We start from the raw sequence: 72,089 nt of genomic DNA, 5'->3' as shown, positions 1-72,089 counted from the left end.
TCCTAACAGGACCATAATAAACCATCCGAATCTCAACTGATTGAAAGATAGAGTACAAGTGCCCTTCATTTGGCACACAGCTCACTAGACTCAAACACAATCTCCTCAAAAATAGGGAATAAGAATGGAGGAGTTAGACGGTCACAAACTTTCCTTTTTTTAACACCGTCTAAATGAATCAAAACAAACAAATAAAACTTTTTTTTCTTCTTTTCTTTCTATTTTCACGTGATCCAGCTCTTTTTTTTTTCATTTTTTTTTCGCTGCACGTTTTCCACTCATTTTTTTTCTTTTTCAATTCTTTTTTTTTCTACTTCCTCTATTTACACCAACTCCATACAAAAATATACGTGCCAAACTGCAGACGAAAAATCATACCACAAAAGACATACTAAACTAGCTTGACTAGGCAGACTCAGTTTGGGATGTAGCTAATGGGTCAAAAAGGCAAGTTTTGGCTTAAGTGGAGCTAAATGAGTGAAAAATATAAGGAAAAGGGGAAAATTTGCAAGAATCTCCCTGCATGTGACACCAACCACAAACCCGAATGTGTGCATTTGACAAGAAATTGAATGTCATAAAAGTGCAAAAATGATGAACATGCTATGCAAGGAGTACTACTCTCAATTCCTAATGAACTGGTCATGAATGTCACCAGTTATGGGCTCTAAAACTCAGAATTTATGGAGTAGTTTGCCAATTTAACAGGTCAAGTCTAAACAATCAGCTATATTTGAACAGAAACTCGTAGATTAAGCGTATGACAAAGCTAATAACTATCAACAGAAGTGCAAGGCTCAAGTAAAAATGACAAGTTATAATGCAGTTTCATCACGGAAATCTACCGTTCCGACTCAACCTATATGCAAAATTAAACGTGAAATTTTTTTTATTTTTGAATTTTATAATTAAATTTTTTTTTTTTGATTTTTTTTTTATGAAATAAACAACAATGCAAGCTGAAATAAATAAACGTGAATGCAAACTAAATGCAAATGCAGACTCAAAAGGATGTAATACCCTCTCCAAACCAAAACGGCCAACGCCCTCGTTGTCCTCCAGCATACACCAGCAGATATATACAGGGGAACGGGAATATACAACCTATAAAGAATAAAAATAATAAAAATAAAAAGGAGACAAAAATAAAAGAGTAAGATGTACATAGAAAATACGAACTTCCCCAAACCAGCCAGAAAACTGGGGAAGTGAGTAGACCAGTAGCTACTCGTCAGCCTCGTCGTCACGGACGTCCTCCACCGTGAACTCCGGATCCTCCTCCTCCTCTCTCCTCCTCTGCTCAGCTCGAGCTCTCTCCACTGCCACCTCAGGGTCCTCGTCGTCCTCCTCCTCCTCAGCAGGCTCCGGGTACCCCTCAGCTGGGTACCGGTAAAAGGAAGGGTGTGGCCAACCCTCTAGGATCGGACGGTGTCGACGCAAGTGGTGCTCGTATAGAGGGAACAAAGTCAAGGCTATGTCCCGCTTCATACGAGCCTGTCTCTCTGCAATCTAAACTAACAAACCGTCACGACGCCCTTGGTTTATGACCGAGGATGCCTCAAAGGGTGGTGGAGGTACAAAGTTAGCCGGTAGGACCGGCTGTGCCTGTGTCTGGTCGGTGGGTGCAGGAGTATGAGTAGGGGTCGGGATGGGAGTAGCCGTGGAAGGCTGGACACTCCCAGAAGGTGTAGACCCCTCTCCAGTCTAAAGTCTACGCCGCTTCTTAGCGGCGGGTAAAGTAGTAGGTGGTCGGAGTGGAAGGTGGTAGTCAGGTAGAGGTGGCAGTCGGTCGCCCCTAGCGACAGTAGGCAAAGGGGCTAGACGGGGGAGAGTGTCACAAGGTAGGTCCACAGACAAGGAACCGTCTATCTTCCATGTCTGGTAGTCTGTGGTAAGCCAATGCTGAGAGTGCATGGCATCCAGACTCAAGTACCTCTCTCCCCGGAGGTACGGTAAGTCACGAGGCCAGACGGGGAAAAGGGAACGGGCAAGGATGGTGGCCATGCCACCGTAGGCAATAGATCCCGTGACCTTCAGCCCCTGGGCCTGGAAGTACTGGGCGGTCAGATAGGCGATGTTGAGGGTAAAAGGACCCTCGCAGTCAATGTTCAGGTAACCGCCTAAGATGGAGAGCTCGTTGTTGTTGATGTTGTTTGGCTCCTTTCGGCCAAAAATGGTGCTCCCCATCAGTGTAAGAAAGTAACGGGCAGGGGAAGGTGGACCTGTGCGAGCTTTCGCTCGGGAAAGGTGGTCTGGGCCAAGGTCCGCCAAAGCTGACGAATGACTCTCCTAGGGGCAGTAGCGTCGCCCGTAGAGGAGAGTCCAAGTCTTCTACCAAACTCCTCCAAAGTAATCGAAAAAGTCCGGTTGAACAACCGGAAAGACACAGAAGAACTAGTGGGGGCAGCGTCGTGTGCCTCGGAGGAGAAGGTGAAGAAGCTGAGGAACTCAAGGCTCAGCTCCAAAAAGGTACAACCACGCATAGTAATGAGTCCGGCCATCCCCGTGCCCCGTAAAAGCTCACAAACTGACTCGTAGATGCCGAGTCTATCAAGTGCTGGTTTATCTAAAAACCGGGTAGGTAAAAACTCATAGCCTAAGAGGTTATAAAACCCCTTGCGATGTACACCGTTAACGAAAATTACCTGCGGGTAGTCTGGGTGAGAGTCGAGGGAGGTATCCCCTCGAACAGTGCCCGTGCCAGAAGTAGAAGGAGCAGGAGAAGTAGAGGTAGCAGGAGCTGGTGTAGAACGGGAACGTCCACGACCTCGGCCCCGGCCTCTAGAACCCAAAGTAGAAGCCCGTGCAGTGACGGTGTGAGGAACTAGAGCTGCTCTCTCGGCAGCTGCAGCGGCAGATGAGAACATCGCGGTGGAAGTAGAAGCTGTGGCTGGAGTGACCACCACTGAAGAAGAAAGACTAGCAGCAGTGCTAGCAGTGGTGGTGGCTGTGGCTGAAGTGGCAGCCGAAACGGAGCTAGCAGCAGTGCTAGCTGGCGTAAAAACAGTACCGGCAGCTGAAACTAAGAACACGGAAGTGATGGCCGGTGCGGAGACGGTAGTAACAGCAGGGACTACCATCTCAGACAGAGACAAAGATGGACTGGCAGAAGAGCTCGACGAAGGCATTGAGCTAGAATCCATCCTGAATAAAAAAAAGGATACGGGAATTGATAAGAAAACAGCGGCTAGACAGCATTAAAACCAGCATGGTAACAGCATGACAATCCCCAAACAGTCGAAAAAATTCGACTACAGCCCGAAAATTCCCAATTTTCTTCAAAAATTCGAATGACAGCGGGTAAATGGCGAGAGGGGCGGGGTAGCAAGCATCAACAACAGCAATTAAGCAACAAATGAAGTTGACTAAGCATTTGGCAGCAGCAACAACCAAGTCTTACAGTCGAAAATCAGGTAACAGTCGAAAATTTTGACTGTAAAGACGCCTAACCACAAATTTCGCGCAAAATTCAAAATAAACATGTAAGAAGCAATGAGGCATGGGGATTGATCATCAAGTAATACAAAGAAGGGCAAGCAGTGACAGTCATAGTCGAAAAACTCGACTAAGAAAGGAATTTCGAGACCCTAACCTAATTCACCTCATAAAAATGCGAAATAAATGAAATTAAAATGCAATGAGGTGTAGGAATTACTTACTTGATGCTAGAGGTCCTACAAAGAAGAATTAATCGACAATAAATAAGGAAATTAGGCGATTTTTTGAACGAAAACCGCGGAACCCTAATTCCTTCAATAAACCGAGTAAAGCAACACGAATGAAGGGGAAAGTAGAGGGCTTTTGTCAATTAGTTAACAATGAACACAATGTAGGTGACGGATTTGGTAAAAGGGCAAGAGAAATGTGGGATTTGGGGGTGTTTTTAGTCGCAAATAGGAAGGGAACTCGACATAATGGGGGAAAATGAAATAAGAATCAAAAAGAAGGAAGTTAAAGAAAAACTCCATGCGTCTCTTGCGAGTTCACTCGATCGAGTGGTTTAGAACTGCTCGATCGAGGACTCTGTGGATCCATCTACTCGATCGAGTAGAAATTTACTCGATCGAGAACTCCCCATTTTTGCTTTACTCGATCGACTGATATGGCATTACTCGATCGAACAGAATCCACTCGATCGAGTACAAAAAGTACTCGATCGAGCTCTTTTTCTCGTGTAAACTCCTGAATTCGTCATTCTTCCTTTAAGTTTGCGTAAAATTCCCCAAACCTGCATAGAAGCATTCGCAAAAAATATCCCAAAATACCAAATACGCAAGGTAACAGTCTATAGTCTCTATCTACGCTAAAAATTGTCTAAATTCAAATTGTCCTAATTAAAAGCAATAAAAGAAATTCAACGGAAATTCAAAAATTGTTTATACAAGATGGTACACAGGGCATTTTCCCGCTCACTTCCCAAAGCAATTCAGTAGCCCCTCGGAGGGCTCCTGACTGGAAGACGTCACCTTAGCAACATTGATCGTCCTCTTCAGCTTCCATGAGCTTGAACTTGAATCATTCGGAGGGGAATCGTTCACATCCACATATGCTCGAACTTTTCTCACCGGCTTTAACACTGTCACTCCCACCTTGACTGACATTAATTGCACAATGCCCTTTGACAGCTCCTTCATTGATTTCATTTGTACCTGCACCAAGGAAAATAGACGAACTTTGCTCCTTTTTGCTCTCAATTTGAGGTGGAGGGGTAACAATAGCAGCACAATGCTCCAAATTTTCATTTGGAGTGTCAATAATAGGGTCAATAGAAGAGAGGGCATTGCAAGGCTGAGCTTGCATGGGAGCCCTCCGGAACTTAGACTGATGGAATATCAGCTCCTCGTCCCCAACCTAAAAAGTCAATGTCTTGCCCCCGACGTCTATTACTGCACGGGCAGTAGATAAAAATGGTCTCCCTAAAATAATAGGGGTATGTGCATCTTCGGGGATGTCAAGTACAACGAAGTCAACGGGAATAAAGAACCTCCCGATCTTAACAGGTACGTCTTCTATTACACCTAGTGGTCGTGATATACTACGGCCGGCCATCTGAACAGTCATGTTGGTGCAATTAAACTTTGTCAAACCAAGTCTCTTAGCCAAAGACAACGGTAAGACACTCACGCTAGCGCCAAGATCGCATAGCGCATTATCAATCAAATGGTTACCAATATGACACGGAATTGAGAAACTACCCGGGTCTGACTGTTTAGGAGATAACTTATTTTGAACTAGGGCCGTCCCTACCTCAGTCAAGGCTACCGTCTCATTATCACTAATGTGCCTCTTACGCGATAAAATTTCTTTCAGAAATTTAAGGTAAGAGGGTACCTGTGTCAGCAGTTTGGCGCATGGCACAGTGACCTGCAAGCTTCTCAGGATCTCTGCAAATTTGCCTAATTGTTGATTAGCTTTAGTACTCTGCATATGCCTCGGGGAGGGAACCGTGATGGGTATCTCGAGTCCCTTGTTTCTCTCTTCCAATGTGTCAGCCGGATCAAGATTTGTATTCTTTGGACGCTTCTTTCCTCTCGAACGAGGTCTTTCAGGCGATTTCTCACTCGATCGAGCACTAGCAGGCTCTCGATCAAGCTGTCCATTATCCATACTATTCGATCGACCAAAATTCCCATTCGTTCGAGTAGTTTCTTCAGCAGAGTTACTCGATCGAGTAGAAATTTCACTCGATCAAGCAGTTCTATTTTCATGATCACTCGATCGAGTAGAAATTCTACTCGATCGAGCACTTTCTTCATCAAATCTACTCGATCGACCTCCAGAAACTAGTCGATCGAGTACCTTCTTAGCCGTCAGCTCATTTCCTTTGACAGAACACTGTTCATCAGCTATTATTTCCTTCCTCGGGTCTGATGTCAACACTTCCGGTCCCTCATATGAACGACCGCTTCTCAAATTAATTAAATTTACCGTCTCATGTGGATTTTTGTCAGTTTGTGACGGTAAATGACCCGGTTTCCTTGCAGATTGGTTTGCGGCTAACTGGGCAACTTGAGTTTCAAGTGCTTTGATAGAAGCATCTTTTTGTTGGTCGCATAACTTCTACTGCTTTGTCAAAGACTGCAACATAGTCTTCAACTCACCTATCTCACTTACCCCACCATAAGACGACGCACCTTGATTAGGTATATGAAAGGAAGGAGGCTTCTGAAAGCCTTGTTGGGTCTTATGTGGAGGGACATATGACTGCTGCTGGTGCGGAGGAGGGGTAGGATTGAGCACATTTTGAGTTGTCCACCTCAAATTAGGATGGACTGCCCCTTGGTTATTATAATAGGAACCCCCTCCTTGCCTATATTGTTGAAAGGCAAGGACCTGTTCCTTCTCTGTAAGACAGCTAACAGCAGTATGGCCGTCGTTGCTACCACACCTCTCACATGTGACGATCTCCCCTTTAGTAAGCATATGGACCGTCTGAGGCTCCCCAGCAGAATGTAACTCCAACTTGACAAATCTAGCATTCATGGCTTCCAGCTGAGCCACAACGTGCTTATCGACTGCATGAACTGTTCTAATACCATCCCTCGGTTTTCCATATTCAGCACTGTGGTTCGCCATCTCTTCAATAAGGGCCCATCCCTTATCATTGTCGGTATTCTCTTGGAATCTCCCATTAGATGCCGCATCAAGTATGGCTCTGTGATCATCATACAGCCCATTGTAGAACTGGTTAGATAGAAACCACGGGTCAAAACCATGGTGAGGAAGATACCTCACCAACTTCTTAAAACGGGACCATGCTTCATAGAAAGTCTCAGCAGGTGCCTGCTTGAAACTCGTAATCTTCGCCCTCAGCTGATTAGTGCGCTGTGGAGGGAAATATCTCTTATATAAAGTAAGAGCAAGGGTCTCCCAGTTTGTAACCCCCGCGGCCGTACGATCTAAATCAGTCAGCCACTCCCTGGCTGCATCGGTCAAGGAGAAAGGAAACAGAACCTCCTTGATCTTGTCTTGCGTTACCCCCTTTGTGGCGGGGATAGTAAAACAATAGTATGTAAAGACCTCCATATGCTTCCTCGGGTCTTCACCTGCCACACCTCTATAGAGATTTCTCTCCACCAGATTGATATAGGAAGGACGGATGTCAAATGTATTCCCATCCTCAGTCTGGAGATTGAAACCTTTAGGAATATACGATGCTTTAGGCTCCGAGTGACTAGCAATGTTCGGCATCTTTACTGGTTGATCGGCAGAAATAGGAATGTCTTCTTCTAAAGACTGGTCTTCTGTGAAGAGAAAATGATGTAGCTCTGGCTCGAAAGTGCTCAAGTCTTCCTTTCGTGATTCTCTTTGCAGACGGAGTCTATGCCTGAGCAGTCTTTCTGGCTCAGAATCAGCTGCAACTAACTCACACATGTCTAACCTGGGCATAAACAACACTGAAAAAGAATAATAAGAACTGCCTCAAGGAATAAAAATTCCCTGAGACGGATAAAATAAACGAAACAAAGACAGATAGGGCAATTGCCTCCCCGGCAACGGCGCCAAAATTTGATACATCTGTTGTGTACCTATCAAAAATAAACTAACTAAACTAACTATATAGCTAGGGATGTCAGGTCGATCTCCTCAGGGAGGCAAGATATCTGTAGAAGTCCGTCTATTTGGTCACAAATGGGGGGTTGTTTAAATTGGTTTTCTAAACTAATAGCTTAAGGGAAAGAGAAGCAGAGACAAGAGCAATAAAGGCAAGAAAATAGAATTAAACTTATCAAATAGAGAAGGGTCATGTCAGGATTTCGGTTAACTACGGTAGTCCAGTGACTCAACTGTAAACAACTCAGACAAATTAATGCGAGACGGATATGGAAAGGTCCTTCCGGTCCACTTTCTATCCTAAAATACCACTAACTTAACTTCCGTCCTCGTCAGGGTAGTCTACTGTTCATAGCAGGCCTATTTAGTCCAATCTTCCGATCCAGGATTAATTTTAGCCAGATTAAAGGGGTGACTCAGAAGCGTGCACTCAACTAAGTCGGTAAAAAACAATTAAATTGCTATGGTGATAGAATCTCACAATTAATTCATCTAAACTATTCGCTACATCGTCACATTTCTACCGTAGATCCCCTAATCCCAACATGAATTAGATTTAGCTACTCATATTGCTATTTATACTATCAAAACTAATACCAGATAAATAACTAGCATTCAACATATTAAAACTATAATTAAATTGCATAAAAGTAAATTAGGGCAGAAATTAAATGAAGTAAAACAAAGGATTAAAGTAAACAAAAGATCGATTATTATTAAGGGAGGAGAAAGAGATTAAAATCGTGCGAATCCGGCGTAAAGAACGACAAAATCCAAGCGAAATAATTTCGAAGCAAAGTTACAGTGAAGAATAAAAATGATAGATGAAAACTGAATAAAAGTGTCGATGATAACTGATAGATCAAAAGATAGCTAATGACCTAGTAACGTAATGCTTAAATAGAAAATAAACTAAGTCCAAAAGCTAAAACAAGCTTACGGGCTAATTAAAGCCCACGCCAGCAGAAACCACTCGATCGAGTAGAATAAATCCACTTGATCGAGCAAAACCACAGAAAATCTACTCGATCGAGTAGATTAGTTACTCGATCGAGTAACCTCTCTTTTCAGCACCTCTTGATTGAGTAAATAACTGCTCGATCGATTAACTGAGGCCATAAAAACCACTCGATCGAATAGTAAAACCACTCGATCGAGCCTTCTTCCTTCAAATCAGCCAAATCTCGTACCCGACTGCCTGGTAAACCGTGCCTTCACGCATTCCAATGCAGTATCTCACTCTGGAAAATCCCGTCTCCTCTAAATGCATGCAAAAAGGACGAAAAAGGGTACGATTCCACTACTTTCGCGTTCATTTCTACAAAACGGACAAAACGAACCAAAGTAGCCAATTCGGGGCATAATACTATATAAACAGTACAAAAATGCATGGAAATACGTGCTGAAATAGGCTAAAAAGACTGTACAATATGCACGTATCAGATGATAACCAAAGAGAGGAAATGAATTGTTATATTTAGAGGTGATGGTAAGAGAGTAGTTACGTGAAAGATGGTGCTGTCGTAGTGTTGTCACTAGTGGTTAAGGATGATGTTAAATAGGGAAGTTAGCTGTTCTAAAGACATTGATTTGGTGGAGGCCTGATTGGTATGAATTTTTGTGAGGGAATGTAAGATGTGGATATAGGAGGTGTTTGCTAGTAGTTGGGTACTTATGACGATATGGTTACATTTGTCGGGGCTGATAATTGTGCGGATGAGAGGATATGTTATGAAGGGCATCTGAGTTAAGCTCCGGTGAGAGATATCCATTATCAGGTGGTAACTTACGTGATCAGGATTGGATAGCTAGATTCGATTATGGGTCTATGATGTGTGTCAATGTTTGTGTGAGGTTCTGACCTCACGAGTAGTGGTATGGTGTGATAGTTATAAGTCGTTATCTGAGTGTTCTGCGTCATATGTTGTGTACGGTAACATAATAGGATGATATTCAAAAAGTGGTAATTTGGGTGATCTGGTATGGCTAGTTATACTTGTATGTGTATGTATGAAATCTGTAAGTGATAGTGTGAGGTTCTGGCCTCCTGAGTAATAGTATGGATGATATTCATAAGGTTATTATCTGTTTATTCTGTGTAATATGTTGTGTTGTGATCTAGTAAAGCGGTTTTAAGGAATTTTTCTGCTCAAGGAAGTTATACTGAGACAGTGTTTATAGGATTGTATAAGTTGCGATGACTATCGATGTGGTTGTTGTGCCTCGGGTGGCGATCTGGGCACGGTACTTCGTGCTGTGATACGAGTATTTTCGCGCCGCGGTGTGACCGTTGGTGGCAGTGTTGCAATGCCGTCATTGGTTGTGGTGGAGTAGGCGGGATACTGATGAGACGAACTTTCGAAAGTATATATCAGTTATATATATTGTTGTTTTGTATACTATTGTTTCCTGTCAGTGTCGGTCTGGGCATTTAGATTGTTGTTTTGTTTATTAATGTTTCTTACCAGTTTCGGCTTGGGAGTGAGGGAAGAGTATGATATGGAAGAAAGTTGCATATGATTCCGTTGTTGTCATGGTACAATGATATTTTGTTAATGGGACACAATTGTGAGAGGTTGTTAGAGTACTTTAGATCTTCTTTTAGATGAGGCATTAGTCGACATAGTTGTGGCAAGAGTTTTATGGAATGTGTGTGTGCTGAGCTGGAAGCGGCAAGTGGTTCTTGATCTTTATTGGGAAAGTGAGTATAGGGTGTTGGGAATTAGTATTATGTTAAGTTATGGATGAGTTTCACGGCAATAAAAAGGATAACTTGAGGATCTAGTCTAAGTGTGTGTAACAATTGTGGATCGTGAGTTATGATTGTGGAGATAAGTGCATGTATAAAGAAGTATGTCATTTTGCGGTAATGTTGAAGAGATGAAGTAGTGGTTATGCTGAGTATTTTATGGTATAGGTTAGATGGAGTGCATAATAATTAAAGGAGCAAGAACTGTTGAGGAGAGAGAGCCTTGGATATGGGATGGTTGTCGGTGTTGAAGTTATAGTCGGTGATAGGTGATATAAGATGAGGATAAGGGGAAGAAAACACCTAAGGATCTAGTATTAGTGGGTTACGAGGATGTAACATTTATCTTAAGAGGAGTAGGATGCGACAAAGAGAGTTTGATGGTTGTGCATGTTATAAGTACATTTGGAAGTTTGAGTCTTGGTGTAGAATAAAGGATGGATTTGTGTTGTGGTTGATTTTATTAAAGGTAATGGCAGTGCTTTTACTAGTATGGAGATTATGAGTGTGAGAATACTTCGATAGTGTTGATAGTTTGGGTGATGATGTTTAGGAGTACGAGTAAACTTCGAGGACGAAGTATATTTTAAGGGTGGTAGAATGTAACATTCCGTTTTGGTGGTTGATCTTGTTTTGTGGATTGTCTTGGTATTGAGTTTGATAGTGAGTATTATGGAAGTAAGACAGAGTTGGCAACACTTATGTTGTTGGTATTCGATAGTATTATGGAGTTAGGTGAGTTATTCTATGGTTGATGTTATGTCGTGAGTTGCATTGTTGAGATAGGCGTTGTTGATTGAGTTAGCGTCGAAGATGTAGGATGAGAGTTGAGTGATGTTGGTTGGCTGAGTGGCATGTGTGTATGCTATATAGGTATGGGTTTGAACTTCGAGGACGAAGTTCGTTTTAAGGAGAGAAGACTGTAATACAACGGTTTTCTGGGTCTTGTTACTCGGCCGAAGAGGGCTAACTCGGCCGATTAGAGCGTCGTGTGTTTTCTGGGCAGACTACTGTCCAAGAACACTCGGCCGAGTAGTGAAATACGCGCCAAGTAAGGGGTACTTGGCCGAGTACTCCACGTACTCGACCGAGTATCCGGTCTGACGGGGTTAGTTTTCGCGGTTTGAGTAAGGTGATTAGAGATTATATTTAAACTTCGTTTAACAGTTAATAATCATTCTATCAAAACCTAAACTACGTTCTTCACTCCTTTAATCACCCTAATCACTCTCAAGGCTAAGTGAACGATCGCAAGTCTACAGTTCTGTCTTTTCCCCGATTTCGTTGGTAAGTCTCTAGTGATTTTTAATCAGTTAATAGGTTGTGTTTTAGGGTTTTGCCCTAATTATTGATTTGGGTTATTTTGGGGGAATGGTTTATAGTGATGGTATGTGATTATTGTGTGCAGGTGACGGTGACGGTGTCATGGAGAATTGCTATTGATTGCTTGTGTGTGCTTGGATTGCGAAAAGGTAAGATTTCCCTACTTAGTTGATTGCATAATTAATTTAAGATGTGTTGATTGAGATTATATTGGCATGATTATCATTATGGTTGATTTGTATTCTTGATTGTTGGAGTTGTGGTGGAATGACTATGTTGTTGAGGTGCGTCCTTGGCTGAGTGGAGTCACTTGTGGGAGTGGCTACACGCCCTTGATTCGCTCCTTGTGGAACTTTCCACAAGAGGGGGTGTGCACATTAATGAATATGGGTTGTTGCTCGTTGCAATGAGCGGCGCATAGGTGGCAAGGCTGCGGTCCCCCACTGGTGGTGTGGCTTATCTGTCGCGGCAGTAATCTGGTAGGACTGTACACTTGAGTGTGTAGTCAGATATGAGGCATGATTGGAATTGGAGGATGGTTGTATAGTTGTTGTCGTGGTTTTTTATTGTACATTGCTTATCTTGATTATTCAGTGAACTGACCCCGTTGTTGTTTTCAAAAATTGTGGTGATCCATTCGGGGATGGTGAGAAGTTGATTAGCAGATACTTCTGTTGATAGCTCGCAGGATCTAGATGGGATGGAGTCATCCCTTGTTGAGTCCTTAGTCTTCCCCTGACAGTTTATACATCAGTACCTTTGATAGTTTTGGTTGTAAACAGTTTTGGTTAACTTCAGTTATATCTTGTTTAAATAGTTCTATCCTTTATAAACGTTTTTGGATAGTCTATTTGATATACTTTACCTCGGGCAACTGAGATGGTAGCATCTCCATATGCTAGGGTCGTCTAGGTAAGGCACCTTGGTATATAGGAGTGTTACAGGGTTACCTCATAAGAAGGTTCCCGAGATGCGCATGAGTGAGGACAAAATGTCCTGGAAAGGACCAGTGTTGATATGTGGGCCATGTACACAACCTGGCGATCTACCATGAGTGACCGCTTCCGACCCAAGTTTGGGCCGAGGTGTTACAAGTGGTATCAGAGCAACCTTGTGACCGTGTGGTGAGCTTCTGGTCCTGAGTACCCGGGTCACCCACCTAGAAGGGGACGATTCTGGGCTTGGCTAACTGGCTGCGGTTAGATGCTGCCAGGCTCAACGAGGGTGTCACGTTCTTCTAGTGGGGGTGTGTAATACTGTTCGGTTACGTCGTTAAAAACCAAATCAAACTTTATTTATAAACTCAACAAACCAGAAAAGCGAGTAAGTAGAGGTCGGATCCCAAGGGACGGTTCATCAAATAGTTATCTAATGCAAGTAGCTATGTCTTTGTATCACAATTGGGTTTAGATACCAACTAAGCTACAATAATAAAAATGTAAACAAAAGAAGGACAAGGTAAGCAAATAAAAATAGAGATGTAAACAAGTGATTAAAAACATCGGTATCATGGGTTCATAGGGGAAACATGGTATAATCACAATAATGAGTCCTACAAACGATTATAGTTGTGTTAGGTTAGCATCTAGCTTACGACACCTACAACGACTTGGATATCCCTATTAAACTATATGCATGGTCTAATAATTCTTGAGTTTATTTATGTCTTACAAGTCTTGTTGAAAATATTAGAGAACCATGCTTGGTTGTCAATCAAGTATTTCATCAAGCATAACATGTGCATAAGTTGAAAACACAACATACAATCATTCATATGAACTCATTAACCATAGATCTAACCCATGATTATCCCATAATCCCCCCACTAACCCTAGTTAATAGACTAATTACACATCATCATGGTTATCATGTCATCAATTGTGTCAAACATCTTAACAAACATAAATATGATGATTAAGAAGAGTAATTAACAAAACTTTAATTGACAGGTTAAGTAAAGAGTAATTAAATTGTACCAACTTAAGATGAACAAAATAAATGGAAGAATAGTAGAAGAAAACCTTCATTAATGATGATGAGTGGTCAATTCTCCAATACAAAACCTAAGTAATCTTCAATTACCAAGCTAGATCTAAGATTGTTTGAGCAATAATTAATGAAGGATTAAGATGTAATTAAACTAATTAAATTAGTCAAAAATAATCTAAACTATGATAGTCCTCCTCTTTTAGTTCTAATTACATGAGGTATTTATATTAATTACAAGCTTTAGGGTTAACTAAGGGCTTAAATGACGATTAGGCCCGTGAAGAAAGTCCTTTGTCTGTTAGAGCTAGGTCAGGTCGCACGACCTCCCACTTTCGAGGTCAATCATGTCAGCTGGCTCATGCGAGTCGGGTACGTGCTCGCCCGAGTGTAGATACCTAGTGTCTGTTGAATCCCCAACAAACACCCGATGTTTATCGGACTACAACATGGTTAGGAATCGCTACGTTTAATCGACAGTTTGTATAATTATACGTCGGAAAACTCAAAACGATTTCGAAAACAAAACATTTTCAAATCATTTCAAAAGTACCTGGAGTGTTTTCTGCACGATGACGGGGTCTCAATGACACTAACTAGAGTCAAAACCGACACCAGACCAAAAATCGACTCCAAATTCAAATTCCGACTCCAACAATAAGTCAAACCTAGTCAAACACAAATGACAAACAGCACAAAGAATCCATGTTAAGTATACACGGTATCCTTGAAGGTCAAGTACAATAATCATGCCATCCAAAACCTAGGATAGAACAAATCATGATTTCAAATGCGTGATAGTGACAAGACAGCTCGAAGACCCGCGAAATGGCTCGCGCCTCTTCGAGTAGCCTATATGGCCACGTCGCTCAAAATGCACAAAACAACACAATCCTCTATAAATACCTCTCAAATGCCACCATTTGAAGATACGGGAGTGTCCGCCCCCTCATTTCTCCCTTAAAATTCTAGACTCAACTTCTCAAGTCACAAACCGACACGTATTTTCGACCTACCGATCGAAAATACGAGCCATACACATTGTTTGGTACCGTCATCGTGCATTAAATCACTTGACCGACCATTTCGACCAACTACACAATCACTAAACAAAATAACACTCCTTACATTGCTAAAACGGTTTTCAACAGAGTTTTCCGACGTAACAGGTTTTTACACTTCCGTCGATTTCTCGCCAAAATCCTAGCATTTAAGTATGAGGATGTAATTAATACACTTCTTTCATATCCTTTTATCTGTTTTTATGACCTTAACATGCTAATACATGCATAACATGGTCCAAAATACGGATCGAATAAGCCAAAACCGAGTTTTGACCTAAAACAGAAGCCCCTAGTCACAACTAGGTGGCTCGCGCCTATATGGGCTGTCCAGGTCAGAAGTCAAACGTGTTTGAGTTCATTCTTTCCATTGTCATTTCATTTTACAATCGGTTTTACCGTTTCAAATCATTTTTATGATAAATCTTTTTAACCAAAAATATGTTCACCCTTGGTTCTTTATACCATGACGGTTTAATCCGTGTTTCGGTGATAATATTTGGTTAATTACATTTTAAGAGGTATTTTAAAACCTTTTATTCATTTGTTTACATTTTCAAAACAATCATATTAGTCATACATGCATAATCATTCTTGGTTCCTTATACTATGTCGGTTTAAATCCGAGTACGATGATGCACATTGACTATTTACAAAGCAATGAACTTAATTAGTTCATAAAAACATTTTTCAAAACTATTCATGTCAAGCTTGCAAAATCGAACCCGATATCGAATATCGTCAACACAATGATGATTATTCAAGTCCCGTTCTTTATATTAGCACAAAAGCGGTCTAAACGACCTTTTTCAACAAAGACGGGTACAAATACCCTTTTACAAACCATTTCATAAACATTTGCAATAACCAGGAGACACCCTTTTAGGTCGTCTGCTGCCTCATGCCTGAACAAGCCCACTGATTTCCAGTTTTCAAACCTGGACAGACCCCTTTGCATCGCTCTAAGGCTCGCGCCTCAATAGGCTGCCTAATGCAGATCCTGTTTCCTTTCCAGCACTTCTCTAGGACGATCCCGACTTCGGTTAACCCAAATACAAGACGGATCAGATTGACAAGTCCACATTTTACTTTTTATTGTAAAACGCCTTTCTAAGACAAATGGATCACGTTATGCACCATAAACCTAAGTCGGTAAATGGATGTTTAATTTTCGTCTTCCATGCAAATCAACACTAAATCCAACTTGACATTAATTACTTGATATTTGGATAAACAACCGACATAGTAAACTTCACATGTTAGGTTTAAACTTGTGGATGCGTGATGCGTGTATTTTATATAAGGATTTTACCCTATATTTACACGCATTTCTATGTTGTTTATGTGGCATCTAGCTACAAATGCCCCCGAATAGTCTACTTTGGTTTGTCTTGTATTAATTACAGGAATGAATCGGAAAGGAGCGAAATCGAGCCTGAAGCTGTCCCAACCGCATGCATTTTGGAGAAGGAAGGATCAGAGCTTGGAATCTGTCACTTATATATGTGTGAAGTGGCTTCGGAAGGTGTTTAAGAGTTCACCCGTGCTAATATAGCTCGATCGACCAGGTTGGCTGCTGAAACTGGCCGATCGAATGCTTTATGTTGCTGAAATTCTTCGATCGAGTTCTCCCTGTCCTCGATCGATAAAGCTGGTTGTTGAAGTCCTCGATCGAGTACTCATGTTACTCGATCAAGAGGTTTGCTTAGTTTTGTCCTCAATCGAGTGGTTTTATTCTGCTCGATCGAGAGGATTAGTCTTATACGCGGATTTTAGTTTATTTTCGAATATTCTAATTGTAATTAGGAATAAGTAGGCAAATGACGGCAGTCATATTGAGCCTTCATCCCTCTTCTCTTCTCCTCTTCTCTTCTCCCTCATCCTTTCTCTTAGAACTTTGTTTTCTAGACCTAAATTACTCCATTTCTATTCTCTTGTATTCGGTATTTTCTAACCTTTATCTTAATTAATCTTTATTGCAATTTTATTCTTGTTCTTATCTTTTCTATTGATTTCTCTTTTTCTTATCTAATTGATTGCTATGCTTAATTTACTTGTTTTGATTATAATTAATTCTTCAATATCTCTCATGCATAGTTAATCCCTCTATGTTAGGACATAGGGGAGCCATGGTAATTAGGGAGTGATGAATCGGTGATTACGGTTCGGTAAAAATTAGATATGTGTTGTTAATCGCTGTAATTAACTATAATTATCTGCTTGAGTCGACGCATTTAGATAATTAACTTTGGTACACCTTGACCTGGATCGAAAGATTGGAAGGGGTAAGACCTGCAGTGAACAATAGAGCATTTTAATGAGGGTGAAAGCTAAGTTACTAATGCTTTAGGGCGAATAGCGGACCGAAAGGACCTTTTCACTACCCTGCAGACCGAATTTATATTAACCTATGACCCTAGACTAGACTCCTAGATGACCATGGTGAACCGACTGTCCTAGCTGCTTCTCTCTATCTGTGATTTTTTTTTCTCTCTTTCTCTTTCAATCTATGTAGTTTAGAACAAACCATTAAAACCCCCAAGAATTGGCTACTCGGACAGACTTAGTTTAGCATACATTTTCCCATCTCCCTGTGGATACGATACCCGGCTTACCTCTACTATATTTATTAGTTGAGCCAGTTGGTTTACTTTTGATAGGGTTGCGACAGCCATGTCAAATTTTGGCCCCGTTGCCGGGGAGGTGGCGTAATTTTGTTGCTTTAATTTAAGTTTGTCTCTCGTCTCAAGGAATTTATTCCTTGAGACTGATTTCATATTTTTCTCTAGTGCTTTAATAGTGTTGCAGGAAATCTGTCCTAGAAGAGGACATTGTCATACCTGCTGTCCTTTCAACTCTGCTTGCTAAAATGCCGAACATCGCCAGTCACTCAGAACCTACGATGGATTCTCTGCCTAAAGGTTTCCTATTTCCTACTACATATGGAGGCACCTTTGGGATTCATCCATCCTACATACAGTTGGTTGAGGGAAATCTCTTCAAGGGGGTACCTGGAGAGGATCCGTGTAAGCATATAGAGTTGTTTATGAAGTATTGTTCTACCATTCCTTTAGCTACTGGGGTGACACAGGATAGGGTCAAAGGAGTCCTTTTTCCTTTTTGTTTGACTGATGACGCTCGGGAATGGTTGAGAGATCTGGATAGGGATGTTGCTGGTGTTACTGACTGGAATTCCTTAGCCCTGGTCTTCTATAGAAGGTATTTTCCACCACAGCGCACTAATGCGTTGAGAGGCCAAATCACTGCATTCACACAACTGCCTACTGAAGATATGAATGGAGCTTGGACTAGGTTCAAGAAACATGTTCGTTGTGTACCTCATCATGGTTTCCAATGTTGGTTCTTATACACCTAATTTTATAATGGAATGTATGCTGATCAAAGAGCCATATTGGATAACGCAGCAAAAGGGAGGTTCTAGAAAAATGTTGAAGATGATAAGGGATGGCATCTTATTGAAGATATGGCCATTCATGTAGCTGAATATGGAAATCCTAGAGGAGGAAGACGAATGAAAGAGCTGGTGACTCTTTTGTAGCTGGAGTGGAAATTCTTCATGAGAAGTATGATAATTCGGAGATTCTACAAGTTACAGGTGAACATGAGCAGGTTCATGCCATGATTCAGCAGGAGGTTATTTGTGGTAGATGTGGTGTGGAAGGACATGATCCTATTACTTGTATGGCGGATGTAGAGCGAGTTCGTGCTTACCGACAATTCAAGCAAGGAGTTCCATTCTCTAATCTTTATAAAGATTTGACCATGCCAAGTACCTCTAGTCTTCCTAATCCGATGCCACAACAAGTCGATTCACCTTCTACAAATGTAGAAATTGTGGAGTTGAAGTCCTTGGTGCTATCCTTAGCACTTCAACTTGAAAGAAAGTCGGACAAAACTGAAAATTCCATAGAAAAGTTGCAAGACCAAGTCGCGCAACTTACATCCGAACAATTAAATCAAGTGAATCGCCCACCTCATTGCGATCCGATAAGTGCAATCAATCATGGATGTGGTCTTACATACGATGGACCAAAAATGCCGGAAATTGATGATATGATTGTTAACGAAATTCCGGAAACTGTTTTGGAGGAATTAATTGCAGATGTCCCTGCTGAGCTAATAGAAATCTATATCTCATTATTTCGACATATTCAAATATGTTATAATTAATTTAGTCATAAAATTAATTTAGATCTTATGCATGCAAACAAGAATAAGGATAAAGAAGAAATCGTCATCCTTACATTGAGATTTCGGATCAAAGGGCAGAAATGAGTTCTCCTACTCACTTGTTCTTGAGCTTTCCTAATATGGATGAACAAAGATTCAAAGATAGAATCTCTCCCAAAGGTGAATACCCAAGATAACCCCTTAAAGACTAATATTATTTGAACTAGAAGAATATTAATTTTACTAAAAATTGACCCAAAACTATTGTTTTGTCCTCTTGAATTTTCGGCCAAGAGAAGAGGAAATTTGGAGTTTTTATTTCTCTAGATTTTCATAAGATGTAGAGAGATTATTATATTTCTCACACTAGAAATAATGTGTATTGTATGAATGAAAAATTAGAGAGAAAAAACTCTCTATGAAGGCTATAGAAACCGGTGGGGAGAGAGGAGAGAAGAGGAGGAGTGAGCCAATGCATGGGCAAGTAATTCTTCTCAAGAAAAATAGGTTTGCATGGCTACAAACTAGCTTTAATCATTATGCTCTCCACTTAATAATTTATCACAATTTAAACATTGTATTCCCTCCAATATTTCGGTCCAAATAAGATAAAATGGATTCCATTTTATCTTTGTCAATTTATCAATTTGTCACATGTCACAAGTCATGTAAAATTGTCATGAATTTTTAACATATTAAAAATCAACGTATTAGTAACAGGCCTGAACAAAAGAGAGAATGAATCTTAGAGAGAGAAAATCCTCTCTAGGAAATTAGGGTTTAGTTGCAAATGACAAAGAAACCTAAATCTAAATCTTCTCTTAACAAAAGGAAAATTATATCTAAAGCTAAATTACGTTTGTCTTTCTCTAACATGGAAAATTTAAGGCTCGATAATGATGTTACGGTGGAACCAACTGAGGTAGAGGCATCCAGTTCTGCTGTAGCTGCGATTCCGCAATCTGTTAACGCGAGAACCACTAGATCGGTTGGTGAGATTGTGGGGATTCCAGTCATCAACTTGGATACTGTTGTTGAGGATGATGCTGATTCAATTGTTGAAGAGAACCCTGGTGAAGAAACTGAGACTGAGGAAAACCCTATCCCAGATGAAGCCGGTTGGACTCGAGTAACTGGTAAGAAACGCTCTCAATCACCTGTTTCATCTTCGAAAGAGATTCTTCAGATAACTGCTGAGGAAGTGCAACCTGAACTTGACTATTGGTCGAATGCAGTTGTTTGTTATGTATTAGGGGGTAACCCACAATGGGCACGATTGTCAGGGTTTATTACCAATTTATGGGGAAAATATAAATTTGATAAAGTTTCTTTTCTGCCCAATGGAGCGTTCCTGGTTCATTTCCCTACTTTGGAGTGTCGTAATTTGGTTCTCAAACAAGGATTCCCTATGTTTGAAAATAAGCCCTTGGTTGTTAAACCCTGGACTGAGACCACTTCCATGGCTAAAGAACAGGTCAAATTTGTACCTTTATGGATACGTTTATGTGGTCTAGGGTTGAAATTCTGGGAGGAGAAAACTCTGGAAAAACTTGCTACCTTGGTGGGAAAGTATATGCGTGCTGATAGTGCTACAATAGACAAAACCAGACTTGGGTATGCAAGAATCATGGTAGAAGTATAGGTGGGTCAAGACTTCCCTGATAAGATATACTTTAAGGATAAAAAAGGCAGTGTTGTTTGTGTGTGTGTCGAATATGAATGGAAACCTGTGGTATGTGGCTCCTGTAAGGGCATTGGTCACACGAAGGATGTATGCAAGAAGCCAACTGCTGCTCCTCGCATAATTCAGGTATGGAGACTAGTGATTAAGCCTATTGTGACCCAGCCACAGACTACTACTTTGAACAAACCAGAGGGGGAGATGCCATCCACTCCTTTGTTTGGAGGGGTAACCTTTCATAACTCTAATCACCTTCCTGTGGTAACAAGTCCTATTATTCAAAGAGTGAGGCAAGAACATGCTCCTGTGTCTCATCTTAGACCTGGCACTTTCTATAAAGCAGTTGTTTCTCCTACTAAGGACACTGCTAGTACTGATGAGACAAGGGTAGTACAAGAGGAAGGGGAGAGTAGTACTCATATTACTTGTGATAATGGATAGACTGGGATTTTGGAATGTTAGGGGTATGAACAACCCAAATAAACAATTAGATATTAAGTATTTTCTTTTTCAGAATAAAATTGGTTTATTTGGATTAGTGGAGACGAAAATAAAGGAGCAGGATTTTGTGGTTGTGCTCAATAATTTAGGAGTTCAGTGGAAAGGTAGCAACAATAATATACATCATCCTGGTGGCAGAGTATGGATTATTTGGCTTCCTCAAGTTTTTAATGTTCAGCTCCTTAATGACAGTGATTAGCACATCACTGTTGAAGTGTCTGATCTTACTTCAGGTGATAGTTTCTGGTACACTGTAGTGTATGGGTCTAATTCTGATAGTGAGAGACTCAATCTCTGGGAGAAGCTTAACCAGACTAAGGATCAATGTTCCAAACCTTGGTGCATTTGTGGGGATTTCAACTCAGTTTTGGATTACAATGAAAGGCTGGGTAGAGAAGTTACTTGGAATGAAATTAGAGATTTCAGGCAGTGTGTTGAGTATTGTGAGGTTACTGACATTGTAGCTCATGGATCTTTCTTCACTTGGAACAATAAACAGGACCCTTCTACTCGTGTTTTTTCAAGGATTGACATGTGTTTAATTAATATTAATTGGCTTCAGAGCTTCCCTGATAGCTCAGCTTTCTTCATGAATGAAGGAACCTTTGACCATTGTCCTTCCATTTACTGTAGAAGGAATGAGGCAACTATCAGAAAGAATTCATTTAAATACTTCAATATGTGGAGCTTAGATTCCAATTTTAAAGAAGTGGTGGCTACTGAATGGAATAAGACAGTTTCAGGGGTAAAGATGTACCAAGTTGTTACTAAATTTAAGAATCTGAAGAAGCCTTTGAAGGAGCTAAATAAGAACAAATTCTCTGAGATTGAGAAGAGTGCTGAGGTTGCTAGAGTATTATTGGATAATTTGCAAACTGCAATGCATCTACGCCCCCAGGATCAGCAGTTGCTAGCTGCTGAACAGGCAGCTGCAGAGGAGTTCAAAAACTTAAATAAGGCTAGAACTAAATTCTTACAACAGAAAGCCAAGGTGGAGTGGATGCTGGAAGGAGATGAGAATACTAGGTTTTACCACAGTAGGATCAAAGCCAGACAAATTCATAACAAGGTAACTCAAATTGTTGATAAGGAGGGGGTCACTCATCAGGATCCCGTGGGATTTGAGAATGCTTTTCTTTCTTATTACAATGATTTGCTGGGATCAAGTAATCATACAATTCCTGTGCATAAACCTACTGTAAGAACGGGCAAGCTTATTACTGACCATCATTTCCAGCAGTTACTTAGACCAGTCTCTGACAGTGAAATCAGACAGTGTATATTTTCTATTCAGCTGATAAAAGTCCTGGACCAGATGGATACACTAGTCAGTTTTACAAAGATTCTTGGGATATTGTGGGTCAGGAGGTGTGTGCTGCTGTGAAGGACTTCTTTCACTGTGGTCAGTTGTTGAAACAACTCAACACAACCAATATTACCCTAATTCCTATTTGAGTAATCCAAAAACTGTCTTTGAATTTCGGCCCATTGCCTGTTGCAACACTTTGTACAAGTGTATTGCAAAACTTCTTTGTAACAGGCTGGGAGATATTCTTCATGATATTGTTAGTATTAATCAAGGGGGGTTCATCAAAGGGAGAAACATTGTAGAGAATGTTCTCATATGCCAGGATATTGTTAGACTCTATAACAGGCAGACAGCTTCTCCTAGATGCCTGGTTAAGATTGACCTTATGAAAGCATATGACAGTGTGGAGTGGGAATTTTTGGAGCAGATGTTGGGAGCCTTAAACTTTCCTAAACAGTTTACCAATTGGATAATGAAGTGTGTTACTACCCCTTCATTTTCTTTATCTCTAAATGGAAGGTCTTTTGGGTTTTTCAAAGGCAAGAGAGGACTTAGACAAGGGGATCCTTTGTCCCCTCTCTTGTTTACTCTATGTATGGATTACTTGTCTCGAATTTTGGCAGTTGTGGGACAACAGGATGGTTTTAGGTTCCATCCTCTCTATGGTCATTTGAAACTTAACCATCTGTTGTTTGCAGACGACCTTCTCATGTTTTCCAAAGGTAATGCAGTGTCTATCATGTGGATACTTAGGGCCTTTGCCACATTCTCTTCTGCTTCTGGGCTTTGCCTTAACAAGGACAAGACTGAGATCTATTTCAATGGGGTGAGAGCTGATACTGTAAATGAGATTCTGCAAATATCTGGGTTCAAGAAGGGGGCTCTTCCTTTCAAATATTTAGGGGTACCTATCTCCTCTAAGAAATTATCTAAGAATGAAGGAAGGAAATTGACAGACAAGATTACAGCAAGAATAAGAGCATGGGGGGCTAAACATCTTACCTATGCTGGAAGATTAACTTTGGTCACTTCTGTACTGCACACTCTGCATTCTTATTGGGCTACTATCTTCCTCATTCCCTCTGGCATCATGAATAACATTGATAGAATTTGTAGAAATTATCTCTGGAGTGGGAAAGACTCATATCTTCGTGCCCCTGTTGTAGGCTGGGATCAGTGTTGTACACCAAAGGCTGAAGGTGGGCTGGGCATTAAGAATCTCAAGATGTGGAACAAAGCTTTGTTGGGTAAGTATGCTTGGTGGGTTGCTGATAAGAAGGATCATCTCTGGGTGCGTTGGATCAATTATGTGTATCTCAGAGGTAGTCATTGGACCAACTACTCTCCCCCCTCTGATTGTAGTTGGTCTTGGAAAAAAATAGCCCACATAATGTTGTTGTTTAGGTCTGCTTATATAGATGATCAGTGGCTTGGTAACAGTGCTGCATACTCTATTAAAGCAGGCTAAGATTGGATTAGGAATCCAGGGAACACTGTTAATTGGTGGAAACTTTGTTGAAATTCTCTGAATGTTCCCAAGTCTTCTTTTATTTACTGGGCGGTTATGTTAGGCAGACTGCTTACTCGAGATAGGTTGGCAAAGATGGGTGGTCCTACATCTATGGAGTGTTACCTTTGTCAGGGTGCTGATGAATCCCATGGGCACCTGTTTTTTGAGTGTGACTTTAGCATAAAATGCTCTGATCTCCTGCAGCAAAAGCTTACTATCAGACTGAATCCACGAGCTCTGGTTGAGTGGAACAAAAGAGGGAGAAGACTTAGTATTATGAGAAGAAGGATGGTATGTGCGTGTTATGTAATGTTGGTGTATTTGATATGGCAGGCTAGGAACAAAGCTCGTACTATGTTTACTGTCATTCTTCCTAAAGTTATTGTTCAGCAAGCTATTCAAGCTGTCTCTATCAGATTCTGGGCTCGAAACAAAGCACCTATCAAAGAGGAGGATATTAGTTGGCTCAACAGTTTGCGTTCTAGTTAATTTGATTTCCTGTTATTGTTGAAGCTATTTTTAGAGAGTTTTTTTGTAGTAGTTTTGATCTTGTAAATCTCTACACGGATGATGTATTCTTTTGTTGATATTAATATACTTAACCTTTCCCAAAAAAAAAAATCAACGTATTAATAAAAATACGTCATGTACAAAATTAACTTAGTAATTCACAATTACTTGTACCAAAATGGTTTACCAATTATAAATCACAACATCTTGTATTTATAATAAATTATTCATTCAGTTTTAATTGTTTCCGTAAACAATAATTTCATCTAAGTAATAAAACAATTCGATTACTTAGACCGTATCTCATTTAATCAAATTACAATGAGACACGTAAATATTACTTCCAAAATCGTCCTTCAATTTTAAGTAATTTAATTAACCTGTATCGTCATACGATCAATTAAATAATCAATTAAGAGTGTTACCCTTTAGGTATGACCTAAGGGGATCAACTGATCACCACCGTCGCACGACAGTAATGCCAAACTCTAGTCAGCCAATCATTACCGATATGTGTGGACCAGTTGACTGTAAAAATACTTCCCACATGTATTCTTAAAATGAGACTTAAACATGTGATCATCATGATCGACAGTTGTGGTCGCATTATTGTCGGAGGACACATATTCCAACAATCTCCCACTTGTCCTCGACAAGTGTGCGTCCACAATTCTCTTGTCCTATTACTATCTCCCACTCAATGCAAGGTGTCTTTCAGGTCGTACTTGCAAGTGATCATATCGAGAGTGGTTTCCTCGATCTGGAGAATAACTGATTGACCGGATTTATCTACCATAGATATCTTCCGAGCGTGGCCACGCATTTCCAGTTCATTACTCCTCGAGTGGCCCTGAGATATTGTTATAACCCTGACAAGGGGTGGAAAATTCTTATCGCACTTATTCCCTTCGACTAGCCACAACCATCATAACCCAAAATATGCCCATTTGACCCCATTTACGAAGGTCGTAGTAACACAAATCAATGTTAATCTGAAACTGTGCCATCTTAGGCGAACAGTCTTTAGTCAAAAGAATCGACTCATTAGAATACTATAGTAGCTCTCGCCACGACCAGGCTATAAATTTGCCAGAACTCTATAAGCGGTCATAAGGCCCGACAAAGTGTTCCTAACAGTCTGCCTATGTGATCGACTAGTCATCACACATGATTCCATGGCACTTGAACTTGCCATCAATCGCATCACACTCTAGTCACTTCGAGACGTCACCTCATGTAAGTAACTATGGGCGAATACAATGCTAATCCGTGTTCACTTTAACGGGGTTCAATTGTCTCTACAACCCGTTTGGATGTAACAAGGTATAAGGTGAGTTAATAATAACTCAAACGACAAATGTCAACATCACATTCGGGTAGTCAATACCATATTACAACCTTGTGATGTATATCGTAAGTGTGTAAACACTAGTCGATTACAAATAGAAGTTTAACATACCATGTGTCCATGTGTTCAAACTTCTTTTATTGCATTTTCCTTTATATTCATGTTATCTCTCATAGCATGAACCTTACCAAGTACACATATATAGGTTCCCAACCTTGGTTTGGGTTCTTTATCTTGAAAGAACTTTCTTGTTGTTTATCACATAACCAACGAATTTGTGGTGGATGATATAACTTGCACTGGTCAAGTGTTCTACCAACTCACAATGCACTAGGTATACGTTTTGTAGGGTCTTGCAACAATTGTCAAGATGATTAGCCTAGCACTTCTCATAAGTCCTAGTATATTAGAAAATATTAGTTTTGAGTAACTTCTTACTTTAACTAAGTATCTTTCCAAACTTCTTATTTCTATTTTTAGCTTGAAAAGCTTTGGATTTTCATAAATCCTTACGTGTGTTCGAACTTCAATATGTGCAACCTCTTGTCACATAACAGAGTGTTGTGTCCAACACTGGAATCGCTCATTAGTTCTCCTCGAGAATTCATGACGATTCTTCTATGGCTTGCCAATGATTCATCATGCTCTTATGCATATGATTCATTATCGGACATGTGCATGATTATTCTAATGGCGGAAACATTAGTAATTTTTAATCATGTGATCAACCATTCTTAGGTTCAATGAATAACCATGACTGCTAATGGTAATTCCATTTTCATTTACATGAATAAACTACGTTTCTCGTTGATTTGATGTGTATATCTCAATACTTATCCAACATCCCATGATGTGATTCGATTCATCATAGTCCATTTTCATCCAGAATTGAAAACTCAAATACTTCTTTGCGAAAGATAGTATTAGCTCGTCATTCTCAATGAGTAATGAGTTATAAATTTTACAAGTTGATTGCTCCCACTAAATTCCATGTCTTCACATGATAATTTCAAACTCCCACTTAATTCCACATGTTTCGTAATTGACTACTCAATCGAAACATTTCAAGAATTGAAATATATTTTGCTTTGCCAAGTTATTAAGATAAAACCAAATGTTCCCAACATATCTTTTCAAAATACCTATTTAGAAAAGGTTTCAATCTTAAACTTATGGAGAGAGATTTTTAATCTCTAACTCATTCATTTTAAAATGATGCGTAGCAATGTCATTATTTAAATGTGAATTTCATTTAATATATGTCCTTCCCAAAATACCCTTTTCCGGAAGGAGGTTTAACCATTTCATTTTCATAATGAGGTTAAGTAATGACACTAGCGTGGTTAACAATTAATTTCGCTTTCGTAGATATCGGCATATCTTTCTTTGCAACTTTTAGTCATAAATCTCATTTACTTTCAAGGATGCAACTTTGTTTCATTTAGGCTCTTAAGTAAATATCAACATTGAAACTCTTGGTCAAATGTTGTTCATAAACTAGCCAAATCTCTTGATAAGTCTTTTCATTAGTCATTTTCTTCGAAAACTAACTTTTGGTCTCCTCGTGTAGTAATCTTGAGAAATCTTGAGAACATATTCTTTTGATTACTTCACTTGGTCTCTTATGTCATGTAGATTTCATCTATTCGAGACCACAGATCTCTTCTATTCGCGTACACTATCTATATAGGTATACAAAATCATTCTTTCTTGCGTAGATCTCATTTACTCAAGTACACAAATTTGCTTTTTGTTCTTTGTGTCTTCATTTTTCTCACACTCTATCTTTAGAATAAATACACTAGAGATTCAAAGATAGCTTATGAGACACAAATAATGATGTTTTAAGTATAAGGAGGACTATCTCATAGGTTGACTAATTGTTTTAGATTTGATAAGTGTACTTGGTGATTGACGTTCCTTTAAGAGAGTTCATCAACTCAACATCACTTTATAATTGATCATACACAAGCCTTAAGCTTGTGGACATATAATGAATCCCATCATTATAGTTGTCTATTAGATCATTTTAAGTGGATGATCATATGTTTCTATGTGCAAGCATATAAAGACGAATTTTTAGAACAAAGAAAATACGATAAAACGGGTGACTTGGGTTGCAAACCAAGCCACCATAATCCAAAATACAACAATTGTCTAGAAAGGATCAACCATTTTCACGTCGAACACGGAAATCAAAATAGTTCTAAAAATCCATAACATTAAAATAAAGACAATAATAAAAGCCAAGCTTTATCGGTAGCTACTCCTAGCTCCTTCATGATTTCTCAAGCTTGCTTTTCTTTTCCCCTGTCCTTGCTTGGTGGAGGCCCTATTTACAATAAAAAGGGGATACATTATCACAACTATGTATCACAATACCATAGTTGAATTAGAAACATAAAACAAAGGATAGTCATTTACCTACTGGAGTGATCTTTCCAGCTTTGATGTCACCAAGATACTTGGAACAATTCCTCTTCCAATGTCCAACACCATTACAATAATGGCATTTGTCAAGAGGGCCCTTCTTGGTCTTGGAAGTGCTAGCTTCAAAAGTCTTAGCTTTGGTGGACATGGGAGCTTGCCTCTTACCCTTTTTCCCATTCTTCTTGAATTTCCCCTTGCTCTTAGTGCTTATGTTAAGCACATCCTTAGGTGGGTTAACATTTAACCCCATGTCTCTTTCGGCTTGCACAAGTAACTTGTGCAACTCTTCAAGAGACACGTCCTTGTCTTGCATGTTAAAGTTCACCCGGAATTGAACATATGCTTTGACTTTGGATAAGGAGTGTAGAATCCGATCTACAATGAGTTCTTTGGGGATTTCAACTTTTTGAATCTTCAAAGTCTCGACTAGCTCCATCAATTTGAGCACGTGAGGGCTAACCTTTTGGCCCTCCTTAAAGTCGAGATCAAAGAATGCCGAGGCCGCCTCATATTGGACGATCCTCGGAGTTTGTGAAAACATTGTCACAAGCTTGGAATAGATTCCATCGCAAAAATCAATACATTTTTCATTGCGGCGGACTCCTTGTGGTAAGCCTCATATGCTTCCCTACTGGCGGCACTCGATCTAGCATTATGTTCGGGTGGATAGGCATCGGTGAGGTAACGAAGCTTGTCGTCATCTTGGGCGGCTAATTTGAGTTGGGCATCCCAATCGGAGAAATTTGACCCATTCTTTTCAAGTTTACAACGATCCATGAAGGATCGGAGCCATGAAGCATTAGTGAGAGGTGTGGCGTTGGTGTTTGGAGTGGCCATTTGTTATGAGAAATAGGAGTGGTCTACAAAACGAAAATAGAAGGAATAAAACATTTGTCGTTTTCATAATAATAATAACACTCGTAAAATTTAATTTAAACAAGTTTTATTGCATTTATCTAGTGACCTCTACCCAACTTGATAAATGATTCCAAGACCCAAATTCATATTAACTTGGGCACGGGGTAGCCGATGAGACCCTTATCAATATAACTCGGTGGATTAACTCTTTAATCGATTCTACTTTTAGAACTCTTGGTCGATAAAATTACTCTAATATTTATCTATAGCCCGGAACACATGCGACTACGGTCACGAATACTTCCGTTGAGGTCAATCCAAATTTCAAATAAATGTGTCCATGATCCAAATTCACATTAACTTGGGCACGGGGTAACCGATGAAACCCTTATCAACATGAATTCGGTGGATATACATTTATCACCCACTTCCCCTACGTAACAAGGTTTGTACTCCGGGGTGGCCGAGTGCACTCCCTCGCGAAATAGGTTTTTAGCGAGAGGTCATGTCAATTTATCATCTATCACGTTTTAAGTGAACTAAAGCGGTGAACTACGATAATTGTAATTGACACGGTCGATAAACTCGATAAAATGATAATGCATGTTTTAGTTATGGCGATTTAGCGATGCATGCAACATATAAATAAAATGCAAAGCAAAAATAAAATCCTAGTATGGCCTTCCTAGAATAGTAGATCTAATAAACTATTACAAATTCGGAAACCAACTCCATTGGTCCCTTGAACTTCGGTCTTGGCACGCATCTCGAGGTAACACCGTCTTTAATGGATCGCCTTCTCGAGTGGCATCGTCTTCAAGGAACTCCGGAATAAATAAATTACATAACAAATTACATAATTTCCTATTATACATTTGTAATTAAAATAAAATAAATCTATTAATTTACAAAACGGTGATACGAGATAACAATAAATTACAACCGAATCGATATTCCCATACATTTCGGGTAATATCAATTAAAACTAAGGTCATACTAAGTAAAATTACATAAAATAAAATTACATAAAATAAAATTATGACAATCATAAATAAAATGCAGCATTATAATATGTATGAACATGCCCAATTTTATGCTAAATCGCCTTTAAGGAGCCAATATCGTATATTAATCGGTTTTTACGGATTTGCGTGATTTAACCTTTTAAAAATCACATTAATTACATTAAATCATATTTATGTACTAGTTAATTACCCTAACCATCTTAGGACTCAAAATTAGTCTCCACTAACATATTTACAATAATTAACTTATATTTCTTAATATTGTTCATAAAAGGACTTAAAATTACAATAAAATGCCATAAACTTCAAATAAATCATAAACATTTCAAATAAATTTTAAATTTTAAATTTTAAACTCATGAACATTCTTGAAAAATACCATGACACTCATAATGTTCAAAAACATAGGTTAAAAATTTTGAAATTTATCGAGAAAAACAATGTTGCGGTTTATCGGATTTATCAATTATTACCATAAAAAATATGAGAAAAATATATATATCAACTTTTCAATTTTAGATCTGAAATATATGATAAAATGCAACATGTGACGTTTTTCCTTAGTCATGAAGTATGTTTTAGCAATTTTTACTAATTAAAGTCACTTTTATGTGATTTTTCATCAAAAAATCATAAATCATGCATAAAGACTTCATTATAGCCAATTATTTTACACACATCTTTTAAAATTTCATTTGACAACATACTAAATTTCTATGACCAGATTCGAAATATAACTCATATTAACCTATTTTTCCATTTAAATTCTATTTTATCTTTAAAAAACCATATTTCGAGCATAGAAACTCATAAAATTATGAAAATTTACAGGTCATCAAAAGATAATATATGTGAAAATATATCCAAAAACCACTGGAAAAATCGAAGTTTAGCTAATTTTAGTCCAAAAATGACATTTTTATCATAAAATCACATTTTAATGCCATTATTATATAAAATGAACAATAAAAATCCATAAATTAACCAAAATATCCTAAATACATTTTAGGACCAGAAACTTTAACATGTATGATAAATTTCGGGATATATCATAATAAACACAAATTTATAAGTTTTATATGTTAATCGTATAACTCGGAAAAACAATAACCGATTTGCATGCAAACAACCTAAGGCTCTTGATACCGCTTGATAGAAATCTATATCTCATTATTTCGACATATTCAAATATGTTATAATTAATTTAGTCATAAAATTAATTTAGATCTTATGCATGCAAACAAGAATAAGGATAAAGAAGAAATCGTCATCCTTACATTGAGATTTTGGATCAAAGGGCACAAATGAGTTCTCCTACTCACTTGTTCTTGAGCTTTCCTAATATGGATGAACAAAGATTCAAAGATAGAATCTCTCCCAAAGGTGAATACCCAAGATAACCCCTTAAAGACTAATATTATTTGAACTAGAAGAATATTAATCTTACTAAAAATTGACCCAAAACTATTGTTTTGTCCTCTTGAATTTTCGGCCAAGGGAAGAGGAATTTTGGAGTTTTTATTTCTCTAGATTTTCATAAGATGTAGAGAGATTATTATATTTCTCACACTAGAAATAATGTGTATTCTATGAATGAAAAATTAGAGAGAAAAAACTCTCTATGAAGGCTATAGAAAACCGGTGGGGAGAGAGGAGAGAAGAGGAGGAGTGAGCCAATGCATAGGCAAGTAATTCTTCTCAAGAAAAATAGGTTTGCATGGCTACAAACTAGCTTTAATCATTATGCTCTCCACTTAATAATTTAACACAATTACATTGTATTCCCTCCAATATTTCGGTCCAAATAAGATAAAATGGATTCCATTTTATCTTTATCAATTTATCAATTTGTCATATGTCACAAGTCATGTAAAATTGTCATGCATTTTTAACATATTAAAAATCAACGTATTAATAAAAATACGTCATGTACAAAATTGACTTAGTAATTCACAATTACTTGTACCAAAATGGTTTACCAATTATAAATCACAACATCTTGTATTTATAATAAATTATTCATTCAGTTTTAATTGTTTCCGTAAACAATAATTACATCTAAGTAATAAAACAATTCGATTACTTAGACCGTATCTCATTTAATCAAATTACAATGACACACGTAAATATTACTTCCAAAATCGTCCGTCAATTTTAAGTAATTTAATTAACCCGTATCGTCATACGATCAATTAAATAATCAATTAAGAGTGTTACCCTTTAGGTATGACCTAAGGGGATCGATCACCACCGTCGCACGACAGTAATGTCAAACTCTAGTCGACAATCATTACCGATATGTGTGGACCAGTTGATTGATAAAAAAATACTTCCCACATGTATTCTTAAAATGAGACTTAAACATGTGATCATCATGATCGACAGTTGTGATCGCATTATTGTCGGAGGACACATATTCCAACAATCTCCCACTTGTCCTCGACAAGTGTGCGTCACCAATTCTCTTGTTCTATTACTATCTCCCACTCAATGCAAGGTGTCTTTCAGGTCGTACTTGCAAGTGATCATATCGAGAGTGGTTTCCTCGATCTGGAGAATAACTGATTGACCGGATTTATCTACCATAGATATCTTCCGAGCGTGGCCACGCATTTCCAGTTCATTACTCCTCGAGTGGCCCTGAGATATTGTTATAACCCTGACAAGGGGTGGACAATTCCTATCGCACTTATTCCCTTCGACTAGCCACAACCATCATAACCCAAAATATGCCCATTTCACCCCATTTACGAAGATCGTAGTAACACAAATCAAAGTTAATCTGAAACTGTGCCATCTTAGGCGAACAGTCTTTAGTCAAAAGAATCGACTCATTAGAATACTATAGTAGCTCTCGCCACGACCAGGCTATAAATTTGCCAGAACTCTATAAGCGGTCATAAGGCCCGACAAAGTGTTCCTAACAGTCTGCCTATGTGATCGACTAGTCATCACACATGACTCCATGGCACTTGAACTTGCCATCAATCGCATCACACGCTAGTCACTTCGAGACGTCGCCTCATGTAAGTAACTATGGGCGAATACAATGGTAATCCGTGTCCACTTTAACGGGGTTCAATTGTCTCTACAACCCATTTGGATGTAACAAGGTATAAGGTGAGTTAATAATAACTCAAACGACAAATGTCAACATCACATTCGGGTAGTCAATACCATATTACAACCTTGTGATGTATATCGTAAGTGTGTAAACACTAGTCGATTGCAAATAGAAGTTTAACATACCATGTGTCCATGTGTTCAAACTTCTTTTATTGCATTTTCCTTTATATTCATGTTATCTCTCATAGCATGACCCTTACCAAGTACACATATATAGGTTCCCAACCTTGGTTTGGGTTCTTTATCTTGAAAGAACTTTCTTGTTGTTTATCACATAACCAACGAATTTGTGGTGGATGATATAACTTGCACTGGTCAAGTGTTCTACCAACTCACAATGCACTAGGTATACGTTTTGTAGGGTCTTGCAACAATTGTCAAGATGATTAGCCTAGCACTTCTCATAAGTCCTAGTATATTAGAAAATATTAGTTTTGAGTAACTTCTTACTTTAACTAAGTAACTTTCCAAACTTCTTATTTCTCCTTTTAGCTTGAATAGCTTAGGATTTTCATAAATCCTTACGTGTGTTCAAACTTCAATATGTGCTACCTCTTGTCACATAACAGAGTGTTGTGTCCAACACTGGAATCGCTCATTAGTTCTCCTCGAGAATTCATGACGATTCTTCTATGGCTTGCCAATGATTCATCATGCTCTTATGCATATGATTCATTATCGGGCATGTGCATGATTATTCTAATGGCGGAAACATTAGCAATTTTTAATCATGTGATCAAACATTCTTAGGTTCAATGAATAACCATGACTGCTAATGGTAATTCCATTTTCATTGACATGAATAAACTACGTTTCTCGTTGATTTGATGTGTGTATCTCAACACTTATCCAACATCCCATGATGTGATTGGATTCATCATAGTCCATTTTCATCCAGAATTGAAAACTCAAATACTTCTTTGCGAAAGATAGTATTAGCTCGTCATTCTCAATGAGTAATGAGTTATTAATTATACAAGATGATTGCTCCCACTAAATTCCATGTCTTCACATGATAATTTCAAACTCCCACTTAATTCCACATGTTTCGTAATTGACTACTCAATCGAAACATTTCAAGAATTGAAATATATTTTGCTTTGCCAAGTTATTAAGATAAAACCAAATGTTCCCAACATATATTTTCAAAATACCTATTTAGAAAAGGTTTCAATCTTAAACTTATGGAAAGAGATTTTTAATCTCTAACTCATTCATTTTAAAATGATGCGTAGAAATGTCAATATTTAAATGTGAATTTCATTTAATATATGTCCTTCTCAAAATACCCTTTTCCGGAAGGAGGTTTAACCATTTCATTTTCATAATGAGGTTAAGTAATGACACTAGCGTGGTTAACAATTAATTTAGCTTTCGTAGATATCGGCATATCTTTCTTTGCAACTTTTAGTAATAAATCTCATTTACTTTCAAGGATGCAACTTTGTTTCATTTAGGCTCTAAAGTAAATATCAACATTGAAACTCTTGGTCAAATGTTGTTCATAAACTAGCCAAATCTCTTGATAAGTCTTTTCATTAGTCATTTTCTCCCAAAACTAACTTTTGGTCTCCTCGTGTAGTAATCTTGAGAAATCTTGAGAACATATTCTTTTGATTACTTCACTTGGTCTCTTATGTCATGGAGATTTCATCTATTCGAGACCACAGATCTCTTCTATTCGCGTACACTATCTATATAGGTATACAAATCATTCTTTCTTGCGTAGATCTCATTTACTAAAGTACACAAATTTGCTTTGTGTTCTTTGTGTCTTCATTTTTCTCCCACTTTATCTTTAGAATAAATACACTAGAGATTCAAAGATAGCTTATGAGACACAAATAATTATTTTTTAAGTATAAAGAGGACTATCTCATAGGTTGACTAATTGTTTTAGATTTGATAAGTGTACTTGGTGATTGACGTTCCTTTAAGAGAGTTCATCAACTCAACATCACTTTATAATTGATCATACACAAGCCTTGAGCTTGTGGACATATAATGAATCCCATCATTATAGTTGTCTATTAGATCATTTTAAGTGGATGATCATATGTTTCTATGTGCAAGCATATAAAGATGAATTTTTAGAACAAAGAAAATACGATAGAACGGGTGACTTGGGTTGCAAACCAAGCCACCATAATCCAAAATACAACAATTGTCTAGAAAGGATCAACCATTTCCACGTCGAACACGGAAATCAAAATAGTTCTAAAAATCCATAACATTAAAATAAAGACAATAATAAAAGCCAAGCTTTATCGGTAGCTACTCCTAGCTCCTTCATGATTTCTCAAGCTTGCTTTTCTTTTCCTTTGTCCTTGCTTGGTGGAGGCCCTATTTACAATAAAAAGGGGATACATTATCACAACTTTGTATCACAATACCATAGTTGAATTAGAAACATAAAAGAAAGGATAGTCATTTACCTATTGGAGTGATCTTTCCAGCTTTGATGTCACCAAGATACTTGGAACAATTCCTTTTCCAATGTCCAACACCATTACAATAATGGCATTTGTCAAGAGGACCCTTCTTGGTCTTGGAAGTGCTAGCTTCAAAAGTCTTAGCTTTGGTGGACATGGGAGCTTGCCTCTTACCCTTTTTCCCATTCTTCTTGAATTTCCCCTTGCTCTTGGTGCTTATGTTAAGCACATCCTTAGCTGGGTTAACATTTAACCCCATGTCTCTTTCGGCTTGCACAAGTAACTTGCGCAAATCTTCAAGAGACACGTCCTTGTCTTGCATGTTAAAATTCACCCGGAATTGAACATATGCTTTGACTTTGGATAAGGAGTATAGAATCCTATCTACAATGAGTTCTTTGGGGATTTGAACTTTTTGAATCTTCAAAGTCTCGACTAGCTCCATCAATTTGAGCACGTGAGGGCTAACCTTTTGGCCCTCCTTAAAGTCGAGATCAAAGAATGCCGAGGCCGCCTCATATTGGACGATCCTCGGAGTTTGTGAAAACATTGTCACAAGCTTGGAATAGATTTCATAAGCGGTGCCCATTTTAAAGGCTCTCCTTTGGAGATCCGCCTCCATCGCAAAAACCAACACATTTTTCATTGCGGCGGACTCCTTGTGGTAAGCCTCATATGCTTCCCTAGTGGCGGCACTCGATCTAGCATTAGGTTCGGGTGGAGAGGCCTCGGTGAGGTAACGAAGCTTGTCGTCACCTTGGGCGGCTAATTTGAGTTGGGCATCCCAATCGGAGAAATTTGACCCATTCTTTTCAAGTTTACAACGATCCATGAAAGGAGTGTTTGTGTGGTTTATAGTATGGAAGGTATTGACAACGGTTATTATAGAACAACCGTTGTCAAATAAGTTTTAACAACGGTTGTAAATCAACAACCGTTGTCAAATAAGTTTTAACAACGGGTTCCAAAAGTAACCGTTGTGATTACTTTTCACTAACTTTGCGTCAATTTTGCGCCAAATTATTAACAACGGTTGTGCATGTGTAACCCGTTGTTAAAACTTATAACAACGGTTTTTATAACCATACCCGTTGTAATTCATTTTAGTAAAATTCGCGCCATACATTCTACAACGTCTATTGTGATTTTCGTGAATAATCGTTGTTAAAGGAGCGTTGTAGTTGCCTGGATTTGTAGTAGTGATTCCCCATGTTGGTTTCCCCTAATTCCCCATTAACCCTAGCTAAGGAAACTACTCACTCATGATCAAGTTTAGCATGCTAATAAGGTTGTCAATCATACTAACAAGGCAAAACATGATGAATAAATGAAACTGATTAACAATAATTAAACAAGGTTAAGAGAGAATTATACCTATGAAGATTATTCCAAATAATAAAGCAAAGAATAATAGAAGTATTCGATGATTGATGGAAGGTTGTCAATCGTCCAAATAAACCCAAATAATCTTCTAATTACCCAAAATAAGGAAGAACAATAGAGAAATTAAGGAAAGATTAAGATGTGATTAATATTAAGAATTGTATTACATCTAAATTAAGACTAATTTTGAGAGAATTAAAAAGTGAGTAAGGATGGATTAAGATTGCTTAAGAGAGCATCCTAATCTAGGTAGAACAAAGGGGTATTTATACTAAAGATTAGGTACAAAGATTAGGGTTACTAAGGGCTTAAATGACTATTAAGTCCCTAAGAAAAGTTGAGGAAATGCTCCTCTCGAAGGAAATGGGCCGATTCCCGTGCTAGTCTTGCCACGATCCGCCCGTCCTGTGCTGTGGCACGGGCTCTCTGACTTCGGATCCACTCGGATCCAGGGAGGGACGCTCGGCTCCAGCTGCTGCATCCCGCTCGCCTTGGGCACAAGACGCCCGGATCTTGCTATTGTGAGATGCCCGGATCGTGCCTGATCCACTCGGATTCCTGGGCAGACAGCTTCTCTTCTTTTTCCTCCTTAACAATCCGCAAGGATCATTTCGGGGATGCATGGATCCTTTCATCATTGCCCATTTCACTTTATTATCTACTTAGGCCGCTAGTGTTGGTCTTCTCTTTGATGCTTGGTCATTAGATGCGATCAAATTAGCTCCATTCCGCCTCATAAATGCAAGGTTAGCATTCCTTTCCTTCCAAGGGTGACAAAACCTCAAAGAATATGCAAAATGGGAAACTAAAGATAGTAAATGACCCAATAATGTGCTATAAAGCATAGGAACGAGGTTAATTCGGGGACTAAATGTGCTCAAATTTGCGTCACATCAGCTGGATGACATATTATGGGCATATATGGCTGCCTTTAAAACACCGATTGGTGCCTCACCATATCGGTTAGTTTATGTGAAATCCTGTCATTTACCTGTTGAGTTAGAGTGTAAGGCTTGGTCGGCTATTCATGAACTAAACTATGATCCTAAGTTGTGTGGTAAGAACCGTTTATTGCAGCTAGATGAACTCGAGGAGTTTAAGTTAAGTGTCTTTGATAGCTCACACATTACAAAGAGAAGAGGAAGAGATGGCATGAAAAAAGGATCATACCTCGAGAATTCCATATCGGGCAGAAAGTGTTGCTGTTTAATGCCCGACTGCGCCTATTTCCTAGTAAGCTGAAGTCCAGGTGGAGTGGCCCTTATACTGTGACTGCTGTCACTAAGTTTGGGTCTATTGAGTTAGAGAGTTCCGAGGGCAAGAGGTTTAAAGTCAATGGCTAATATGTGAAGCATTACTACGAAGCAAATAACTTAGTTGGCAAAGTTGAAGTTCTCTACTTCGACAATCCTGATGAGCCAGATACATGAAGTCAAAAAGGTCGTGTGGGGCCTCTTAAACCTGCGCTATTCGGAAGGCAACCCAGCTTGTAATTTGTTGTACTTTTCTTAAAACTTATATTTCGCTGTTGTGTGCTTTATTTGTTAGTTTTATGAACTATAGAGGAAACTTTAAGGTATTGTGTTAGTCCCGTGGAATTGTTTTTGCGTTTTTGCAGGATTTTTCATGTGGACTGGTCGATCGAGTACTTTATGTCCTCGATCGACCACTTCTGCTGCTCCAATTACTCGATCGAGCCTCCCTTCTTCTCGATCGAGTACCCACCAAAGGGGACATGTCGATCGAGCTTCTTACTTCTTCGATCGACAACTTCCGATGGCCATTTTACTCGATCGAGCATTTCTGCCTTTCGATCGAGTACTGCTGCTATACCTCGCATGCTGCGATGTTACGGGACTACTTATGACCTCCCATATTTGTGGTCGGTTTGGGGAGGTCCCTAATTCACGCTTATTTTGTGAGTTTTCCGAGCTTCCACTCTTCTTTTCTCTTCAGTTTGCATTCCCTTTCCCTATTTTTGGTACAATGAGGACATTGTACGGTTTGGTTTGGGGAGGTATGCATCCATATCTGTGTCTACATGTTGTTTTATTGCATTTCATTTTGCACGTTTATTAATTTTCTCATGCATTGTTTGTTTTATTTCAATAAATATCATAAAATTCAAAAAATTTCACGTTTATTTTTGCATTTAGGTTGAGTCGGAACGTTGAACTTTTATGCTACTTTGAGCCTTTTACCCTTACCTTGCACATTCTTAACATTTGTGGCATGGTAATGTGCATAATCTACTAGTTTATTTTTGGTGAAAGGTTAGCTTTCCATTAAAAACCAATAAACAAACTATTACAAACTACCAACATATGGTACATTTTGAAGGAGATGGACGATTCTAATTAGGAGCTAATCATAATTATCCATTCCTTATCATTAGAAGACATTACATTTTGAAGCCAAAACATAAATCTAATTTTCATCATGCTAACAATATCATGGACTACCCTATTTGGATGAGCTAGGGCTATATCAATAAGGACTTTATTACGCTGAATCCAGACTATATAGTAGGCAGCCTGAATCCAAGCAATAGTGACCTTCTTTTTAATCTTCGACTAAGGCTTGCTATGAATCCAGGGCAAGATAGCAGTTGAGGGAAAATGAATAGAGATTTTTACACTGATCATCCCAAGTATTTTCTTGATGTAATCGCACTGGTGAAAAAGATGGATATAAGTCTCAACATCCACACCACACACCAAACACACAACACCCTGACTAATGCCCAGCTGAAACAACTTATCCTTCAAACGCAGGGCCTCTCTTGCAATCGACCAATTAATAAAGGTATGCTTAGGCACACTCCAAGCATTCCAAATATACTTGTACCAAGGAACTAGTGGATTATGGATCCTGATCAAATCATATCCACTGGATACAGAATACCCAGCAGAACTAGTACTCCACACACCAGCATTGGAAAACCAAAGGGAATCTGTTTTTGAGCTTACAAATAGACTTCCAACTCCAAGCCACATCTGGTTTAGGGTAGTAGGAAGATAAAGGAATACCCTTCATATAAATGTGGTTGACCCATCTGACCCGAAGAGCATCAGGCTTTGAATGAATCCACCAAACAAGTTTACCAATAGCAGTTGCATTCCAGTAATAACTGTTCCTAACACCCAGACCTCCTTCACATTTTGGTACACTCAGTTTTTCCCATCTTACTGGTGGTGAACTCAAGAATTCAGTGGAACTATCCCAAAGATAGTTCCTACACAAAGCATCAATCCTTCTGAGAACACCCTTAGGAATTATGAAAATAGTAGCCCAGTAGCTATACAAAGAAGTCAACACTGCATTTACCAAAGTTAGCCTGCCACAATAAAAAAGTTTTTTTTGCACCAAACCCTCTAATTCTGGCTGTAACTTTGTCAATTAAGACAGCACAGTGTTTGTGAGAGAGCCTGCCAAAGACAATAGGTACACCTAGATATTTGAAAGGTAAGGTACCTTCCACAAAACCAGACACCTCAATGATATCAGCCTTATTAGAATGATGAACTCCATTAAAATAAATATTAGATTTCATAGAATTCATTTGCAGACCAGTGGCAATGGAGAAGGTGGCAAAAGCTCTTAAAAGAATCATGATTGAATGAGTATCACCTTTAGAAAAGAGGAGTAAATCATCAGCAAATAGAAGATGGGATAATTGAAGGCTACCACACAAAGGATGGAATTTGAAAGACATTGTAGTGGTTACATGGTCTAAAATCCTGCTCAAATACTCCATAGTGATAGTGAAAAGAAGAGGGGAGAGGGAGCCCCCCGCCTCAAACCTTTGGCCCCTTTAAAGTATCCAAAATTCATGCCATTAAAGACTAAAGAATAAGAGGCAGTCCTGACACAAGTCATCACTAAATGAATAAAAGGAGGAGGGAAATGCAAAGCCTCAAGCATTTGTTCCAGAAAGCTCCAATTCACAGAGTCATAAGTATTCTTGAGGTCAACCTTCATCAAGCATCTAGGTGACACATATTTTATATTATTAAGCCTCACAAGATCTTGACATATTAAAATATTCTCAATGATTGTCCTACCTTTCACAAACCCTCCTTGGTTAGGGCTTATAATTTCAGGAAGAATCTTGGACAATCTAGAAGCAAGAATTTTGAAATGGCCTTGTAAAGAACATTACAACAAGCAATAGGCCGATATTGGGTAACATTTTGGGGGAGGTCAACTTTAGGAAGGAGAGTAATGAAAGTATGGTTCACCTGTTGAAGCAATTTTCCAGAGGGAAAAAAATCAAGCACAGCAGCTGTTGGAAATCATATTTTACAAATCACATATTTTAGTTTAAACTTGTAGTCATAAAAACTTAAGGATCTTATGCATGCAAATTTAATAAAAGGAGATGAGAAAAAAACAATTTCTCACCGCCTAATTTTCTGCCATTTTGGGCACAAGTGAAGTCTCCTACCTCACTTGTTCTTGAGCTTTCCATATGTTAGGATGATCCTCCAAAGACTTCAAGTATAGAAGCCACTCTTCTTTATTGCACCCAAGATGATCCCTTATCTCTACTAAATAATATGTGCTAGATATTTGTTTAGTAGTTTACCTTAAAATTGATTACTAATACTCATATATTACATTAATAATATTAGTAATGTGATTGAACAAATTTAATCATCATTTCTCTAGTTTTAGAGAAAGATGAACAAGAATACGAGAGAGGAAAGGTTTTTGCATCTAAATGAATGGAATATAGAGAAGAGTAAAAATAAGAACAAAAGCTTGTAGGTGAGTGTGTATGGTCACCGGTTTTTGGAGGGTGGAGGACCAATATTTGGTCCTTCACTTTTCCTTTTGTTCTTATCAAAACCTTAGGCATGTAAAGGTAGGTGTAGATTAGGCATTATTAGCTTATTTTATCCCATAAAATAATTCACCCACTAACACCCATCATTCTCATTATTTCGGTCCATGTACCATAAAATGGACTACCATTTTATTTTGTCAATTTGTTATTTGTCACACAATATGTCACATGTAGTATGTTACATGTTATTAATTAATTTAATGCATATTTATCACATAAATATCATTTTATAAATTAATTAAATTACATACAATAAATTGACTTGTGATACTTGATCACATAAATAAAATGGGTCATTTAATTATAATTCACAACATCTTGTAATTATAATTAACCATTCATTCTTATCTTTATTGTTTCTCAAACAATAAGCAATTTTAGTAATGAAGTATTTTTTATTACTAAAATAAATCTTATTTAATCCCATTATAATAAGATATCACTATTCTCTCTCACATGAATTGTTCAATTTTAAGGAATTGATCAACTTGTATCGTCATACAATTAATCAACTTTACAGATTAGGGCATCATCCTTTAGGTGTGACCTTAAGGGATCAACTGACCACCACCGTCCCACGACAGTAACGTCAAACTCTAGCAAGCCAATCGTTACCGATTAATGTTGATCAGTTGACTATATAATGAATCATCCCTTACGTATTCTTAAAAATGAGATTTAAACATGTGATCATCATGATCGACAATTGTGATCGCATTATTATCGGGGACACTCCAACAATCTCCCACTTGTCCTCGACAAGTGTGCATCACCAATTCTCTTGTCCTATTACTATCCCCCACTCAATGCAAGGTGTCTTTCAGGTCGTACTTGCAAGTGATCATATCAAGAGTGGTTTCCTCGATCTGGAGAATAACTAATTTGACCGGAATTATCAACCATAGATACCTTCCGAGCGTGGCCACGCATTTCCAGTTCATTACTCCTCGAGTGGCCCTGAGATATTGTTTTAATCCTGACAAGGGGGTGGACAATTCATATCGCACTATTCCCTTCGACTAGCCACGGCCATCATAACCCAAAATATGCCCATTTGACCTCATTTACGAAGGTCGTAGTAACATAAATCAAAGTTAATCTGAAACCATGCCACCTTAGGCGAACAGTCTTTAGTCAAAAGAATCGACTCATTAGAATAATATAGTAGCTCTCGCCACGACCAAGCTTTATAAATTTGCCAGAACTCTATAAGCGGTCACTGCCCGAGAAAGTGTTCCTAACAGTCTGCCTATGTGATCGACTTGTCATCTCACATGACTCTATGGCACTTGAACTTGCCATCAATCGCATCACACTCTAGTCACTTCGAGACGTCACCTCATACAAGTGACTATGGGCAAATACCATGTTAATCCGGGTTCACTTTAACGGGGTTCAACATAGTCATACAACCCGTTTGGATGTAACAAAGTACAAGAAAAGAGTTTTTAAAGTAAAAACTCGAACGACAAATGCGATTATCACATATGAATAGCCAATGCCTGATTACTATTTCATATTCTATAATCTAATTTGATCTTGTATGTAGTTGTTCATTTCAATTCAATTGAAATGATATGACTCATCACGTTAAGCCTATGAGAAGGCTTTGGTTAGTAGGTTTTATCAACTTCTTGTACCTTACTAAACGTTACTACATACTCGTTTTCCTTTGTAATGTATACATTTGCATTACAAAACTTTCTGAGTACGTGTCTAGATCCAATCTAGACATAAGCTCTCTAGCCTTAGAATAGCTCCCACTGTTTTCACATTGTGCGGGATCCATCCTCTTGCACATCTCATGATTGCAAGTGTACTCAATTTCCGTTGTAAGCATCACTCATTGTTCTTTATTGCCTAGAACGATTCTAACAAATCCATTCTGAAATAACACAGCCACAATGGTTCCTTAACCATCTTTAGGTGTTCTGAATACGGTATTTGTCCGAAACCTTATACAATCTCAACAGTCATTAGTGTAAGCCCTTACACAAATTTGTGAATTGCATCAAAAACACTTAACTTACCATCCTTAATGCTTCTTCAAGCACTTAAGAATAATCTATATGGCTATTTGATAACTATTTCTTAGATTCGATTTTGAAACAACTCATCATACTCAGAGTATATGAAGTGTTATACATCATTACTCATTTAATGGTCCTGCAGCGGAAGCAAATGGAATCAATCAAATATGTTCAACTTGATTGAACTAGTCATGAATCTTATCAACATAAGGCTTCTTATTTGACGCTAATATCATGTGGATTTATCTCCATAAATCTGAATATTAAAGATGTATTATATTTCTCCAAGTCTTAAATCATTCCAATGATCAATATGTCATCCACATATTAGACTAATTAAAATTACCGTAACTCCCACTAAACTTCATCTATAAACACAACTTCTCGACCTATCGAGAAAAGTTTTATAACATGATCAAAACATTGATTCCAACTCATTGATGTCTTACTTAAGACCCTCTCTTAAGTTTCACATTATCTTAGGATGGCAAGAATCTACAAAACTCAAGACATGTATTGAATACATTCCTTCTAATTGAAGAAGTGGGTTTTAGATTCACTCGCTATATATATCTCATAATGAAACACAATAATCCCTTAGAAGATCCAAATAGACTTAAGCGTTTCAACTAGTGTAGAACCCTTTGCTACCAATCAAGCTTTGATATCTAACAATTCACTTGGAATTTATTTCGGATTTTCATGGCTCTAAGCCTTGTATTGAGTTGTGACTTAAACACTCTCATGTAAGTCATATGTTCATTACTTTCCAGAAGTAATCAACTTGAATCAAACAATTTCTTTGTAAGTTGCAAGCTCTTTACTTTCTAAAAGTAACACTAATTCATCATCTTCAACAAGTGATGACTTTAACTGTAATACTACGGTTTTATGAGTCTCGGGGTACTCTATCGAGTAGGCCTTACTCTGTCGAGTAAGGGTGGGTTGCAGTTTAAAATAGTTTCTGACCTGTTGGGTACTCGGTCGAGTAACTTAGATACTCGATCGAGTAAGGTGGCACTCGATTGAGTACCTCAGCTACTCGATCGAGTAGCCGGTTTACGGGGGATGATTTCTTAGGTTTTGATAATAATGCGATTAAGTATATATTACTTCCGTCACTATTCTTTAAACACTTTTTAAAACCTAACTACTGTGAAAAGAGAAATCAAACTACGTCATTCGCTTTAATCGCATTGTTGGCAAATCTCGGAGCTTGGAAGGTCGGATTTTACCTTTCTTGATACCTTTGTGATCCTTGCGTCGAGGGTAAGACCTACGTACCGTTTTTATAATGTTTCCTTAAGTTTCGTTAAACCCTAATTTTGGGAATTGGGGATTTGTGTTAGTTTTGTGATTGTTAGTAATTATGTGATTATATGTTAAGAGGAGGGTTCGTAGAAGAAGTATTTTGATACAGCTGTTGAGACCGTCTGATTGTGTTGTTGTTCCAGGTAGGGTTTCCCTACTCAGTATTATTTACATGATGTGTGGTGATTGTGCTGTAGTTAGTGATTGTTGATTGTTTCAGACGGTTGTTGGTGTTGTGTTGTGATTGTGATTGTTTGTCAATGGTTCTCGAGATGCGTTCTCGGCTGAGTGGAGTCACTTGCGGGAGTGGCTTCACGCCCTAGTTTCGCCCTTGGTGGAACCCGCCACGGAAGGGGATGTGCACATGAATGGGACAGTGTTATCGCTCGGTATGATGAGCGGGGATTTGGTGGGTACAACTGCGGTCCCCCACTGGCAGGGCTGGTCCAGTGGACAGTCGGTGACGGAGATTGATTGGAGTGGGTGATTGTGTGTGACTGTTTGAGCTGTGTTATTTACTGTACTGTTGGTTATATAAATTGTGTGACTAGTACTGACCCCGTTTAATGTTTTAAAAACTGTGGTGATCCATTCGGGGGTGGTGAGCAGTTATTGAGCAGGTATGATATGACGCGTATGGGATAGGCCGGGATGAGTCATCACGTGGCGCTTAGAAGTCTTCTGCATGTGTCGACGATGTTTTATAGCTTTGATAGTTTTAGCAAAGACCGTCGAGAATCTGTATTTCTTTTATCAGTTTTGGAGTTGGTTTGTAATCACTTTAAACATTATATACTTTTAAGTATGTTTCGTTATTGTCTTATGATTATCATTGCCTCGGGGAACCGAGATGGTAGCACTTCCATGCCTTAAGTGGTCCTAGTAAGGCACTTGGAGTATCATATTCACATGTTATGCTAGTAACATGTGAATATGATACTTGATGTCATATAATTGTGATGTTGTTTACGTAAAGTTATATAATAAAAACATGTGGGTAATATGTGATTGGTAAGTTGAATGATATATGTGCATCGAGTTATCTGTTGCTTGGCTTTTAAAGTTAGTAACATGTGGGTAGGGATACTGGTTTTATGAGCATCGAGTTGTTTTGTTTACCATGTTGTCGTTGAAGTTGTTGGGAAGTAAAATCAAGTAGTTGTGTTTTCGATTATAAAGAGGTTGTCTTTAAACTGTTATAACTTGAGATGCATAAATGATTTTAATGTGATTCTAATTGGAGGTGATAGCTTGTTCTTTTACGATTCTAACGATAGGTCACACGCCCAAAACGACCAAGAAATGAGTGAGTTATGACTGTTTTTTCTGAAAACTGGGACATCTTTGAGAAATGCGTAGGTACTCGATCGAGTAGCCTTGGTACTCGATCGAGTAGGGGGCACTCGATCGAGTATGTCAGTTACTCGATCGAGTAGCCCTGGTGATTTGTTTTACGTGCTTCTGACCTTCACCTACTCGATCGAGTAAGTCCCTTACTCGATCGAGTGGCCAGTACTCGATCTAGTGACCCATGATTCGGGTCATATGCTTATCTTTTGAATTCATTGCATATTATGTTTAATTCAAAGGTATTATTTTGCTTCTTTATGCGTTGTTTTACGCGTGTGTCGGTCTTGATGCGTAAGTTACCCAACCTTATGATGTAAGGAGTGGCACCTGTGGTGAGTATGAGTTCGGTGGGGTGGACATGAATATGTGTGGTGTTGTGATAGATAGTGGGAAGAGGAAAAGGAAGATCGTTATGGCTTAAGTGAGGCATAAAGCATGTTTTGTGAGATGAGATGAGTGATATGTTTGTGTGTTGAGTAATGTAAAAGTAAGTGAATACGGGCAAGGGGTGATGTGAGTCTAAGGAACGTGAGAATGAAAGGATTGAGAGTAAGGATGTGGATAGTGACAACTTGAGAGGTGTGAAGAATTATGGAGGGAGATGGTTAGGAGTCTCGTGGGTTAGAATATACATAGTGAAAGTTCGTTTTAAAGGGGTTGAGAAGAGTAGTATATAGTGAACGTTGTGGAGACATGTCGCGAGGTGGATTTGTAGACAGTGAGTGAGTTTGGGAGATTTGGTTTATTAAGAGGTGAAACTACTGTGGGATTTCCTTGGGCAATTAACGGTATGAAAGGAATTTTGATTTCTAAAGATGTACAAAGGAGATGCAATTGTTGAACAGTGAACGTTGACTTTATGGACAGATTAGAGGCAAGTGTGGGTGATAGCATAATAAGAGAAGATCCATGGTAAGAAAGAGTGAGATGATATCGATATGAAATAATGGAATTTGAATTTTGGGAACGATGAGAAGGTAACTGGAGCACTAAAGAGTTAGGTAGAAGTAATAAGGAGATGAGCTATTAAATGGTATTGTTGAGCATAAAGAGAAAAGAAGGATAAAAGTAAACTGAGAAAAATGTTCACCGGAGTTATGTGACATAAAATTAAGGAATCGTCGAGATGTATGATACTATCAAGAGTAAGTAAGTTAATGGTTATACAGAAGTTTCAGGACAACATGATTAATCATGAGTTTCGAGGAATTAAGGGAGTAAGAAGTTGGTGGAGTATTTGCACGATACGAGATTTTTGGTGGAGAGTTAGATGATGATACAAATAAGGATAGTATTGGGAAGAATGTTGAGGTAATTTTGTTGATGGATTCGACGTTCGTTATTTGGGATGTTAAGTAAAGATAGGAAAGAAATTGTGATGTTTAGAGATGAGTGTAAGAGGTTTGATGTCCGGACAGTGGTTGTGTAATTGTTTGTGACTAGTGGTTAAGGGTGATGGTATATTAGAAAGGTAGCAATTCAAATAAGGTTGATTTTCTAGAGGCCGGATAGATATGTATGGTTGTAGGAAAGTATAAGATGTGGTTAGATGGGGCGGGTGCTAATAGTCGAATAGTAATGGTATGGTTATACTTGGCATGAGGTGATGGTTATGCGAATGGGAGAACATGTTATGAGGGGCATATGAGTTAAGCTCGGGCGACAGGTAACCTTTATCGAGTGGTAACTTACGTGATCAGGACTGACCAGTTGGATGTGATTACGGGTCTACGATGTGTATAAATGTTTGTGCGAGGTTCTGACCTCACGGGAAGTGGTATGGTGTGATAGTTATAAAACTGTTATTTGAATGCTCTGTAATATATGTTGGACACGGTAATTTAATTGAATGATATTCAAAGAGGTAATAATTTGATTGATCTGGCATGACTGGTTATACTTGTATGCATTCATGATATATGTGTTATTCCGTGATGTGGTAAGGGGATAATATTCATGAGGTTATTATCTGTTTAATTCATATAGTATGTTGCTTTGTGATTTAGTAAAGTGGATTTGAGTAAGTTTTTCTTGTCTGAGAAGTTATGTTGAGTCAGTGCTTATGGGATTGTGTAAGTTGTGATGACTATCGATGTGGTTGTGGTGCCTCGGGTGGTGATCCGGGCACGGTATTTAGTGTTGTGATGCGGGTATTTTCGCATCTGCGCGGTGTGGTCATTGATGGCGGTCTTTGCGATGCCGTCACCGGTTGTGGTGGAGTAGGTGGGATGATTATGATTCGAGTTTCGAAAGTACATACCAGTTACACATAAATTGTTGTTTTGTTTGATGTTGCTTCCTGTGAGTTTCAGTTTGTACAGATAGACAGTTGTTTTGTTATTGATGTTTCTTATCAGTTAAGTTTTGGAATGAGGGTAGAGTATGATATGAAAGAGAGTTGTATATGTTTTCGTTGTTGTCATGGTATAGTGATATTCTCATTGATGGGACACGATTGTCGAAAGTTATTCTGATAATTTTGATCTTGTTCTAGATAAGGCTTTAGTAGACATGGTAATGGCAAGTGATTCGTAAAACATGTGTGGTAATGACCTGAAAGACGCAGGTGGTTCATAATCCTTTGTTGAGATAGTGAGTGTAGAGTGTTTGGAGGAATTAGTGTCATATGAAGTTATGTATGAGTTTTGTGGTAATGAAAGAAAAGAACTTGAGGAGCTAGTATGAGTGTACGTAACAAATGTGGATCGTGACTAAGGCTTTTGGGAGATAGGTGCTTTACATAGAGATGTATGTTGTTTTGCAGTTATAATGGAGAGTTAGTATGCCGATTTTGCTACGAGTTTCTGGTATAGGTTAGGTGGTGTGCCGAATGAGTTGAGGTATGAGAAATGTTTAAGTAAGAGAGCCTTAGATATATGCATGGTGAGTGTTTAGATTATAGGTGGTTACCTTTGACATGCGGTGGTGATGATGATTATGAGACGATATAGCTAGGATTTAGTATTAGTGAGTTACGAGGACGTAACATTTATCTTAAGAGGAGTAGGATGCGATAAAAGAGATTTTGATGGTTGTACATATGGTAGTATGTTTGGAAGTAGAGTGTTGGTGTAGCATAAAGGACGGATATTTGTTTTGATTGATTTTATTAAAGGTCATGACCGTGCTTGTAGTAGCTAGTGTTGACAGGTGGATGATGAGGTTATGAGTGTGAGTAAACTTCGAGGACGAAGTTCCTTTTAAGGCTGGTAGAATGTAACATTCCGTTTGATGTCTATGAGTGTCTTGATATTGGATTTGGTAGTGGATGATATATTATTGAGCTAGCAGCGTTAGAGGATGGTAGTTGGTAGTGTATGGAGTTAGTGTCGGGAGAGTTTATGATGTAGTTGATACGACATCGTGAGCGATGTGGGGAGGTAGGAATAGTTGGTGGAGTTGGTGTTAAGGGTTCATGGTTTCATGTTTTATAAGTTGGGGTTTTGTGTTGAGTTCTTGGTAGCTTTGTTGCGTCTTGACCGAGTTAGTATGTTTGTTTTTTTTATGTATGGGTTGAACTTCGGGGACGAAGTTCTTTTTAAGGAGGGAAGACTGTAATACTACGGTTTTATGAGTCTCGGGGTACTCTATCGAGTAGGCCTTACTCAGTCGAGTAAGGGTGGGTTGCAGTTTAAAATAGTTTCTGACCTGTTGGGTACTCGATCGAGTAACTTAGATACTCGATCGAGTAAGGGGGCACTCGATTGAGTACCTCAGCTACTCGATCGAGTAGCCGGTTTACGGGGGATGATTTCTCAGGTTTTGCTAATAATGCGATTAATTATATATTACTTCCGTCACTATTCTTTAAACACTTTTTAAAACCTAACTACTGTGAAAAGAGAAATCAAACTACGTCATTCGCTTTAATCGCATTGTTGGCAAATCTCGGAGCTTGGAAGGTCGGATTTTACCTTTCTTGATACCTTTGTGATCCTTGCGTCGAGGGTAAGACCTACGTACCGTTTTTATAATGTTTCCTTAAGTTTCGTTAAACCCTAATTTTGGGAATTGGGGATTTGTGTTAGTTTTGTGATTGTTAGTAATTATGTGATTATATGTTAGGAGGAGAGTTCGTAGAAGAAGAATTTTGATACAGCTGTTGAGACCGTCTGATTGTGTTGCTGTTCCAGGTAGGGTTTCCCTACTCAGTATTATTTACATGATGTGTGGTGATTGCGCTGTAGTTAGTGATTGTTGATTGTTTCAGACGGTTGTTGGTGTTGTGTTGTGATTGTGATTGTTTGTCTCTGGCTCTCGAGATGCGTTCTCGGCTGAGTGGAGTCACTTACGGGAGTGGCTTCACGCCCTAGTTTCGCCCTTCGTGGAACCCGCCATGGAAGGGGATGTGCACATTAATGGGACAGGGTTATCGGTCGGTATGATGAGCGGGGATTTGGTGGGTATGGCTGCGGTCCCCCATCGCGTGGTGGTCCAAAGGACGATCGGTGACGGAGAGATTTATTGGAGTGGGTGATTGTGTGTGACTTGTTTGAGCCGTGTTGTTTATCAGTCTTGTTGGTTATATAAATTGTGTGATTAGTATCTTGACCCGTTTAATGTTTTAAAAACTGTGGTGATCCATTCGGGGGTGGTGAGCAGTTATTGAGCAGGTATGATATGACGCGTATGGGATAGCCGGGATGAGTCATCACGTGGCGCTTAGAAGTCTTCCTCTCGTGTCGACGATGTTTTATAGCTTTGATAGTTTTAGCAAGAGACCGTCCGAGAATCAGTATTTCTTTATCGCTTTTGGAGTTGGTTTGTAATCACTTTAAACATTATATACTTTTAAGTATGTTTCGTTATTGTCTTATGATTATCATTGCCTCGGGGAACCGAGATGGTAGCACTTCCATGCCTTAAGTGGTCCTAGTAAGGCACTTGGAGTATGGGTGTAATACTCCGTATTTATATGTCTTGGGGTACTCTATCGAGTAGCCCTTACTCTGTCGAGTATGGGCAAGTTGCGAAATAAAATAGTTTCGACTGTTGGGTACTCGATCGAGTAGGCCGGGGTACTCGATCGAGTAAGGGGTACTCGATCGAGTACCTTGGGTACTCGATCGAGTGTCCTATTTTTACGGGGAGTTTTCTCGGGTTTTGTTAATTATGCGATTAAGGTATTTAAACATATTCGTCATTGTTTTAATTCACTTTTACAAAACTAAAACCCTGTTTAAGAGAGAAAGCAGCCACTTCATCTTCCTAATCGCATTCTTAGCAATTCCCGGAGTTCAGACGGTCGGTTTTTGTTGTCTTTCGTGTCGTTGGATTCCTTGCGTCGAGGGTAAGCTTTTAACATAATTTTTATAATGTTTTGTTGGGATTGATTAAACCCTAATTTAGAGATTGGGGGTTTTATGAGTAGTAAGTGATTGGTAGTCTTTATGTGTTATGTGTTAGGAGGAGGATTCGTAGAAGAGGCGTTTTGATACAAACAGTAGATACCGTCTGCTTGTTGTGCTTTCCGGGGATTTCCTACTCAGTATTAGTCCCATAATGGGATATTGGTGATGTGTTGTATTTGGTTGTTTGATATGATGATTGTATTGTGTTTGTGGTTGTGATTGCTGTTGATGGTTCTCGAGATGCGTTCTCGGCTGAGTGGGGTCACTTGCGGGAGTGGCTTCACACCCTAGTTTTGCCCTTCGTGGAACCCGCCACGGAAGGGGATGTGCACATTAATGGGACAGGGTTATCGCTCGATATGATGAGCGGGGCTTAGGTGGGAACGGCAGTGGTCCCCCATCGGCGTGGCGGTCCAAAGGGACGATCGATATTGAGATGATGGGAGTTGGTGGTGTGTGTGTGTGTGTGTGACAGTTCAAATTTGTCTGTTATCTTATTGTTGTTATCTATATTGATTGTGTGATTAGTACGACCCCCGTGTTGTTTTGTAAACTGCGGTGATCCATTCGGGGATGGTGAGCGAGATATTGAACAGGTATAGAGATGAGTACTGGGATAGCTGGGATGGCCACGACATGATGATAGAGTCTTCCGCTGTAGTTTAGCATTTATTATTATTTCAGTTGAGAACAGATAGTTTGGAATAATGTATTGTACTTTCAGTTTGGTTTGAGGATTGTAACTCTTCGCTAAAGCATTTATAATTAAACGTTGTTTCTGTTTTGTCTATTTGATTATCATACCTCGGGCGACCGAGATGGTAATGTCTTCATACCTGAGTGGTCCTGGTAAGGCACTTGGAGTATGGGGGTGTTACAAATGGTATCAGAGCGACGATCCTGAAACCTGTAACCAATGAACCTAATGAACGTAGAGAGTCAATTAAAATGAACCCGGGGTAAAAGTTGTAGGAGCTAGTGCAAAGGCTTGGGAGACGTCCTAAAGTCGCGGGGGTCGCCCTACAACTTTGAACCGGTCACATGGGGAAAGTGTTTGTCGTATGTGTGTTTGGTTAACTTGTGTACAAATGTGATGGAATGTGTTGATTGTTGGATGTTCGAATTGGAAGTTGATGAGATGAAAGAAAAGTGATGTCATATATATAGACACTGTTGATGAAATGATAGCATGTTGAATGATTTACAATGTGGCAATTAATAGCATGATTGATATGATATAATATGTGATTTATAAGGTTAGCATGTTAGCATATGACGTAATATGCGGGTAGCTCTTACGTATTAGTGATACTCGATCGAGTGGGACTGACTCGATCGGGTGGGTTTTTGGCGATTTTGAGTCCAGAATCGAGTTTTGGGGCACTCGATCGAGTAACTAGGGGTACTCGATCGAGTAGGGGGTCACTCGATCGAGTAGCCTAGATACTCGATCGAGTAGGTAGGAGATCGAAGGTCCGTTTTGGTTCGGAGTTTGGGTACTCGATCGAGTACGTGGGGCACTCGATCGAGTAGCCCGTTACTCGATCGAGTGTGTTTGGGAACTCGATCGAGTGGGTTCTGGGCATCGTGTGTTCGTGTTTTGAGGTTTAGTACGTGTGTTTATGTTTACCCTTTCTTATATAGCTTCAAGATGCCGCCCAAGAGAACTGCTTTGTACGCGAGAGCTGAGCTTATGACCGTGGATGACATCGTTAAGATGTTAGAGCACCAGGACGCTCTTACTGAGACCCTGAAGAGAGTGAATGAGGACAAGGATAAGAATAAGGAGAAGGAGGTTGATCATTCGAAAATCAGCCTTTACATTGCGAGGTTTAACCCGAAGGAATACAAGGGGGTTGGGGAGCCTAATCTGCTTGATAGTTGGCTGAGGGAGATGGAGAACATCTTAGACTTGGTTCATTGCCCTGATGAGATGAGAGTGGAACAGTGCGTTCTATCCGAGGGAGGCAAAGAGGCAAGTGGTGGGATTCAGTGAAGGTGAGTGCTAAGGAGATATACACCAACCAAGGCTTACCTGCTATACCTTGGGAGGAGTTTCGTAGGGCTGTGAGGAAGGAGTTCGTGCCGGAGCATGTAAGGAGTAAGTTGAGGGAAGAGTTTGATAAGTTTAAGATGACCGCTGAGATGTCGGTAGCCGAGTACTACAGGACAGTTCAATGAGAAGTCCAGGTATCTGAGGATATGGGTTTGAGTGAGGAGAACCTGGCGTTGAGGTTTGAGAGAGGGTTGACTACCACGATTATGGATAAGTTACCCGTGGGAATCCTTACCGATGTTAAGGAAGCTTATGAGAGAGCTGGGAGAGCGGAGAGGTTGGTGGAGATGGCTCAGGAGAGGTCAGGAGGTGAGAAGAGGAAGTCTGAGAGCGAGGGTGGTGGCCAATCTAATTACAAGAAAGGCAACCACAATCAGTCAAAGGGGTTTTCTTCTGGGTCTGGGTTTAGTGCTGGGGCTTCCTTTGGGCGTGGCCGAGGGAGTGTGAGCAATAGTTGGGGAGTGACCTGCTTTGGTTGTGGTGGCGTAGGCCACAAGAGACATGAATGCACGAGTGCTCCGGGATCCTTTCAGAGACCTGCGCAGAGCTTCGCGAGCAACAGACCGGCAGGATCATGGCCAAACCGGGGAAGTCAGAGTTACCAGAGTGGAGGCAACCGCAACGGCGGTAATTCTTATCAGAAGACACCGATGAACAACAACAACAACAATCAAGGGTCGGGTGCTAAGCCGACCGCATCAGCCAGTACTGTCCAGGGAGGTGGGCAGAAGACCAGTGGCAAGTTATTCATGATGGAGAAGAAGGCAGCTGAGGAAGATGCGCACGTTATCACCGGTACATTCCTTGTTAATGGTATTCCTACGTTTGTTTTATTTGATTCGGGGGCTTCTCAGTCGTTTGTGTCTTCGAGTCATGTAAAACAGTTGGGTTTGAGAATATATGAGTCTGTTAGTGCGCAAGTTTTCATACCTTCGGGTGAGTCTGTATCGTGTGGGAGGTTGTTTAGAGATGTATCTTTGATAGTTGGGCAAGTCGATTTCCCTGTAGACTTGCTAGAGTTTCCTTTTAATGGTTTTGAGATGATAGTTGGGATGGATTGGTTAGGAAAGTATAAGGCTAAGATAGACTGTCATCAAAAGAAAGTGTCCCTAAGAGGTCCTAAGGGTGTTAGTGTGTCTTATCGTGGGTTTCTAGTCAAACCCAAAGTTAAGTTGATTGCAGCTGTTACTTTGAAGTCGTATCTGAGGAAGGGATGTCCTTTGATCTTATGCCATGTGAGAGATGACCGGATAGAAAGTCCAAAGATTGATGAGATACCGGTGGTGGGAGAGTATGCGGATGTTTTCCCGGAGGAGATTCCGGGGTTGCCACCGAAGAGGGAGATAGATTTCACCGTTGAGTTGAAGCCAGGGACGGGGCCAATCTCTAAGGCACCGTACCGTATGGGTCCTAAGGAGATGGAGGAGCTTAGGAAGCAATTGGATGATTTGATAGAGAAGGGATACATTAGACCAAGTGTATCGCCTTGGGGAGCACCGATTCTTTTCGTGAAGAAGAAAGATGGGAGCTTGAGGTCATGCATAGATTACCGGAGCCGAACCGTGTGACGATAAAGAACAAGTATCCTTTGCCAAGGATAGATGACCTGTTTGATCGGTTGAGCGGTGCAACATCTTTTCTAAGATTGATTTGAGGTCGGGGTACCATCAGGTGAAGATTAGAGAGGTGGACATACCAAAGACGACTTTCACGTCAAGGTATGGCCATTATGATTACGTGGTGATGCCGTTTGGGTTGTCTAATGCGCGGCGGTGTTTATGGATTTGATGAATAGGATCTTGAGACGCTTCTTGGACCAGTTTGTAGTGGTGTTTATCGATGATATCTTAGTCTACTCTAAGACTAAGGAGGAGCATGAGGAGCATCCGAGGATCGTGTTGCAGACTTTGAGGGATCATGAGTTGTATGCTAAGCTGTCCAAGTGTGAGTTCTGGTTAGAGAAAGTTGCTTTTAAGGGGCATGTAATCTCTAAAGATGGGGTAGTGGATCCGGCGAAGATTGAAGCGAAAGACAAAGTGGGAAGCACCAAAGAATGTTGCTGAGGTTAGGAGTTTCTTGGGTTTAGCTGGATACTACAGACGGTTCGTGAAAGATTTCTCCAAGATAGCTAGACCGATGACAGCATTGATGAGGAAAGAGAACAGGTTTCGTTGGGATGAGAGTTGTGAGACGGCGTTCCAAACATTAAAGGAGCGTTTGACCACAGCTCCTGTCTTAGCATTGCCTGAAGGGAGCGAGAACTTTGAGGTTTATACAGATGCCTCGAAGAATGGGTTGGGATATGTGTTGATGCAGAATGGTAAAGTGATTGCCTATGCTTCTAGGCAGTTGAAGCCTTATGAGGAGAACTACCCTACTCATGATCTGGAGTTGGGTGCAGTGGTGTTTGCTCTCAAGATTTGGAGACATTACCTTTATGGAGCAATCTTTAAGGTATTTTCTGATCACAAGAGTCTTAAGTATATCTTCACGCAAAAGGAGTTGAACATGAGACAGAGGAGGTGGATGGAGTTGATTGGCGATTACGACATGGAAATCATCTACCATGAAGGGAAGGCCAATGTTGTTGCTGATGCTTTGAGTAGAAAGAGTGTACATTCCCTGTGTACAGCTCTATCTTTGATGAGGCTGAGTGATGAGGTAGCAAGCTTTGGGATTCATATGATGCAGAAAGGAGATGCTATGGGTGGTATGACAGTACATATGGAGTTTTATGATGACATTCGGGATAAGCAGGCTTTGGATCCTAAGATAGTGGAGTGGAGAGCTGGAGTAGAGAAAGGGACAGTGTCCCGGTTTTCCATTCATACAGATGGTAGCTTGAGGTTTGATGGTAGGTGGTGTGTTCCTAATGATGAGGAGTTGAAAAAGACGATCATGACAGAAGCGCATTGCACACCATATTCAGTTCATCCAGGTGGAGACAAGCTATACAAGGATTTGAAGAAAACGTTTTGGTGGCCTGGGATGAAGAAAGAGACAACTGAGTTTGTGTCCCGTTGTTTGACATGCCAGAGAGTTAAAGGGGAACAGCGACGACCACAAGGTAAGATTCAGTCTTTAGAGGTGCCTGAGTGGAAGTGGGAATCCATTTCCATGGATTTCATTGTGGGTTTGCCTAAGAGTCAACAAGGTAACAACATGATTTGGGTGATAGTGGATCGTCTGACCAAGTCAGCTCACTTTGTTCCAATGAAAGATACATGGACTAAGGCACAATTGGCTATGGCCTATCGAAAAAACGTGCTTAAGTTACATGGAGTCCCTAAGGACATAGTGTCTGACAGAGATGCGAGGTTTATATCAAGGTTTTGGAAGGAGTTGCGGGAATCGTTGGGAACGACTTTGAAGATGAGTACAAAGATTTCATCCTGCGCGACGACGGCAGATCGAGATAACAATCAAGACTCTTGAGGATATGTTGCGAGCTTGTGTGATGGATTTTGGTGGTAGGCGGGAGCGAGAGGTTGGACTTGATAGAGTTTTCTTACAACAACAGCTATCACACCGGTATTGGTATGGCACCGTTTGAGGCTTTGTATGGGAGGAGATGTAGGAGTCCAATCTGTTGGGACGATAGTCTTTGAGGCAAATGGTTTTAGGACCAGAGATGGTGCATGAGATGGTGGAACAGATTAAGATGATCGAGGAACGGATGAGCAGAGCGACCTAGGATCGACAAAAGAGTTATGCAGATCTACATCGTCGGGACATAGAGTTTCAAGTTGGGGACAAGGTTCTTCTGAAAGTGTCTCCGATGCGTGGAGTTATGAGATTTGGGAAGAAAGGCAAGCTAAGTCAGAAGTTTATAAGGCCTTATGAGATCTTAGAGCGAGTTGGGGAAGTTGCTTATCGTCTGGCTTTACCAGCTGCGTTAGAGAGAGTGCATAATGTGTTTCATGTATCGCAGCTGCGGAAGTATGTGAGTGACCCGTCACATGTGTTGGAGGCAGAGAGCTTAGAGCTGGATGAGTCTTTATCATACCTTGAGGTGCCTAAGCAGATCCTAGACCGAAAGGTTAGAAAGACTAGGAGTGGTGAGACAGTTTTGCTTAAGATCCTTTGGTCTAACCACGAGACTGAGGAAGCTACATGGGAGGCAGAGGATATCATGAAAGAGCGTTACCCTTTCCTTTTTGATCAGGTATGTATGGTTACGGGGACGTAACCTTGTTTCTTTTAGGGGGGTAGGAGATGATCGCGAGAGTTTTAAGAGTTTTATACACCTTTTATATGTTGTGTCGGTATGTTTGTCGGGATAAGTTGGGTTAGTATCATGTTTTACGTTGTGTTTTGTTTGACCTTCGAGTCGGAAGGCTTATGGGAGTACCTTTGTTTAGTAGTGGTTTGAACTTCGGGGACGAAGTTCCTTTTAAGGAGGGAAGACTGTAATACTCCGTATTTATATGTCTTGGGGTACTCTATCGAGTAGCCCTTACTCTGTCAGTATGGGCAAGTTGCGAAATAAAGTAGTTTCGACTGTTGGGTACTCGATCGAGTAGATGGGGTACTCGATCGAGTAAGGGGTACTCGATCGAGTACCTTGGGTACTCGATCGAGTGTCCGGTTTTACGGGGGAGTTTTCTCGGGTTTTGTTAATTATGCGATTAAGGTATTTAAACATATTCGTCATTGTTTTAATTCACTTTTACAAAACCTAAAACCCTGTTTAAGAGAGAAAGCGACCAGTTCATCTTCCTAATCGCATTCTTAGCAATTCCGGAGTTCGACGGTCGGTTTTTGTTGTCTTTCGTGTCGTTGGATTCCTTGCGTCGAGGGTAAGCTTTTAACATAATTTTTATAATGTTTTGTTGGGATTGATTAAACCCTAATTTAGAGATTGGGGGTTTTATGAGTAGTAAGTGATTGGTAGTCTTTATGTGTTATGTGTTAGGAGGAGGATTCGTAGAAGAGGCGTTTTGATACAGCTGTAGATACCGTCTGCTTGTTGTGCTTTCCAGGTAGGATTTCCTACTCAGTATTAGTCCCATAATGGGATATTGGTGATGTGTTGTATTTGGTTGTTTGATATGATGATTGTATTGTGTTTGTGGTTGTGATTGCTGTTGATGGTTCTCGAGATGCGTTCTCGGCTGAGTGGGGTCACTTGCGGGAGTGGCTTCACGCCCTAGTTTCGCCCTTCGTGGAACCCGCCACGGAAGGGGATGTGCACATTAATGGGACAGGGTTATCGCTCGTATGATGAGCGGGGCTTAGGTGGGAACGACTGCGGTCCCCCATCGCGGGCTGGTCCAAAGGACGGTCGGATTGAGATGATGGGAGTTGGTGGTGTGTGTGTGTGTGTGACAGTTCAGCTGTCTGTTATCTTATTGTTGTTATCTATATTGATTGTGTGATTAGTACTAACCCCGGTGTTGTTTTGTAAACCTGCGGTGATCCATTCGGGGATGGTGAGTAGATATTGAACAGGTATAGAGATGAGTACTGGGATAGCTGGGATGGCCACGACATGATGATAGAGTCTTCCGCTGTAGTTTAGCATTTATTATTATTTCAGTTGAGAACAGATAGTTTGGAATAATGTATTGTACTTTCAGTTTGGTTTGAGGATTGTAACTCTTCGCTAAAGCATTTATAATTAAACGTTGTTTCTGTTTTGTCTATTTGATTATCATACCTCGGGCGACCGAGATGGTAATGTCTTCATACCTGAGTGGTCCTGGTAAGGCACTTGGAGTATGGGGGTGTTACAATGGGGGTGTTACATTAACCTCCTAGGTTTTGAAGAAACAACGTCTTACACAAAACGTCTCATGTAGCCAAGAAAGACCAGTTTCTTGCGACATAACATTTTTTGTGGCTCTTGAATAATTTCTCCCACTCTGTCTTCTAGAAATAAACTTGTATTCTAGAAAGACAGCTTCACGAGCCACAAACCTGTTGTACTCGTGATTATAGTAAGGAAAAATGAGCATTTGTTTCTTTTGAAAACTTACAAACATGGTACCCTACCATTTCATATCTCATATGATTCGTTTTAGATTTAGTGGAAAAATAATTTAGACAAAATGATAAAATCCCCAAAAGGATCAAGTAACTCAAAGTAACTTGATTGAAGTCCAAACCATATCGAATAGCGTTTGATTTCTTTATCCAACCACACATTATCCAAAAATGCGTGCTAAGAGAGATTAATTTGTGATACTATATAACATTTCCTTTGGCTTATATCAAAGTCTTCACTTTGATAATCCCATCACGACTAAATCGTGATTCTTTGAACTCTTTGAACTTCTTCAAAGATTTCTCTATTTACCTTATTAAGTGAACACATTAGTGTCAACTTAAATCGTTGTAAAAGAAAATGATCAACCTATTCTGGATCAATGATTTACAACCTCGATCTCCTTTTCAACCAAAAGCACGAGACATCTTGCTTTGAATACAAGATACGCATATACCATAAGATTAACAATCTAATGGTTCCAAGAGTACTCAATAACTCTTTGCGTTCATCATTCCAGAATTTAAGGTTTAATCTTGGGTTACCAATTTGAGTCTTGCATCATCTACATGATATATCATTCTAGTTTGGTTTAGAATATAATCACCTTTGATAATGGGCTAGCCATACATCAAATCATGGTGTATAGGGTCACAAAAGTGAAACCTCTTTTGTATCTTAACAAAATTATATTCTTATTTAGAGTTTATTCACTTTAATAGTCATAATTAAGGTACAACTATAAACCCATAAACTAGATTGAGTACACAATGACTTTATCTCTCGACATCATTGTTGCTAGTCGTCATATTCTAATCATCCTATGTATCAAATACAATGATGAAAACCACCACCAGTTTCTAATATTGACGAAGTAGTACTAGCAAAATTTATGTCAATCAAATAAACATTTAAAGAAGAAGGTCCTATTAGATGTCCCACAACTAACTTGTTGATTCTTCAATAATTTGGGGTAGTTTCCTTTCTAGCGTCCAACAATTTAAGACAATGGAAACTTTATCGGTCGGGATTGATAGGTTTAGTATCGTTATTCTCAATAACTTTACTTTTAACATTACCTTGTATCAATTCCATTCTAATTTTACTTCTTTGAACCTCATCCTTTTCTTAACGGTTAAGAGAATGCTCCCACTCATTTCAATGAGTCTTTGCTTAGAGAAGCAAAATTGAATTTCATGAAGACTACTCTTCAATTTATTCTTTTTAGTCTTAAAACTTTCATTGAAGTGGTTGCGGTATTTTGGTCAATTTTGATTTCCTACAAATCTAGTTTACCAAAATGATTTAACGTTTCAAAGTGCTTAAATCAATTAAGCATATGAGAAACAATTCATTGTAAGTAGATATGTTATTCAAGAATCAAAAACCCTTTTGATCACGAATAACTTTTATCTATACTCTTCACAAGAGATCCTTACAATGGATAATACGAGGTTTTCAGAAGAAAATTCAAATTTTGTCTTTAGTTACGATGTTTTAATGGAGATTTGAACTAAAATCGAAATGATATCGTATATAATTTGAGGTAAAGAATTAGAACACTATGATTAACGGAATAATGAAAACAAAAACATTTATCGTTATAATAATACTTGTAAATAATTTAACAAGTAAAGCATTTACATAGTGACCTCTACCCAACTATGATAAATGATTCCAAGATCCAAATTCATATTAACTTGGGCACGGTATAGCCGATTCATCCCTTATCAATATAACTCGGTGGATTAACTCTTTAATCGATTTTACTTTTAGAACTCTTTGTCGATAAAATTACATTAATATTTATCTTTAGCCCAAAACACATCCGGCTATGGTCGAGAATACTTTTGTTGAGTTCAACCCAAATTTCGAATAAATGTGTCCATGATCCAAATTCATATTAACTTGGGCACGGTGTAGCCGATTCATCCCTCATCAATATGAATACGGTGGATAGACATTTATCGCCCACTTCCCCTACGTAACAAGGTTTGTACCCCGGTGTGGCTGAGCGCACTCCCTCACGAAATAGGTTTTCATGGTTTCTACTTTTTGGTAAGGCTAAGTCTCAATTGTTTATTTTAGCGAGAGGTCATGTCAATTTATTATCTATCACGTTTTAAGTGAACTAAAGCGGTGAACTACGATAATTGTAATTGACACGGTCGATAAACTCGATTTAAAATGCATGTTTAGTTATGGCGATTTAGCGATGCATGCAACATATAAATAAAATGCAAAGCATAAAAATAAAATCCTAGTATGGCCTTCCTAAAATAGTAAATCTAATAAACTATTACAAATTCGGAAACCAACTCCTTTGGTCCCTTGATCTTCGGTCTTGGCACGCATCTCGAGGTAACACTTTCTTTGATGGACCGCCTTCTCGAATGGCACCGTCTTCAAGGAACTCCGGAATAAATAAATTACAAAATGAATTACATAATTTCCTATTATACATTTGTAATTAAAAATAAATCTATTAAATTACAAAACGGTGATACGAGATCACAATAATTACAACCGAATCGATATTCCCATACATTTCGGGTAATACCAATTAAAAAATAAGGTCATACTAAGTAAAATTACATAATTCAAAAATTATATAAAATAAAAATTATGACAATCATAAATAAAATGCAGCATTATAATATGTATGAACATGCTTCATTTTATGCTAAATCGCCTTTTAAGAGCCAATATCGTATATTAAACGGTTTTTACGGATTTGCGTGATTTAACTTATTAGAATCACAATAATTACATAAATTCATATTTATGTACAAGTTAATTACCCTAACTCACTTAGGACTCAAAATTAGTCTTCACTAATATTTTGATAATAATTCAACTTGATTTGATAATATTGTTCATTATGGACTTAAAATTACAATATTAAGCTATAAACTCCAAATTAAATCATAAAAATTTCAAATAATTTCGAAATTTGAAATTTAAACTCATGAACATTCTGGAAAAATACCATGACACTCATAATATTCAAAACTTAGGTTAAAAATTTCGAAATATTATCGTGAAAAACAATGTTGCGGTTTATCGATTTTAACAAATATGGCCATAAAAATATAAGAAAATTTATTTCCATCAACTTTTCACTTTTAGATCTGAAATATATGATAAAATGCAACATGTGATGTTTTTCTTTAGTCATGAAGTATGTTTTAGCATTATTGCTAATTTTAGTCACTATTTATGTGATTTTTCATCAAAAATTCATACATCATGCAAAAAGACTTCAGTATAGCCAAATATTTTACACACATCTTGTAAAATTGCATGTGACAACATACTAAATTTCCATGACCAGATTCGAAATATAACTCATATTAACCAATTTATCCATTTAAATACGATTTTAAATTATAAAATTAATATTTCGAACAAAACAACTTATTTTAACATGAAAATTTACAGGCCATCAGTAGATAATATATGTGAAAACATATCCAAAAACCACTGAAAAATTCGAAGTTTAGCTAGTTTTCGTCCAAAAACGACATTTTTATCATAAAAATCACATTTTAATGCTTATAATATATAAAATGAACAATAAAAATTCATAAATCGTCCCATATGAACTAAAATCCATTTAGGACCAGAAACTTTTAACTTGCAAAATTATTTCGTGATTTATCTTCATAAATCCTAAATTTCAAGTTTTATTCGTTAATCGTATTATCTCGGAAAAACGGTCCCGATCTTGCATGCAACAACCATAATGCTCTGATACCACTTGTTGGAAATCATATTTTATATATCACATATTTTAGTTTAAAGTTTTAGTCATAAAAACTTAAGGATCTTATGCATGCAAACTTAATAAAAGGAGATGAGAAAAAAACAATTTCTCACCGTCTAATTTTCGGCCATTTTGGGCACAAGTGAAGTCTCCTACCTCACTTGTTCTTGAGCTTTCCATATGTTAGGATGATCCTCCAAAGACTTCAAGTATAGAAGCCACTCCTCTTGATTGCACCCAAGATTATCCCTTATCTCTACTAAATAATATGTGCTAGATATTTGTTTTGTAGTTTACCTTAAAATTGATTACTAATACTCATATATTACATTAATAATATTAGTAATGTGATTGAATAAATTTAATCATCTTTTCTCTAGTTTTAGAGAAAGATGAACAAGAATAAGAGAGAGGAAAGGTTTTTGCATCTAAATGAATGGAATATAGAGAAGAGTAAAAATAAGAACAAAAGCTTGTAGGTGAGTGTGTATGGTCACCGGTTTTTGGAGGGGTAGAGGACCAATATTTGGTCCTTCACTTGTAACACCCCGTAATTTCGGACCGTTATTATTTTGCGAAAGTAATTTATTAATCAAGTTGAATTTAATATTAATGTATTTGAATTAATAATAATTCAACGAAATGTAATTCTATTATATTTTGAAGTAAATTATTTAATTTGATAGTTTCGAAATGTTTAAAAATAGTTTAAACCATGTAAAAGCCTTTTATTTCGAAATAAGGGCATATCGGGAAAAACGGCAATTCTTTTGAAAATTGGGCAAACGATTTTGGAAATGGGTCATATGAGTACTCAATCTTCTTGTAATCTCGTGTTTAAGAACTTTGGCATCGTCGGAATTTGCATTTGACAAACGGTTCTAATTATCGGCGAAACGAGCCAAAACCGACTAATGAAATTCCGCGGGAAAAATCCCGTCTCCTTTCTCCTAGCCACGCCACACCCTTCCTTCACCTTCCCTTTGCATTTTTCTTTTCCAACTTCATCTCCCTTGAATGTTCTAAAGCTTTCTAAACATAAAACACCATTTTCTTACCTTTTTAAGCTAATTTTCATCATAATTCACTCGTTTCTACTCCAAATTTCATAAGGATTACATATTTGGAATCCTCTCTTCATTTCCAACATCCTAGTATGTATTAAATTCATTTGCCCTAAATTTATTTTGTCCACCATTTTTAGGGTTTTGATTATTAGTGCTTATAATTGTGTTTTTATTGTTTATTTAGGTGAAGATTTAGAAGACGAGTTTGGAGACTCGTATATAGTTGAAGATAGTGGCTAGTTGGCATATTAGGGTTTGGTGTTCAAGGTGCTAATTGCTCATTTTGTTGCTAAAGGTAACATATTTCGAGTTACTCGACGAATTAATGTCACATTCTTTGCTTTTTGTATGATTTTGTGAATATTATTTGAGTAGTTTATTTCACATGAAAATATGTGTTAAATTCATGTCTTTTGTATGTTTAAGTTCACATATTAGTATGGAAATGAAATGGGAATGATTAATTGATGCTTCAGACGATGTTAAACTGAACAAAAATGGAGAAATGGAGGGTTTGGGGGGCGGCCCGTTGCTTGTTTTCGCGATTTTCCATGCGTTGTTTGTCGTTTCGGATAAATTAATGTTATATTTAGTATAAGTAACATATGGGTAGTCTTATGAAATGAATTATGTTAGTAGTAAATATAATGTTAATGGTAAAATTATGCTTATATTGGTAGTTTGCACATGTTAGGATAGGTTATGATATGAAATTGTAATGAATAGGCTTAAAATGAATTTTATAACGATAATTACAATGTTGGATGATTATGCCGAAAACTGAGCCCTTAGTCCCTTTGATTGAATCGATGTCAGTCAATTGTGTGATTGGTCAGCCGCGATTGAACCCGTACCTGTCGCAGGACTGGGGTTGCGGGTAAAAATTCGGTTGGATGAAAATTATTGTGAAAAGTGGATAATTGGCCTTATTCTTGTTTTAGGCCATTTATTATGTTTTTAGTTCACATGTGTTGTTGATTGAATTGAATGGTTTCTTATATTGTAGAAACGGCCTTAGATTCCCTGAAACCTTTAATATTGTTAATATTGCTTGAAATGGAATTGGTATTGAACACTTCTTGCAGGTTGTTGTGTTTGTCATAGATAGGCCTTTATAGTCTTTGACGAGTATATGTTCACTGCTTAATAGCCTTTGTGTTCCTGACTTGGTGGGATTATATCCAAGTTGGGGCATGACCTCGTTACTTATTTTGAGGGTAAGTGGTCAGCTTAAGTACTAGCCAACCCTTTGGTGGACTCCTTAGGGTACTCACTTTGTTTTAAAAAAATTGTGGGTCTTGGGTGCGGTGGTGTGTATCCGCATGTCTAGGTCTGCGCAGATTTAGGACTAGGGTTGTGTTGTGTCTTGGCCATGTTTTGATAGAACCTCTGAGCCAAGATACCGGTTCGATTACCTTCCCTACCTCGTGGTATAGACTCGAGTTACAGAGTGACTATTGACGGTGCTAAGAACTTATGCCGGTCTTTGATATATTGCCCTTTCTTGTATGGTGATTTTATGAATTGTAATAGGTGAGATGCAAGCCGGTTACAATTGATAAAGTTTGGATTACTGCTTGTTATATGCTTCACATGATAGTTTAATTTGGTCAGTTTAGTGTTCATATGTTAGAATACTCGATAGTTAATTGATTTATGATGTTGTTTACATGTTACATTACATGTTACATTAAATATGACATTTCGTGGCTGGGAGGACTCGAAGTTACTCCCCACTGAATTGTGGCTTTTGTGTTTGTATAAAATGCGATTGACAGGTTGATGATGATTAGATGGGGTACACGGACGAGCTAGTGAGCAAAAGAACCTTGGACTTAGTTTGGTTATATTTTGTTGTAAACCTTTAAACATATGGTTGTGTTTATATTTTGGAGGGACATATGTCTCCCTCTTTTACTTTGGTTTGTATCACTTTATTCTCACGACTTAGTATTGTTATGTACATTAGTTTGTTAGTATTTGCAGGTTTTGGCACTCTTCATTTGGGAATGTTTGTGAATGGTTTACAAAAGTTTTTAAAAATTACAGGTTTTATCTAGTTGAACCAATTACAAACATATCCTGTCAGTTTTTCTGTAGAATTTACGTGTTTATTTATTGCTAAAAATGAGGGTGTCACATCACTTTTCCTTTTGTTCTTATCAAAACCTTAGGCATGTAAGGGTAGGTTTAGATTAGGCATTATTAGCTTATTTTATCCCATAAAATAATTCACCCACTAACACCCATCACTCTCATTATTTCGGTCCATGTACCATAAAATGGACTACCATTTTATTTTGTCAATTTTTCATTTGTCACACAATATGTCACATGTAGTATGTTACATGTTATTAATTAATTTAATGCATATTTATCACATAAATATCATTTTATAAATTAATTAAATTACCTACAATAAATTGACTAGTGATACATGATCACATAAATAAAATGGGTCATTTAATTATAATTCACAACATCTTGTAATTATAATTAACCATTCATTCTTATCTTTATTGTTTCTCAAACAATAAATAATTTTAGTAATGAAGTATTTTTTATTACTAAAATAAATCTTATTTAATCTCATTACAATAAGATATCACTATTCTCTCTCACATGAATTGTTCAATTTTAAGGAATTGATCAACTTGTATCGTCATACAATTAATCAACTTTACAGATTAGGGCATCATCCTTTAGGTGTGACCTTAAGGGATCAACTGACCACCACCGTCCCACGACAGTAACGTCCAACTCTAGCAAGCCAATCGTTACCGATTAATGTTGATCAGTTGACTATATAATGAATCATCCCTTACGTATTCTTAAAAATGAGATTTAAACATGTGATCATCATGATCGACAATTGTGATCGCATTATTGTCGGGGATACTCCAACAACAGCACACACCTCATCCCCAATGACAGACCAAGAATCTTTGAAGAAAGCACTTGAAAAACCATCAGGGCCAGGAGCCTTGTGGTTAGGAATGGAAAAAATAGCATTCTTGACCTCACTTTTACTAACAGGATGCAATAAAATATCCCAATGCTCAGGGGTACACACCTTCCCCAGCTGGACCACAGGGACACTAACAGGGGAAGTAGTAGCAGTAGTTCCAAGCAAATGGTGATAATAACTGAGAAAAGCTTGCTGAATTTTATCCCCATCAGTATGAGTATGCCCCTCAGCATCAGTAATCCTGAAAATTTTTGATTGGACATGTCTATTCTTCAGGACACTATGAAAATATTTGGTATTATTTTCCCCTAGATTAACCCAGGTTGCCTTAGATTTCTGAAGGAGGAAGCTATCACAGGCTGTTTGAAGATCTCTATAAGTTTTGAGAGCTTCTCTTTCCTGATCAATAAGAACAGAATCAATAGGGTTCATATGTAGGGCAGTTTGAATGGCATCCAGGACCTTCCAAGCATGAGTTGTGCTATTTTCAATGTCAGGAAACAAATGCTTGTTCAAATTTTTCAAGGGTTGTTTCAAACTCTTCAATTTCATGACTACTTGAAACATTTTGGTACCCTGCCACTTAGTATTCCAAATGTGTTGAACACAGGGTAAGAATTCAGGAACTTTACTCCACATGTTAAAAAATTTGAAGCTCTTTCTCCCAGCAAAAGAAGTAGTAGAATCTTGTATAATACAAGGAGAATGATCAAAATATCCATCATTAAAAAAATTAGCATATGCATCAGGTCTGACCTGTAGCCATTCCTGATTTACCAACACTCTATCCAGACGTGAATAAACCCTAGTAGATGGTTCCTGCTTATTATTCCAGGTGTAAAAGGAACCAGTAGCAGGACTATCTAGTAGGGCACAGTGATCAACACAAGCTTGAAAGTCTTCCATTTCCTCAATAGTAGTTTAACCCCCAAGTCTTTTAGTAGGGGTAAGCTGTTGGAGTTAGTGTCCTCCACAATAGTGCGTTAACATATTAAATCTCATTAATGGAATATCATCAGATATTTATTTATTTGATCCTCGTCAGTTGATTAACGTAAATCGATAACGGTTGGCTGACTAGAGTTTGACGTTATTGTCGTGAGACGGCGGTGATCAACTGACCCCTTTCGGTCACACCTATAGGAACGAACCCCAATTGATAACTAATTAATTGTATGAGATACAATTTATTTAGTCCCTTGATTTAAAGACTAAAAAAGTTAGTCGATTATTTTTAGAGAGAATTCGAGTTGCGAACTCGAGGAACGTCAGTTATTATTTAATTATGTGATAATTGAATAATAAATTTTGGGAGACGGGTTTTAGTTAATTAACTGTTAATTTACTAAAATTGTATTAATTGATTAATGTGATTAATATTAGTACGTAAATAATATGTGTAGTGGTACACGTATATTTACGGAGTGAATTGGACGAATTAATTATGGAAGTATTTAAACATGAAACGATGTTTAAAATAAAAATTACACGGATTTGTGCGACAAATATAAGAACCAACATGGACCCGTAAATGGGCAAGTGGACCTTGTAAAATAATTCTTCAATATCTCACTTCTTCACTCAAGATTTTTTTTGCATGTGAACAATTCTTCAATATCTCTCTAAAAATATTACTCATCTTTACTAAGTTTGTTAGTAAAAATATATTATTACTAAGACTAGTTAGTAATATTACTAATAATATCAAGGGTACAATATTAACAAGTTCTAGTTCAATACTTGTTATTATTTTTGGGTTAGTTCTTGGGTGCAACAAGAAGGAGATCTTCTTTTTGAAGATTTGCAAGGAGGATCTTCCATTTGGTATAAGCTCAAGAACAAGCTAGTAAGGTGAACTAGTTTGTGCCCCTTTTACCACTAAATCAATGTAAGAAAGTTGTTTTTCCTTATACTTTCTTTTTATGCTTTCATATTAGCATGCATGTTACATAGATCACCTAAATGACAATTTATGAGATAAATTTAATTTTATTAGAGAGTATAATATGTATCTATGATATTTCAAGTGGTATCAGAGCTTAGGCTTGTAATTTGCATGTTGATTTTAAGCATTTTAATGAATTATGAGATAATTTTAAAAAACTCAAAAATTGTGTTAGAAGAGGTTTTAGCACGAAATTTTTGGGATATGCATACCTACTGATCTCAAAAGGTTTGTGGTATTTTTTGGTGATTTTTGAAGTTATTTTGCTATTTTTAATGATTTTTGGTAGAAAACCGAGTCAAAATGCCGTATTTTAGTTAAAAATTGACTAAAAATAGTTAAAAGTTGATTCGGCGCATGGATTTTTTATGGTAGTTCATGCATATTTTCTAATGATTGTATGCAAAAAGTTGAAGGTTGGTTCGAATTTTTTGCATGTTTATTGATTTTATGAGATAAAAGTTGATAAAAGTGAAATTAATTAATCATAATTTCGAAACTTTTGATTCTGCCCATGATAAATTTATGTACATTTAAGAATATTATTTAAATATTAAAAGTGATTTTGCATGTGTGTTTTCACTTTGTTTTGATGTTTATTGGTTTTAGTGGTTAAAAACCGATAAATATCGATCTTTTTCTTTATAAAATATATCCGGATTTTTTGGGCAATTTTTCTGACATTTTGGTGTTCTTGGGAGTGTTCCAGAATACTAAAAAATTTTGTTCAATCTTTTGGGTAATGTTTCAATTATTTTGGATTTTTACTTAAATATTATGATTTTACCGATTAAATTAGCAAAATATCACCAAATCAAACTAATTATTTATCATAAAATTAGTGAGGACTAATTTTGAGGTTCAAAACAGTTTGGACAATTAGTTTGGACTTAAATGAGATTTAAGAGTTGATTATTGATTTTTACATGTTAAAAATCGATTAAATCCACAAAAACCGAGATGGATACCAACGAATGATAGATAGGGCGATTTTGGCATCATTTTATAGCATTTTAAGCATATTTATTTAAGTTGAATGAATGATTGTCATTGATTTAAAGTATTTATCTTGTTGTACCTAGTATGGCCTAGTTAATTTTAATCGTTATTACCCGAAATGAATGGGAATATCGATTTGTTTGTAATTAAATACGATCTCGTATCGTCGGTTTGTAATTAATTAATAGTTTTATTTATTTTATTAATTAATGTATAATAAAAATAGCTATGTAATTCATTTGTAATAGTTATTTTTACCGGCGTTTCCAAAAGACGGATTACAACGAGACGGAGTCTATTTTTGGAAGGTGTTCCAAATCCCACAAGGCAGAGCCACTTATGGAATGAAGAGGCAAAGGACCAAGGAGTTGGTTTCCGAAATGTAATAGACTAGTTTTTATTAACTAGGTGGCCATACTAGGATTTATTCATATGCTTACATGTCATTTACATTCACTGAATTAATTCACTTATAAGGAATTTATGACTAAATTGACAAGATCTCTCACATAACTAAAATTGAGATTAGCCTTACCAATTAGTAACACCTATGAATCTCTTGTTCATTAGAGCCACGCTCGCCCAAGCGGGGTGTTCTCTTTTTACCTTGTGTAAGTAGGGTGGTAAACGGTTATCACACGCTAAAATTGGTTGGACTCAACGGGATATAAGACGGTCTTGTGTTCCGGGGCTAGTAGATGAATTTGAGGAAATTCGTCGACCAAGAGTTCTAGAGGTAGAATTAGTCAACGTGACTTACCGAATTTACGCAATTATGGGATGTTTCGCCCAAGCGATGCTCATTTTTGTTAAATATTTGTGTCTTGGAATCATTTATATAATTTAGTGGGAGGTTATTATATAAATGCTAAAACTTGCTAAACATGTTTTTACAAGTAATTTTTAAAACAATGAATGTTAATTTTTCCTTTTTGTTGTAGCATTTTAATTCGCAATGGCAACTTCATCAACTCCATCGACTACTTCACTAGGCAAAGATTCATGGCTAAGGTCCGTAATGGACAAATGTATTTTAAAAGATGACGGTAGTAACTTTCTTGAATGGGAATCCAACATCAAAAGTGCCGCGTTGTCCGACAATGTGCTCACTTACTTGACCGATGCTCCTCCAATCGAGCCCGGTGCAAGAGCTTCATCGGCGGTGCGGACCGCCTATGATGACTATGTGAGGATGTTGAATGATATCAAGAATGTGTTGATATGGTCAATATCCCCAAAGCTCAAGCTATCATGCATTTCTTTAAATGCGTACGAGATTTTCACTCGTATGATCACTATGTTTTCACAAACACCAAAAGTCCGTCAATACGATGCGGCGGCACGCTTCTTTGAAGCTAAGCTTGAGAGGGGCCAAAAGGTTGGTCCCCATGTACTCAAAATGGTCGAATATATTGACATCCTAGAGCGTCTAGG

General features: G+C 38.4%; 1 protein-coding gene and 1 non-coding gene across 2 annotated transcripts; one reads left to right on the top strand and one right to left on the bottom strand.

Annotated features, from left to right (window-relative positions):
• The first annotated feature begins 6,709 nt into the window (after nucleotides 1-6,709).
• On the top strand, nucleotides 6,710-6,815 carry LOC141650225 (small nucleolar RNA R71). The gene has a single exon (XR_012546271.1). It is a non-coding gene; the product is annotated as a small nucleolar RNA R71 (small nucleolar RNA).
• Nucleotides 6,816-39,890: 33,075 nt separating this feature from the next.
• LOC141649204 (uncharacterized) lies at nucleotides 39,891-68,617 on the bottom strand. The gene is made up of 4 exons (XM_074457899.1): nucleotides 67,661-68,617; nucleotides 40,781-40,952; nucleotides 40,452-40,607; nucleotides 39,891-40,294 (listed from the first exon to the last, which is right to left on the bottom strand). The coding sequence occupies exons 1-4, from the start codon at nucleotides 68,615-68,617 to the stop codon at nucleotides 39,891-39,893; spliced, it is 1,689 nt and encodes a 562-aa protein (XP_074314000.1).
• Between the last annotated feature and the right edge of the window lie 3,472 nt (nucleotides 68,618-72,089).

This window comes from Silene latifolia, chromosome 3, assembly GCF_048544455.1.
Source record: "Silene latifolia isolate original U9 population chromosome 3, ASM4854445v1, whole genome shotgun sequence".
Lineage (NCBI taxonomy): Eukaryota > Viridiplantae > Streptophyta > Magnoliopsida > Caryophyllales > Caryophyllaceae > Silene > Silene latifolia.
Note: the sequence above shows the minus strand (reverse complement) of the source record. Positions and strands in the feature narration are given on the sequence as shown.

What these genes read in the sequence shown, in the direction of transcription:
- LOC141649204 (XM_074457899.1), bottom strand. Translation starts at nt 68,617, where the DNA reads ATGGAAGACTTTCAAGCTTGTGTTGATCACTGTGCCCTACTAGATAGT. An exon ending in ATACTTTAAAGGGGCCAAAG is followed by an intron (nt 40,608 to 40,780) that starts GTTTGAGGCGGG and finishes TCTTTTCTAAAG; the next exon opens with GTGATACTCATTCAATCATG. An exon ending in GGTGTCTGGTTTTGTGGAAG is followed by an intron (nt 40,295 to 40,451) that starts GTACCTTACCTT and finishes TGGTAAATGCAG; the next exon opens with TGTTGACTTCTTTGTATAGC.